At 41.3% G+C, this 72,089-nt stretch overlaps 1 protein-coding gene across 1 annotated transcript; it reads right to left on the reverse strand.

Moving 5' to 3' along the window:
* Positions 1-4,580: 4,580 nt before the first annotated feature.
* Positions 4,581-33,056, reverse strand: Nuf2 (NUF2 component of NDC80 kinetochore complex). Its single transcript, XM_051147810.1, has 14 exons — positions 32,982-33,056; positions 30,161-30,298; positions 28,842-28,916; positions 27,843-27,919; positions 27,285-27,346; positions 21,669-21,766; positions 20,066-20,139; positions 18,599-18,695; positions 17,470-17,532; positions 15,704-15,841; positions 12,877-13,017; positions 11,843-12,018; positions 10,400-10,535; positions 4,581-4,725 (listed from the first exon to the last, which is right to left on the reverse strand). Exons 2-14 carry the CDS (start codon positions 30,281-30,283, stop codon positions 4,591-4,593), a joined length of 1,395 nt encoding a protein of 464 aa, XP_051003767.1. The 5' UTR covers positions 30,284-30,298; positions 32,982-33,056; the 3' UTR covers positions 4,581-4,590.
* Between the last annotated feature and the right edge of the window lie 39,033 nt (positions 33,057-72,089).

Below are 72,089 nucleotides of genomic sequence, written 5' to 3' on the forward strand. Positions count from 1 at the left end.
AGTAATGAGGACTATTCCTTGCTACTGCAAGACCCAGCTGTCTCCTAGCAGCATCAGGAGTGTTTTAGAATTGGGGGCTCCCATGGCCAGTTTCCAGCTTCCAGGTTGGCAATGGATCGCCAGCTGACTTGGAAGAGCATCAGAGTTTTGAGGAATCCAGCCATAAATCTGTGGATAAAGCTCCACTCTAGCCAGTGTGTTTCTCTAGCATGGCGCTGCTCTAATGGGGACCCCTGAGGCAGCCACTTCACCAGGGAACAACTTGATTGAAATACAGACTCTGGAGCCCACCCAAAACGTACTGATTCCAACACTCTGGGTCCACCTTCAGGTGATTCCAATGAATCAAAGTATCACCATTTGCAGATGTTATGATAGTATACCTAAGTGATCCCCAAAACTCTACCAGAGAACTCCTATAGCTGATAAACACCTTCAGCAAAGGGGCTGGAACCAAAATTAATTTAAAAAGATCAGTAGCCTTCCTGTATACAAATGACAAATGGGCTGAGAAAAATATTAGGGAAACTTCACCCTTCACACCAGCCACAAATAATATGAAGTGTCTTGGTGTGACTCTAACTAAACAAGTCAAAGATCTGCATGACAAGAACTTCAACTCTCGACACGCATTTGCCATCACTGTCTCATTAAAAAGGAGCACGAAGACTAAGTTTATGCTCATAATCGTGTTGAAGTTTCTTCTTAGAAGCAATCCCCAAGGATAATTATTAAAGCCACTGTGGGGTTGGGAGTAATGGCTCAGTCAGTAAAGTGTCCACAGTGTGAATGAGTTTGGATCTCTAGAGCCCATAAAAAAAATAAAAATAAATAAATAAAATTAAAAAAAAGCTAGGGGCCTCTGGGGAGGCAGAGACATGGTGGTCAGCTCCTGAGGGTGACCTCTTTTGGCTTCCAAATGCACATATGTGAACACCCAGGTGGGTGCACCACATGGACATGCCCCCATATCCTCCCCCAAACTAAAAATAAAATCGCTTTGTTTTACCTATAGAATAAACATGCTTTCAAGGGGAGCTAGATCCTATAAAGCCCCGAAACCCACACTCGGGGGAGCGGTAAGTTTAACAACTGCTTTAAACATGTGTTGCACATACTCAGTTTGGGGACTATGGTGTTACCATACTCTACCGCCACCAACTGCAGCTCCTTAAATGAATGCTGTTCCTGAAATGGCTTAGCATCAGAGATTTGTGGAGACAACTATATGGACAGGACCAAGTGTTTCAGAGACATTTTTGTGTTGGCAGAAAGAATGGATTTGAAGAAGCTCTTGGTGGTAGAGGTTGATGGTATTATCAGGAAAAAAAATTAGAAAGAAACAAAACAATACAAATATCATGCTGAGCCTCGGATGCCAAGTCTATAATCAGTCTCTGCGTGACTCACTCAATGCATGGATCTCAAGTACTACTCTCAGTTGTTAAGAGTTATGTGAAATCTGAACTAGAAAATCTAAGCCACTTAAAATCATGGAGGTAACTTTAGAGATAAACATGGGGTCAGAATTAACACCTTGAGGTGAGAGTTATCCTTTCAGCAAAACCTTCAAATACGTCAGCTATTTAGGACCTATTTCAACCAGGCAGATTCTAAGTTCTCTCTGCCACTTTTAGTTTTCAAGTTGTCACTGTCACTTTAAAACTTTCGGCTTTTCCATTTCCAACCTGAAAATCCACAGCTATTTTTGCCTTGGTTATGCAAGCCGTGTTGTGCCCCCTGGTGGCAATCTCGATAGGAAGATGAGAAGCATATTTCAATCAGGGGGAAGAGTGTGCCGACTTAATTGAAAAAGGTGGCAGGCCTGAATTTGAAATGGAATTTCATATCCAACTTTTCTGTTCTTACTAAAAATAGGAAACATCCCGTTAAACTAAAACCCGATGTATTAACTTCAGCCTGCGAGGTGCATATTTCAAGTCCCCTGGCTTTGTCACAAAATGGATTAGCTTCTTGAAATATGTCAGTTCAACGTGAAATTAAATATTTGCTCTCCATCCAGCTAAGGAGCTGAGCTCACAAAGGAGGACTGCAGTCTGGCAGCACAGCCTTTCCTCTGCCATCAGGGCAGCACGTGCCACAGACACGTGATGACACCTGCTTCTTCAGGATATGAAATTCCCTGTATTACAAAATCAGCTGGGCACCAACAATGCCATTTTCAAATCTCTAAATTTTATAATTTATTCTTCAATCAGAAGAGCCAAATGGATTTGAGTAATTATGCTGAAGGCCTTTGATTAAAATTTAACTATTTGGTGGCAGAAAGGAATAATTAAAGATAGTCACCAGAAAATGTATTTGGTAGAAATGCAGAGTGCTCCGTGCTGCTTCTGTGAATCTATTTAGTCACAAAATGATGAGCAAGTACATACATACACAGGATGGCGCTGAAGGTGAAACACTAAAACAGAAGTCAGAAGCCTCCAGAACAGAGGGTAGCCATGTTGAAACTGTGTATAAGAAACTAATCAAAACAATACAAATGACAGCAGACACAGAGAGGAAAACCTGGAAGTTACAAAAACCAAAGTGTGGCAGTGAGCTGGCACAGCAGGTATAGGCACTTGCTACCAAGCCTGACAGCTTTGATTTGCTTTGTCTCACGTGGTGGGAATAAAGAATCAACTCCAGCAAGTTGTCCTCTGTCCTTCACATGTACACTGTGGCACATGCGTGACACTCCTCGCCAAGTAAATAAATGTATATAAAATTGTAGGGACTCAGGAGATGGTTCAGTTGATAAGAACGTACTGCTTCCAGAGGACCTGAGTCTAGTTCCCAGCAGCCACACTGGCAGCTCACAACCACCTCTAACCCAGCTCCAGGGGATCCAACACCTCTGACCTCTGTGGGCACCTGCACATATCCACATAATTTAAACAAATAATAAAAATACATCTAAAATATCATCTAAGTTTTTAAAAGTATTATGTTTGGGCTAAGGTAGGAAGACGGATGTTTTGCTGCAGAACAGAGTAAAGATGTGATAAACAAAGGAAAGAAGGAAGCAAGCCCGAGGAAGTGTCCTGCAGGGGTCCAGCACTCCCTGAGGACAGTTCAAATAGGAATCAGAGAGGCTTCATTTCAAATGGCCTTGAAACTCATTCAAGTTCATTTCATGCTATAAGTTAAAGTTAAAAAAAAAAAAACTTTCTTAACTGTTTGGCTTGGGACATAGCTTGATATTGAAACCACAGTAGTCACTTAACTATAACACCAACCAAGAGTCCCTTCATTTTACTTTTGAATATCAATTATTAAATATTTTGCCTACTGGATACTGTGCAACTTCTCAAAATTGCATCCGATAAAGATTTCTACCTTCGGCCTGGTGCAGTGGCATAGAGGCATACATCTGTAATCCAGCACTCAGGGAGGCAGAGGCAGAGGCAGGTGGATCTCTGTGAGTTCGAGGCCAGCCTGATCTATAAGGTAAGTCTTGGACAGCCAAGGCTACTCAGAGAGATCCTGTCTCAAGAAAAAAAAATCTACGTTCATTTTTTTGTTCTGTTGTTTTCAATACATAATTTTCAAGGCAGGATTGTGCTGCATGTCCTAGTTTGTCCCCAAACTTGTCATTCTCCTGCCTCAGCTTCCTAAGTGCTGGGATGGATGATAGGCATGTGCCACTAAGCCCCCTGTGTGGCAAGGCCCGACCACTGGAGTGGAGGTGGGGCAGCTGAGTGAAATCTGCACCACCCTGAGCTAGCAATATGCAACAGTGGGTGCCAGCTAGCAAGGGTCACCGTGTTCCTTCCCAAAGTTTACAGTATGGCTTGGTTCCTGAGAGTTCTCTATGATGTGCTCCCAGGACAGTTTGGGAAGCCACGACACACTGCATAAGCTCACAGTGTGGCTAAGCCTCCTGGTGCTACTGCAACGAAGTTCTCAGGATAATAAATTCACAAAGAAAGAAGAATTGTTTTGGTTCAGGTTAAATTTTATGTCTATACCGGTCTTATTTCTACCTTTAAAAAATGCCAGTTGTGTCAAGGAAAATGTGGTATTATTAGAGACTATTCCAATTTTGGTGCCAGTTCAAATTTTTGCTAGAGAGCTTCACAATTCTTTATCCACACAATAGCAATAAAATATCTAGCTGGATGCACGAGAATCAATTGTGCATGCAATCAAGATGTGTAGAACACACGCAGGCTCAGCGACATGGCAACGCAATGCCAGCAACGTCACAACATCCACAACAACAGTAGGAAACCCACAGACCTCAGGAACTTTCTGTTTATTCCAACCAGGACATAACAAAGAGACAGAGTAGGGACATGGAAGCTGTACAAGTTATTCTAATTGCAGCAACTCCTATAATACATGGCATGCTGGAGGCTGGGGAAGCAGCTCAGTGTAGCCTGCAAGACCCTGAGTTCTATCCCCAGCACCAAGGAAAAAACACACAAAGCACATCATCACATAAAAAGTCAGAAAGACAAATGCGGGCCAATGGGACCACATTAGTTAGCTGGTATCACTGGGATTTCTATTCGTTTCAGTATACCCACGCTGAACAGAGACAGAAAGGCAGCAGGCCGTCTGCGGGGAGCTGACTGCTGATCAGGGCGGCACTCTGAACATCCTCCTCTGCAGCTCGGCAGTCTTCTCGTCGATTCTAGTGCAGCACTCCTCCGTCGCCTTCTCAATGCCCTCATGGTACTTCTCCAGGGCGCTTTTTAAGTTTACAAAGATTTCCTAAGGACAAATGACAAAGAATCACTCCATGTGACAGCCGGGCCTAACACCGAGTTGAAACTATTCCAGTGGCCATTCGTATAGTTTTAATACAAGGTTGGGACAGCTTAGATTTCTAAGCAGGATCAAAGACTACAGCTGTGATACACTATGAACCATCAAGAAAAAAAAAGTTTCTGAAAGCTTTATTTAAATCATATAAGAAAGATCAAGTTCATTACTGACTGGCTCGTATGAATGCTGTTTTAAGCAATCAGCACATCCAATGGCTATAGATCAATTTAAGTTCCTAGTTCCACTGGGCTACGTGTTTATTCCCACAAACAAGAAAGCTGAATAGAAAAAAATAAAAAAGAAAGAAAGAAAGAAAGCTGAATAGGTTAGGTAGAAATCACTTTCGAGAAACCATCAAAACCAGGTGTAGCTAAAAAAATAAAAATAAAATAAAATAAAAAATACAGTGTGCAAATACACAGCCGAACACTTCAGTATGCCAATGCAATGCTTTTCTCCTAGGAATAAACACACTTCCAAGGAGGAACTAGTCACCTCCTCGGAGGCGCAAGAAGTACAACAGAAGTCCAAATCCAGCAGCACACTATCAGAAGCAAACTCACAGGCAATTCCCTGAGCACACTCCAGGGTGCTAAAAAGGACGGGATGTAGCTTTCTCCATGCTATGCATTTTAGAATATCCAAATGACTGTCCACACACAAGTGGAAGTTTTTACCAGTTCACGACAGCTCGCATAGAAAAAGTTACTGTAAAGCCATACACTTTTAAAGGCAAAGCAGAGTGCTGGGGATGTAAAGAAAATCCAAGTCTAGGTCAATCAGTGCTGTTCAATATAGAAGCACTGGCCATATCATACTATTTAAATGTACAAGAATTTAGATTAAATTCAAAGTTCCATTAGCTCCTCAATTGCACTAGACACACATCAAGGGCTCAGGGCCACAGTGCCTACCTACCCCTTAGCTACGGGAAGGGAAACCATAGAGCACGACCCTAGTGATGTTTTATATGAGTGTTGGTCTGATTACTTCATTGTGAAATTTGAGAAATTTAAATTTTTACAATATTCATGGACTTTTATATCCAACACTATCCACTGATCCCACATGCATTTTAATCCATGAATCAAAATATATTGTTGGAAGGAAGCCAGGCATGATGCCGCACACCTTTAACCCAGCGCTCAGGAGGCAAAGGCTGGGAGATCTCTGTGAACGCGAGGCCTACTTGTTCTGCAGTGAATTCCAGGACAGCAAGGGTTACACAGGGAAATCCTGTCTCAAAAATCTCAATACTGGTCTCTAATACTAATAGTTTATTCATCATCATCATTATTATATAGTTTTTTTTTTTCTGTGCACAGGACAATGGCAGATGAAAGCACACACTGCACCACACAGGAACACGTAGACTACTCTAAGCACTGAGCACTGGCAACGAGGCTCATGCAGGCACAGCACTCCATAGCTAAGCCACATGTAACGACCAGACATGAGCCACATGCAGCAGGAACACACCATGTGGAAGAGCAGAGCCAGGCTATCTGGAAATGATTAGAAGCCCGTAGTAAACGAGAAATGAGAATCGGACACATGGGAGAAATCAGATGAAGTTACACGGAAGATATACCTTGTTCTCTATATTTCATTCACTTACACAAATACACTTTTGTTGGCCCTGATTCTCTCCTCTCCCCATTCCCTAACCCCTAGTCCCTACTGAAACCTACCACTGTGGGTACTTCCTGCTCCACTGATATCCCTTGTGTTCTATCTACCACCCTACCCAACCCTCTCCCTCAAAGCTTCCTTGTTCCCGCTCATGCACCCTTTTCTAGATCCGAGTATTTACACACACTCACTCCACATAAATATATACATACAAAACTTAGAACACATGGGTCTTGTCTTTCTGGCATGGGTCGCTCACCTAGCATCTATATGTATACAATTTTCTTTATTTATGGACAAATAATAACTTACTGTGTGCATGGACCACATTATCAGGAACCACCATTACTTTGTAGGTCAATGTCTAGGATGAGTCGAGGCACCCCACACTGGTATCATGGTGGCTGCACCACTGTACAGTCCCATGAACACTGAATAGGGGTCCTTCAGACCAGTAAACCAGCAAAAAAGCTTAGTCGTGCAAGCCTGGCAACCTGAGTTTGATGTCCAAAACCTCATGACATGGTGAAAGAGTGAGCCAACTCCACAAAGCTGTACCCTGATCTCCAAGCATGAACTGTGATATGTGCTCATACATATAATAATTTTTCAAAAGAGCACATCAATCTTGTAACTAAATTTTATATGTTAAAATTAAAATTAAATAAAATTTAAAGGGCTTCTTCTTTTCACACTCTTGCCAGTATTTGATGCCGATTATTTTCTTACAGATAGTCATTCTGACTGGGATGAGATGGTGCCTCAGCTTTAATTTGCATTTCCCTGATGGGAAAGGATGTTGAACACTTTTAAAAACATGTATTGGTGATTCATACTTCTTTTGAGAACTCTGTTCAGTTTCTCGGCTTACATACATGTGTTTTCAGTGTTCTGAATCCCTCGCATGCTCTAGGTTTGTCCCTACTGTCAGGTACAGCTAGCAGGCCTTTCCCCTTTCTGTGGGCTGTTTCATGTGGTGGACAGTCCTGCTGTTCTGTGGAAGGCTTATGACCTCACAAGGTAGTGTCTGTGAATGTCAGTCTTATTCCTGAGCAAGCAAAATCTGAAGCAGAAAGGCCTTACCTAAGCCTATATCTTTAAGTACTCCCTAGTTTTTCCTTTACCAGTTTCAGAATTTCATGTCTTGTGTTACAGTCTAAGGAGCTTGGTTTTGGTGTGGGGTGAGAGGTAAGAGTCTAGTTTCACTCTTCTACATGTGGCTGGCTTTCCTTCACTGACTATTGTGGCTGGCTGTAGCTACATGGTCTGTGTCTAGATCTTGTACTCTGTCTACTGATCTGTGTGTCTGTGACAGCACCACGCTGGCTTTGTCCCTAACTCTGTAGTATACCATGACCTCAAGTGTAATAGCCATTGGATTTAAATGACAGAAATGACTTGCTCACGCAAAACTTCTTAGAGGCTTCTCTTCAACTCGACTCCTCAGCTAACTGGGACCATGCTATCTAGCAATGCATACACTATTGTTAAAAACCGACTAGAAACTAGGTGATCCATTCATTATGAATGTATCTATACACAACAGGAAAATAGGGAGATGCTGATTTAACAAGAAAGTACACTATTCAAAAGTTATTTTAGAAAGATAAAGTTGACTCTACTAAGTACTCAATGCAGAGATTTCAAATAGAAAAATCAGAGTCAAGGAAGAAACTGGACCTTATAAAATTATGTTATGAATGTGTGAATAAAATGGGCTGATTATCAACAGTATCAGTGAGGAAAAAAAAATCATAAAATTAACTTCGTGGGTCTGAAGGCCAGGGTTATCTCCAGTAAGTCCAAAATGTCAATTCCTTGTGATATAAAATGATGAGAAATATAAAAAATTTCATCTTAGAAATATATCAAATATTCTAAAAGTTTATAAAGACACTGGATGGAAGAAACGAGGTGAGGGGTGGAGTGAAGAGGAGGACAGATAGGGAGGATTTTGAACCTAACATTATTTTTGGTGTGACTGGTTAGAGCAGGTAACAGATCTTTAGAGCTGTCCAAATAGGTGAGGAACCTGAAGCTGGAAGCAGAAGGAACTACCTACGTGACAGGGAAAGCAGGGCAGGGGTGACTCGAGTCCAGCAGTCTGTGTGACGCTACTCTGACAATCAGTGAGGGTGGCTATAAAAAGAACTGAAGAGAACTCTTTGAGCAAACGTACTCGAGCTCTCCATGCTCTCCCAGTCATTCTCGGCTGCTGAGGAGTAAATGAATGTCAGCAGACTGGGTAAGGGGAGAACGACACAGCAAGCGGCACCACTGGCCTAGAGCTCTGCAGTAACGCTGTGCACTCTGGAGGAGTGTGACACTGCAGCCAGGACCTAGTTCCACTCAATGCTTTCTTTCATCCTGGAGAAAAAGGCATGCTGCTCAAATTTGCCACTGACACCACACAATGAGAAATAATTAGTGTGGACAAGATTTGCACTGATCTTGGCATTTTGGGAATCTAGGTTGAAAGAAATATAATTAAGCCTACAGGATATAATACTACGATCTTGAATTGACAGCAATCATTTCATCACTGTATGGTACGGTGAAAAAACAACTTGGCAGAGCTGCAAGAGAAGAAGGTGTAGTCTTTAACTGATCATAATTTGAATATGAACAGAAGGCGAGATGCTGCCGCTGACAACCCAGCCCCCAAAACAAGGCTCAGTGAACAGCTGGGGCCACAGCACTACTTGGGAAGACTGGTTAGTACTAGCTTATACAAAGAAAATCACGACAGGTAAGAAACAGTAACTATGAACAAGCTAACAATGAATCTGAATATTAAGCATACATAGACCGGCTGGAGAGCTGCTAAGCCGAAATGACAGACTAAAGGACACAGAACCATTATCTTATGGGCTATTGAAAAGAATACATTATTCCAGAGGGAAGATCTCAGTGCACCAGAGTATAGACACTGAATATTTTAAATTCCGAATGAGAAATAACATTTTAACAACTACAGCTGTAGTAGAACAGCTTGTGTGGTTATGAGCTCTATCTACAGAAAACAATTACAATTACACAGAGCCCATCAGTGGCTCTCAAATGCCATCCTATTCTAGAGATAAATAGACAACTCAATTAAGGGGTAGGGCCTATTGTTGAGATTCTAATTCAATGTATTTGGGAGGGGCTTCTTCATTTCAAATGTCCTCACTGAATTCTAACACACAGCTAGTTTTAAGACAAGTGTTTGATGCTCTTTCAACTTTATAAACATTTATGGGAAGCCAACTATACCCCAGGCCATTCTAGGAATGGTTTCATATTCCGTGCTGAGTTTTAAAGCATGAATGGTATTGGCAGGCAAGGTCTGGTATTACTGGTGAGACACATGGGCACAGAGCTAACAGGAAAACAAGGTAGCTTGGCATCTTTTGTGATTAACAGCTCAAATTTGAGCTAGTTGCTAGTTTTAATCTGCTAATAACCAGTTCCGTGACTACACTTACAGCATGCAATACCAGCTGATTGTTTAAGGAAGGAGAACGAAGTAGCTCATCCTCACAGACTGTGTGGACAGTAAGAAACTGTGGTCACGAGAGCACAACTATCACAAACCAGGCTGCTTCAGAAACAGGAAGATGGAGATGAGTGAAAAAAGAGGCCTGAGGATTCTGAATAAAGAGCTGTGGCTATTTTTAGTCAAATACTTTTAGAGATGTTACTAAAAGCTATGAGTGGAGTCCATCTACCTAGGGACTTCAGAACCTTCATTAAGCAACTTCTCTTACCCCAAAGAACGCGATTCTGTGATGTGCTAAAAGGCAAGTAAGGAAAAAAGGCATGGAGGACGTGCGCGTGCAAAAGTGCCCATGTCTGGGTATCGACAAAGGGTACCCAGAGTGGTGCTACCCATGGAGATAAAAGCGAAGGGCCCGTGGGATCAAGTTCTAACCCAGGGAACTCAAAACCCTGTCCTGGGTGACATCATTTATGGTTTAAACTCATGGACTCTCTTAGGAGCACGCACCTGAGACTTCAGCTTCTCCCTTTTCGCAGCATCTTTTAGTTGCTGAATCCCAGATTTAATCTTCTGGATCTCTTGATTAGTGGTGGTTACTTGCTCATAGACAGCACCTCTCTTTTCTTGAACTTTATTGCAATCTCTAAAGGGAGAAGAGACACCTGACATAATTCTCTTAAGCATTAAAAAAACTCAACCAAAGACCCTACTAGTGGATTCAGAGCCATCATGTGTCAGCACTTGCTCCACAAGCCCAGAACCTTGCTAGACATAAAAACAATCAGACAATACCACAAAGGCCCACACAGTGCGATGCACTGTGGCTAAGCACGGCTCATGGTGAGTGCACTGCTTCCCTCGATGCTGTTCTTTTTGTTTGCTTTATTTTGCAGAGCTGAAGATCAAGGCTATAGCCTGGCACATAGTAGACAAGTGTTCCCCCACTGATCTACACTCCAGCCCTCAAAGCCTCATCTTTCAAATGGAGGCTCAGCTACAGTGCCCCAGTGTGCACTGTTAGTGGAATGTGGACTAGTACAACTTTTTGTATATTTGGCAACAAATTCACAGACCTGAGGTTCTGTCTTTCCTTTCATCTGCATGAAAATACTCAGTCCCAATGCCATGCTTAAGGATGTGAGGAATGACATCCTAGACATATCTGAGGCACATATTCTAAAGGCACATCCTTAGGATTGACAAGGAGACTCTACCAGTGAAAGAAATACCTCAACATACTGCAAAAGAATTTAGCAAAGTGTCCATTTTTACCAAATAATACTAATTTTTTTCCTAATGCATTTTCCCCTAGGTTTCCATGTCTCAAATATACTGAAGTAAACACTAGAATCCCAAACCCTTTCAAGATTAACACAAAGGAATTGGAACTATGTGTCTCAAAAGACAACAAACAAGCTGAGAAACACCAAATAAACAACCTTCATCCTCTTTCAACATATAGACTGAATTATAGGTATCACTAGAGGCAGAATTCTTTTTTTAAGACAGCAGCTCTGAGCGCCTGTGAGCTGTCCCTGACCGTGTCCTAACCACTGTCCTGAGCTGTCCCTGACCGTGTCCTAACCACTGTCCTGAGCTGTCCGTGACCGTGTCCTAACCACTGTCCTGAGCTGTCCCTGACCGTGTCCTAACCACTGTCCTGAGCTGTCCCTGACCGTGTCCTAACCACTGTCCTGAGCTGTCCCTGACCGTGTCCTAACCACTGTCCTGAGCTGTCCCTGACCGTGTCCTAACCACTGTCCTGAGCTGTCCCTGACCGTGTCCTAACCACTGTCCTGAGCTGTCCCTGACCGTGTCCTAACCACTGTCCTGAGCTGTCCCTGACCGTGTCCTAACCACTGTCCTGAGCTGTCCCTGACCGTGTCCTAACCACTGTCCTGAGCTGTCCCTGACCGTGTCCTAACCACTGTCCTGCAGTCACGCTCGTACTCGATCACTGTTCGCTTGTACTGCTTCACATCCTCCTGCTTCTTGTTTATCTTGAGCTGAGTAGTGGCAAGCTTCTCCTTCTTGACAGTCATCAGTCTCTTGAGTGAATTTTCTTCAGTCTTCAGTTTCTTTAGTTCCGATGAATCACTTTCCATTTCGTCCTCCAAGTTCAGGCTCTGTGTTTTATGAAGAATATTTAAAGTCAACACAACCAACCAGGGTTTAGAAACAAATTCAAAAGGTTTTCTACGGTGAGCTAGAATAAGACAGTTTTGAAATGGGGTAAGTCTTCGGGCTCAGAAAGCTCAGTAAGGAAACACAGCCGTACAAGAGGAAGGTGCCCAGGCAGCAGGGAGGCTGGTCCACCAGAGGAACTGAGGAGGGACACGTACCTAGCAGCAAGGCCCGAAGCTGAGTGCTGGTGTGGGGCTAAGGTGCTAGAAGAGAGAAGGGCAGACCTTAAAACCAGAAGCAGATCTGCCCTGTGACCCCAGATGGTGGATAAGATGACGTGGTAGGAAAAGAAAACCTCCTAGCCCTGCACTCCTTTCTCTCTCTCAAAAACAACAAACGGTACTGTAATGTTAGTGATACTGTGAGTGGCTGGGATTAAGATGTGAAAATGATTTCAAGCATCTGAGAAACCCAAATGGCAATGCTACCACTCATCATTCGGGGGAGACTGCGTAAGCTTGACATCTCTATTAAGCCTAGGTGCAGTGCTGGGCAGTAAGTTGGGGATTGATGACACTGAAGGTAAGTGATCATATCTGTTAGGACAAGCTAAAATACGCATTACTATATGCCAAAACATGTACCACCAGGTGCCATGCTGATGCATAGCCATTTCACCTGTAGGTTACACTATGTCGTGACACCCTGATGGCTAGGGGCAGGCACCTTGTTCCTCAGCACGCACTACTAGAGAACAACCCAGTTTTCTTTGGGAAGACAATAAGAAACGGTGAAAGCAAATCCAAAGCCCTGAAACAGCCCATCACAAACTCACGACAGAAACACTGCACCATACAAACCTCTTTTAAGATACTGCTTAGTTTCTCCCTGTTATCTGCAATGTCCTGGATTTTCTTTTGGTACAGCTGCACCTCCAGCTGACAGGAAGGCAGGCAATCCACAGAATCTCTGTACACCTCATACTTCTCCATCACTTCTTGCTTTAGGAGGGAGGAAAAAAGACCAGGTTGATGTTCTCTTTTATGAAACCGCAAGGTCAATTTGTTTGCTTTTCTATAATTTCTGCATTTGCTACGAAAGCTCAAGAATGTACAACAGTTAAGTTTCTTGGTCAGTAGCAAGGCACTATTACTGCTACGCATCAAGCACATAATGACGCCTCTTTTAAAATTATACCTATTTACTGCTTTTATGTGTATGTCTGCTTTGCCTGCATGTATGCCTTGTGCACCATATGCAAGCCTAGTGCCCAGGAGACCAGAAAAGGGCACTGGATCCTCCAGAACCAGAGTTACAGGCAAGTGTTAGGCACTGAACCCATCTCCTCTGGAAGAGCAGCCAGTGCTCTTAACTGCTAATCCAGGCCCCTAATTATGCTTTTTAACTCCAAATATTCTTAACATAGAAAACAACCACTACTTTGCTACCTGGCAATTCACTGCTAATTTGGAAAAGGTTCTTCATGTGTGGGGAAAGAGCTCACTCTGGCGGGGTAGAGCTTAGCTTGCAGATGGTTGTCTAGTGCCTACAAAGCCCTATGGTTCTGTTCTCAGCACCACCAAAGCAATCCAAAGGCTGCTCTGCTAATTCTCAAACTACTTCCGAATACAACAGGGAAGCCATATTATCTATTAATAATCTTTCTGTTTGTTTAAATAACTATTATTAACATCTGATTCTTTAAAAAGATAAACTACTCTTTTAAAATTATAAAAGATAATATTTACTACATCACATACCAATGTAGACATCTTTCCTTTGCCACTAGGTTACTCCCTGCCTTACCTTACATTTCTTCTCATCAAAGACCTAATCTTATTGCTCATTTTCCATTTTCCCTCTCCCACCTCACCCTCTCTCTCTTTCTCCCCCTTTCCCTCTCTCACGAATTTGTAAGCACTCTGTATATACTAGATCAAATCCTTTTGCCTTAAAGTTTTAGTTTGCTTCCTGCTGCTGTGATAAAGCAATCTGGGTTGTCTGGAGAGATGATTTAGTGGTTAAGTGCACTGGCTCTTCCAGGGCCTGGGGTTCAATTCCCAGCATCCACCTGGTGACTCACAACTGTCGATAACTTCAACCCAGGGGATCTGATGCCCTCTTTTGGCTTCTAAAGGCACCAGCCCCACATGATACACAGACATATATGCAGGCAAAACATACACACACATACATACATACATACATACATACATACATACATACATACATACATACATAAAATTAAAAGAAACAGGGAGGAAAGGGTTTCTTTCAGCTTACATCTTACAATCCGTCAAAAGGGATATCAAGGCAGGAACTGAAGCAGAGCCATGGAACACTGCTTACTGGCTTGTTCAGCCTGCTTTTCTAAAATATAAGATGCAGGACTTACCTGCCCATGGGTAACACAGCACTCAGTGAGTTGGGCTCTCTCACATCCATCATTAATCCAGAAATTGCCCATAGACTTGCCTCCTGGCCAGTGTGATGGAGGCAAGTCCTCAGCTCAGAGTATCTCTTCCCAGATATGTCTAGATTTGTGTCAAGTTGACAAAAACCAACCAGACCATGACATAGGCACAGAAAATGTGTTTTAGTGGATCCTTTCCCTCCAGGCTTTTGGTTTTCAAGTTAATTTAAAGACATTTAGCCTATACTCTAAGTCCTCAGGAGGCTAAGACAGGAGAATCAGGAGTTCCAGGTTAGTCTGGGCTATATAGTCAGAATGTGGGGGTGGAGTGCATGTGTTCTGTTTGGTAAAAGATTATATAAATGTTCTAAATCTGTTAAGATTTTATATTTCTAATTCTTATAAGGGTTTATTTTCACAAATAGCCCATCTGTTTTCTCCTGGAGGCCAGACCCAGGCCTCCCCATGCAGAGCAAGCACCCTACCTAACACTTAGCTATACCCCCAGATCCATCAGAACTGTTTTTAAATAAGCCAGCCATACCCCCTAAGTCCCTAAATCTATTTCTAGGCTCCCATTTCTGTTCTGATGATTTTTTCTCTATTATTAGTAACTATTTTTATTATCAAGAATTACTTGGATAATAAGGATAGAATTTCTTTTTACCTGCTTCAAGAAAGAAACTATCTGCCCACCTCTAATTTTGTCCTGCCCCACCCTAGTCCACCTCTCAAAGTAGCGCCTGGCCTTGAACACATTTCTTCTGCCTTGAATGATTAGATGCTAAGACAAAGTTGCACTCCCTTCTCCTACGGGATTGCCCCAATATAAACCGAGTTCTCTCATTGAGTTCTTTCAAAGCATCCTCTATATTTTTTAATGCTGATGTTAAAACTTTTTATCTTTTTACTGAAGTTTTATATTTGAAGCAAAATGATGAGGAGAAACAAAGATTTGCCATATATCCCCCATGCTCACCAACACACGCACTTTATAAACGCATAGTCCACATGGTTATTTTTATTAATCATTTGTAAACTTGTTTAATACCTTTCTCATCTGAAATTAAGTGATTGATTCCCACAAGAACACAGCATTTCCACTAGACCACCAGAACAAAGCTTTAGAGCCATAGTGTGATTCAACAGCTGTCTCGTAGTCACATTTCTTCCCCTCCACCCCACACAAGTCAGAAACAAGTAAATACAGTCAAGAAAAAGATCTGTATAGATACTAGATAATTCAGACAGTAAGAGCCGACAAAGGGACCTACCCTAGAATTCCGGAGCTTCTGGACCGTGTCTTTCATCTTCTCTTTATAGTTTTTCACCTTCTCTGGAGAGTCCACAATTTTGCTTTTCAAGCTGTCTTGAACTTCTTTCAAAGAAACCACTGACAACTTTAGTTCATTCTGTTGAGAAATGTTTTTACCATTCAGGTAGGACAGTAAACTGGTTACTAACCATTAATGACAGAACAACTTAGGCTCAGTCTGTTGTCACGGGGTAAGCTGACTCCTGCCCACCCTGGCCTGCTTCCAGGCTCTAGCTACAGATCAAGCTCCTCAGTGTGACAATGGCCTTGGTGGTGTTTCTGAGATCAAAATGGACGCCCTAAGGTGCCGTAGCATCCTATTCCAAGAACATCCGTGGACCCTTGAAAACTCCTATTTCCTCTACATCCCTTCTGTGAGCAACACAAGGACATGCAACACTAAATTGTGTATTTGATGTGTTTTTATATTAACTGTGTGACCTGGCTAGAGTTCCCCTGGTACCCAAAGTAGTGGCACCTAAGGTATGTGTGCAACACAAAAACATGAAGAAGGAGAGGTGGTCAGGCAAGGTGGGCTGAGAAAAGGAAGCCTTTCTCTACATTTGAAATCTCTTGTATGTGTTCTTTAGTATTCTACGAAAAAAAAATTATTGTATGTAAGGCTTGCATAATTTTTCTAAAATTTTTAACTTAAAAAATGTTCCTGGGCTGGTAAAATAGCTCAATAGGCGAGGGTGCTGGCTGCCAAGTCTGGCAACTTACCTACATGGTGAGGGAGAGGGTTAGCTCCAGGAAGTTTGCTCTCCCCACACCATGTCTTTCCTGCCTCCCGAATAAACAACATACCCAAGAGAGCAGTGACATTAAAACTGTGACTAAACAATTTAAAAACAAATGCACATATAAATACAGTGAGCCTCCTATACAAACAGCCTACTTTACAGAAGAACTGTGAAGATGGCCAAAAATCACTAGAATAAAAGAAGCCAAACTAAAATGAGATTTTCCCATGAGAGTGAAAAAAATTTCTAAAAATGTAAAAACTGAAAACATTCATTTTCAGCAAGAGTATAGGGAAATAGATACACCTCTATTTTGTTGCTAAAAATGGAAACCATAATCTTTCTAAATGTGAGTTTGGCACCATGAGCCAATTTTTAAATGTGTATTTCCTTAAATCCCCATATTAGTACTTTAGGAGAGACTGATGAACAAATGTACATATTTACAGCATACATATAGCTATATAAAATTAACAAAAAATTAAAAGCAATATGGAAGTCTATCAAGAGAGTGAAAAATATATAATATATATAATAGAATGCATATACATCAAACATATTATGCAGCCACTGATATGAGAAGCAGCTATTCTGAAGCTCCTGACAACTATCTACACTGTACTATTCAGGGTGTGTGTGAAGCTGAGACTGGTTGAGGATAGCACCATCTGTGGAAAAGTACACAGACCTATGTATATTACAAAATTAGTCTTTATATGCTGTAGATATGATATATATAAATATATAGCTTTATATAGATGTGTGTATATACATGAAACTTTAGGTGCTTTTTGCTTTCTTCATACATTTACATATGTCAATGTTTTTTTCTTTTATAATGGTTTCCGTATTTAAACTGAAGAAAGTTAAAATGGGTTTGATTTTGAGAGGAAACGATGATGGAGGAGAACTACTAACTATCTCGCAGGTAAAACACTGCAGTATACTCACACTATAAATGCAGGTAACAGAAGATGCTTACCAAACGCTTCGTTTTCTCTGAAATATCTGATTTCTTTTGGGCGTTTCCCTCCTGCAGCAGTGTCTAAGAGAAAAAAACAGCTGTGTTACAATGATTCAAAACATTAAAGTTGCACCACTTTATTACGTTGCTCACATAATAAAGATAAAAGAAGAGGAAGTGGTAAGAGCAGATGGTCTCCAACTTTCTTTTTGCAGTACAGGAGGCTGAGAGCCCCTTTCCTAGACCTGGTGGAGTCTCACAAGTGTAAGTGGATTAGGAAACACCTTGGATTGGTGAAGGCACCACCCAGTGTGCCTGTGAGGGGCATTCTGGAGACAACTAGGCCGCGAGGACTCTGACCTAACAGACAGTGCAACCCACTGATGGATCAAATCTGAACAGGGTCTCAGGAGGCAACAGACTTTCTGGCCTGAGAACACAGGGCCTTGGGAGGGTGTGCACTGCCGTGGCACTTTTGGAGCGCTCCTTTCGGCTTCCTGTCCCCACTATATAAGCTCCTCTACCAGGCTTCCTGTCCATGATGACTGAACCCTCTGACTGTGAGCCAAAATCAGCCTTCCCCTTTTTTATGTTAATACTTTAGCAGGGATAATGAAAAAGCAAAGCATAATACAAAAAATAAGTAGCTGCCCAATCCATCCTAACACCACTGTAGCATTTCAAAAATTAATATGCAAATTGAAAGAAACTCATTAGCTACTGAGCAGCACAAAAATTCAAACAACTTAGAGACCCAAAACTTAACATTTTCTCTTACTGATGTGCATTTTTTTTTTTTTTTAAATCATGGCAAATCCCCAAACCCCAACTTCACAGACACATAGTGAAGTACCACAAGCTACCACTGAAACAGGAGCAAAGTGTCTTGAAAGAGTGCAGGCTAATGCTGAACACACTGTATTTTCCATAAACATGTAATAAACGGACCCAATACCCCTGAGGGTTTACTGTAGTGTCCAGGGTACCACAGCCTCATAACAGAACCAAACTCAAGAATTCTATACATCCAGAATGCATACAGCATGGGCAACACAAACAGGCATAGCAACATTCTCTTTAGGAGCAGATAGCCACGAGCCCCAGCGGCTCACACCCACACAGCGCATGTTGCAGGCCCCACAGGTACCGTTTTCTGGCGGAACTCCTGGTTCAGCAAGTGCTGCAGCTCCTGAATGTCATCCATAACCTGCTTGAACTCTTCTTGCTCTTCAACTGGAACTGAACTAAATAAACAAGACAAAACAAAGGAGTTTGTGGGGGCCAGAGAGACGGTTCGGCAGTTGGGAGCACTTGCTGCTTTTGCAGAGGACCTGGGCTCGATTCTCAGCACCCACATGGTGGCCCACAGTCATCCATAATCCCAGCTCTAGAGTCTACAGGCATGCACACGGAGTTCACACATGCATGCCAGAAAACCAGTTATACACAGAATAAAAATAGTTTGTGAATTCCTAATGTAGAAGGGTACACATGAAACCCAGGCTTTGAAACTACATAAAGGGTCTGAGTCCTTGTTTCTGAATTACATACTTTCAAAATAACCATTTAATAGATGGCTTTTATCTTCTACTGATAGAAAAATAATCGGATGGAAGCCTTCAGTTTTCTACCATCTCATCAGCACCACCGGCCCACGCCCCACCCACTGCCGCTCCTGTTAGAAGGACCATGGCAAGTCTCCCTTGTCCAGCGCTAGCTTCCCTAACTTGGTGCTTCCCCCAGCACCACACACTTCCCAGTCGGGGACCAGCTGCTCCTCTGCTCCCATCCTTCCCATCAGAACCTACACATCCAAGTCTCGTCCACACAAAGGTTGAAGCTTTAATCTTAAAATATCTAAGGTAGTATCAGCTTTGATTCCGCCTTGGTCTGTGTTCCTATAAAGGTCACTCTGCTCCTCTCAGTCTGTAAGAATTCCTCATGTACCAGGATCACAACATGACTTCTATCAGCAGCCTACCAATGCGTCATTCACGGCAGACATTCACTCCTAGCTGTCATTTCCTTGTGATTTAGTTTGTGATTATTTTTTATCATGCTGAGTTATAGTATGTGCCTCTCACGCTCAGTCTCTTAGCTTACTGTTGCCTACAAAGCCAATTTTACCAGAGACCTTAAACAGACAACCTCAAAGACACCAAGAGACCAGAAATGAAACGTGACTGCTCAACATCAGTGCAGAGTCCTCCATCTATGAATGCTCCGCAGAGCACCTTAATTACAACAGCACAAAACAGCACACACAGTAGAAACTGTTCTTCAAATTTTGATCTTTTAAAAAGCGAGTGATGTGGGTGACTCTGGGACCTAGGCTGTAGCTCCTGGTGGGAGAGCGAACAACCCCTCCCCACAGGACGAAGCTTTGCTGTGCTATCATATTCAGTGGGGCAGGTGCACAACACACTAACAAGAAAGAACCAAAAAGAACATAATTCAGGGCTAGGATGAGAAAACCTAGTTTTGTTTTTAGAAACAGGGACTGAAATACCCTGCCACTTATCCAGGAAGACAGCGAGACCTCGTGGGGCCAGCAGCACTGAATGGGTTTACCCCTGGCACCTGTACCCAGCTTACCTACACAGTTCCTACTTACTCGAGTCTCTCCAGTTTCATCAGTGCTTCCTGGTGTGCACTGTTTAACTGCTGCATTTTGTCCATAGAGGATTTCTACAGATACAATGTAATCTCATATTAGCATGATTTAACAGACAAGAATATATTAAAAAATACAAACGCAGACTACAAAATATTGATTCACTGTCAAAAAATATTAAGTTTAGGACCAGGCCTCTAAGAACATTTGGTCTGCAACCACGAGAGCTTGAGTTTGAATTATCAGTACCACATAAAAAGCTGGGCGTGCTGCACATGCCTGTCACCCTGACACTGGTGGGCATACACAGGTGAATCCTGAAAGCCCTTTGGCCAACCAGACTAGCCAAAAGAGCGAGCTTCTGGCCCAAGGAGAGACCTTGAGTCAAGGCACTGAGGTGGAGAGGATAACAGTAAGGTTGAGAAAGTACCTGCTGTCTGCTCTGGCCTGCACCCACATGGGCATGCACATACACACTCAAGTAGGTCCAAGTTCCACACACATACACCCTATACCCAACCATCACAAAATAATAACATTGAGTTTAAGTGGTTGGCAGTTATGACAAGTGAGTTGAGAACAGCTGTCTCCTTTCTGAAGTGCTGGGAGTAAACTCTGGGTCTTGTCACACTAGGTACCACCTGAGAGTACTGCTGCCAGGAATTTCTTTACCTGACACAATGCTGAGTCTTCCTACGGCCAGACACTGTGTCAGATGCTGACAAGTCTCAATAAGTCTTTTTGGTCCTGGACCTAGTTCTATCTCTTTGAGCCATCAGTCATGAAGAAAAAGCTATGAAACCACTAACTAAAGCACTGTATACAATGGGAGCAGAGACCACAACACCCATCCCAACAGTGGCAGGAAGGAAAGTCACTCAGGGTTCTAAGAAATGCAATGTCTGTGTGTGTCTTTAAAAAACAAAGAGAGTAAATAGCCAAACAAAGGCATGTGAGTATGTGTGTATCTGACTGTATGTGAGCTATGGAGAGTGTGTCAGGATCAGGAGTGTAAGCTTAGCCTGATTTGTACTGAGAAGTCTTTATCCAGTCTGTGTAGCTGACTCTCCAGCTGTCTGGCACACCCTGGTATGTTCTAAGAGTGCAGCACTTGCACATCCAGAGCAACGAGGACGAGGCCCTGATCATCACAGGGTCTGTAAGCTGTACATTGAGAACAGCCCGTGTTAGCGTGATGGTGCTGACCTGCATCTTCTGCTGTAAAGCTAGGCAGGAAGAGTGACACAGATAGCCCAACCTGGCCTTGTTTAAAAGGTAAACAAACTGCAAATATCTCAGTTATTTCACACACACTATGTATCTTTGCAGCCTTCTGGAAAAAACAAACAAACAGAAACTATTTGCTAAAGCAGGGAGTAATGTATCAACTAACACTAAAACACAATTCTATATCTGTGTTGGCCAGAGCATATCATTTCTAACTATTATCCCCCAACTAAAGTTTTTCTTGTATAAATATAAAACCAAATTCAATTCTAACAATTATCTAACAATTGGATCTGTGACAAAATTTCAAAGCACATTAATTCATATAAGAGATTTATGATATGATATATATCTAACAAATATACTTAAATCTTACATTTTGCAAAAGGAATTCTGCATAAGTCTCCCGGCATGCTTCTCTGAAGTGAATAAAGTTGATAATGCCACTTAAAAACCGACTTGTCCGTTTTGCTTCTAAAATAGAAAATAACTAAACCGTTAAAACAACAGAATATACAAACGTATTATTTATTCCCGTATCGCTTGGCTCAGAGCATGTAAAATTGTATGCTTTACTTGAAAAACCATAACAACAAAACAAAAAATAAAATAAAATTATATGCTTTCACAAGGTGCAGAGCATCTCTTTTAACTTAGACTGGAATTACCCTTATGTTTAGAAAGGAAGGGACAGAAGAAGGGAGGGAGGGAGGAAGGGAGGGAGAGAAGAAGGGAGGGAGGGAAGGACGCAAACAGACTAGTATGGGTTACACAGGAGAGCAGAAACCATGACTGCTAGTTTTAAAACAGAAAAACAATAAAAAAATAAAGCAAAAACTTCAGACATGTAATGTGGACAGAGACCACCATCAAAGAGGAAGCTCTGTGACTGTGCCTGCCCTCAACAGAGAACATCAATAGAATTCAGTCTTACGGAGTCAGGTAAGTAAGGTTTGGAGTTGGAGAGGCCAGAGCAGCTAGACCTGGCAAGACTGAGAACTGTGAGGAAGAAGCTGTGGAAAGTTAAAGAGTTCTGCAAGTCTCAAAGAAGCTGGTTCTAGTCAGCACATAGACACGAAGAAACTACTTAGGCTAAAAGAAAAACCAGAAACACCGAAAATGACAAACAAAAGCATCCAGCATTAAATAGCATAAAATTTGCAATCTAAGAAAAATAAAAAGCAAAACCACAACAATGTGATCTATAAAAAGGCAAAAAGTCAAAAACCCCTTGAAATAGCACCAATGACAAATATAGTAAATTGGGTCATGAAAATGCCCCATCTGCTCAAAAACTTCGAGTCGTATGAGATAAGAGAGTTCAAAAATCACCCAAATCCAACTCTACGAGCTGAGACAGAAGCTGCCTGAAGCACCAGGTGTGCCGGCGAGGCTGACGGCAGCTCAGGAGAGGCGGAACTGAAAGAGTTAGTGAAGCAGAAGGGATGGCGTCCACCAGGAAGGCCAGCAAGAGAGCCGCTGCCACCGCCACCTCTGAGCAGACACTGTGACAGAATCCCACAAAAAGGAGGAACAAAAACTGATTAGTGAATAAATCTAAGCTGGAAAATAAAACAACAACAAAAACAGAGGTTTCCCAGAACCCTACAATGCATTCAAGTAGCTAAGAAGTAGTAATAAATTTTAAAGGCAAAGACTAGAAAATCAAATAGACACATTAAATGGAATAAAGGTTAAAATAAGAATAAGAGTGTGTTTCTGTCAGAAACAAAAGAGCCAGAATAGAATATTGCAATAAATATTTTCTTTTCCGTATCAAAGGTTTTTATTATTGCTCTTCCTTAAGATACTGTTCTCAACAAAGTTAGCAGCCTTTCAAGCTCAGGGAAAGCTGTCAACTTAGAATTTCGTAATTAAGAAAATTGGCTTTTAGCATTGAAGGTGAAGCATGCACGTCAGGACACAGCAGGAACTGAGCACTCAAGGTACTGAGGCCAGAGGATTTCAATCGCTAGGCCAGCCTGGACTACACAGTAAGGCCACATCTACGAAGACAACCAACGAGGAGCCGGAGAGATGGCTCAGAGTAAAGAGGCCGCTGCTCCTGCAGATGACCTGAACCCAGGCTGTCCTCACAAGCACATGGAACGTAAGCTCCAGGGAGCCAGCAACTTCTTCTGGCCTATATAGACACTAGGCATGTTTGTGGTACGTATCATACACAAAGTGTGCATGTTTGTGGTACGTATCATACACAAAATGTGCATGTTTGTGGTACGTATCATACACAAAGTGTGCATGTTTGTGGTACGTATCATACACAAAGTGTGCATGTTTGTGGTACGTATCATACACAAAGTGTGCATGTTTGTGGTACGTATCATACACAAAGTGTGTCATACACTCATATGATGATTCACACAAAAATAAATAAACCCTTTTTAAAGCTATTTTTTAAAAATCCGTAACAAAAGAAAGCAAGAAATGAAGAAAGTGGAAATAGATAACTACTATAAGAAACAAAAAGATTAAAGGTAAATTTAAGCCTGATCATATCAATAACATTTAACACAAGTGAGCTAAACACTCCAATTAAAAGACAGTGAGGGTGAGAAGAATAAATTCAGAAAATATTTTAATATCTCTATACAGCAACTAAGAGAAAATCTGAAGGAACACTACTAAGCAACTGGTCCAAATGCAGGGAGGGCCCTACTCAGTGACAAAATCCCAATGCACGCTGCACAACAGGACCACGGGGATAACATTCAGGCCCTAATACTTGGAACCGTGTGTGCTATCATAGTAATAGATTTCACTGTGGAGCGGCAGCTTGTGACCCTGTGTCCCCTGCAGTATGACGCGCTGCCGTGAACAGAAGAGTGAATACAACAAAGAACAGCGCCATTCCACAGAGATGAGCATCAGAAACCAGTAAGTGACAGGAGGGCGCCTCAACACACAGGTGAACAGCACGGGCCTCCAGCTGCCCAGCTCACACAGCTCCTCCAGAGCCAGCCTAGCTGCACAGCAGCAGATGAGCGCTGAGGAAAACGTGATGCATGAACTCGCGCTGTTTGCCTGATCTCCTGTCTCATCATACAGCAGTCTGCTTGGTGTGAAGACAGACATCTAGATAAGGGGTGCATGGACACTGGACAGACAGGCAGAATTAAGCCAGGGTCCAGCAAGTAGCAAGCCCAGATATGTGGCCAATTCATGTCTTATATACCTCTTTATTTCTCAGAAGTTTTCCATTCATAGCAAAACCTGAGTCAGGATTAGGTAGCTCTCAATATCCCACCTATAAGCCCCTCTCTCTTAACATCTGCATGAGTGTCACTGCCATTAGGAAGGAGGCATCTGCACCGACACACCATTGTCTCTGCGTAGATGTGCTGCTGCTGCTGCTCGTCACCTGGGGACTGTAACAGCTGCAGAATGGCACGCACATGCTGCTACTGTAGCAACACCAAGCGCTCTACAGCCCCCAAACACATTTGTGTTCTAGTGAACTGTTCCTCCTCCTCCTCCTCCTCCTCCTCTTCCTCCTCCTCCTCCTCCTCCTCCTCCACTAAGCCTCACAATTTCATTTTTTCTCTCTGGTGCAGTCTTCTACATATATATATGTAGCCTTTTACCTTATACTCTGCACTTGTGATTTGTCCATATTTTCTCTCACATAGATTGATAGCTCATTTCTCTTCAGCACTAAACACCATCACACTGCCTAGATGTAGCCTATTTATTGACCCATTGACAACCATGATGGTGTCCGAGATTTAGGAACTGTGAACAAAGCTGCTACAAGCACCTGTGTGTGTGGCTTTTTGTGAACACAGTTTGAATCCCTTTGGGTGGATACCAAGGAGCCCCCCTCCTGGATCATGCAGATAGAACAAGTTTCACTTTGTTTGAAACTGCCAAAGTGACCACAGCCCTACGCACTGCTACAAGCGAACAACTCAGATGCCTGCTGGCCCAAGTCCTTCCCCACACTTCAGACTACCATGTTTGGGAGTTTGTTGTAGGTATGAATAGGTATGCAGTATTATGTCAACTCATTTTTTAAATAAAATGTACCAAAGTAATTTAATGGTGAAAGGGTAATGTTTCAACAAAGAATGCCAGATTAACAACACTCACATGCAAAGGGGAAAATATGAACAATGACTCACTATATACAATAACCAAAACATTAAATAATCAAAGCAACACAATAGCTCCAAGAACATGGAAGTAAAGCTCAGCAGCTTACATCAAGCTGAGGTTTCTTAGTAAGATATAATTTTTTTAAAAAATCAATTAAAATATTCAAAACTAAAATTTATTTTGCTCATAAAACATGCTATAAAATTGAAAAGGAAAATAACAGAGTAGAAAAATATGTGCATAATCAGTTGATAATCTATTTGAAAAATATCTGAAGTGACAATAAGATAAATAAACAAGATGCTGGAGAGGTGGCTCAGTGGTTAAGAGCACTGCTCTTCCAGAGGACTCATGTTTTGACTCCCAGCCCCCACATGGCAGCTCACAACTACCTGTAACTCCAGTTCCCAGGGATCTGATGCCCTCTTCTGAACTCTGTGGGCAATGCATACACATAGTACGCAGATATACATTAGGCAAAACACCAACACATAAATGGTTTTAAATTTTAACATATTAAAAAAAGACAAACGATCTGAAAAGAACTCTACCAAAGAAGATATATCATAGTAAATAAGCATATGAACATATGCTCAGTTTTATTAGTCATTAGTCATACCAAAATGGAATGTAGAATGGCAAAAATTAAAAATATAATACTCAAGCCAAGGTGGACCAGGCACCATGGAAACTATTACATACTGCTGATGTGGACATAGCCACTTTGGAAAAGAGTTTAGTAACTTTTTGAAAATCTAGGCATGCACTTATCACACAAATCAGAATCTCTGCTCCTTAGTATTTATACAGAGAATGAAATCATATCATATCCAGAATAGCTGCTTTGCCAATAATGGCTAAACAGTAGAAATAGCTCAAATGCCTATGATGAATAAATTGTGCCATACACTAACATAAGAATACTGCAAAAGAAAAAGAAGCAAAGGACCAATAATCTCAGTTAGATGAATAAATTTCAAAAGCACTGTTTAAAGAACTCAAGCAAAAAAGACTGCTACTATATGACTCCATCATATGAAATATGATGAGAAGCCAAAGTGATAACAGACACATCAGTGCTGTAGAGAGTGGTGGCCACAGGGGACTGACTACAAAGGAACACAAGAAACTTGTGTGGGTCATGGAAACGTGGTGCGCAATTACAGTGTGTCATACAGCAATGAAGTATCCGTGGTTCAGAATAAGGCTGACATGGTAAAGAGCAATTACTAACTTAATAACTTTGGCCAGATAACTCACTATTCAACAGCATACCCTCATATCATTTTCACTGGAGTCCCAATTTTTAAATGTAATCTTGTGATTGAGTTGCTAAATAACAAAACAGGTTCAGAACTGGACGGCCTTGCCCTTTTTTCTTACCTCCACTCACATCTTTCAATAGGCGATATTCCCTTCGACCTGCAGCTGGGCTCGGCACACTCAAGCCCCACCTCAACTGTCTTCATAATTTTAGCCTTCTGTGGAAACAGGCATAGTCTGCCCATCACAAGCACGGTTTCTCATCAGAACCCCAAGTTCCAGGGAGACAGAAAACCTCTTCCCCCCTTGTACTGTGCTGCTTAGTGGGGTTGGTGCTTGTCACCTTTCTTAGAGAAAGGCCAGGGAGTTTTCGGAGCATCCGTCATGTTTGGTAGGGCAATATCAACACAAAAAGAAAGCTATCTTCCACAATTATAGAAAGATTTTAAAAACATAAAGTATTAAGAAAAATCAACTAAAACCCAGCTTTTTATAGATCATAAAGTACAAAAAGTTAACTTTCTGAAAGATTTTAATTATATAATTTTCTTTTATGTTTACTGGCAGTAAAAAAAAAAAAAAAAGATGAAAATTAAATGATGAGAAATGTACTTACTTGGATAAAGAATATCAGCAACCTCAAAGTCATTCACCCGGCAAACGGGCATAAATGATTCCCTTGAAGATGAGAACAGTGAAGAACAGGGACATTAGGTACTGAAGCCCACAACAGCAAACATCTTATTTTCAAATATGTTTCTGACCACCCTTCTCAGTGTTCAAGGCAGTCAGGGCAGAAGCCGACTGCAGTGCAGTCCTGCAGCACTGCCATCTACTTCTGTAATGCATTAGTATTCACGCAATTCCTAGTTCTTCCTGCATGTTGCACCAATACTCACACAGTACCATGGTAGTAATAAACTTAATAAACAGCATATATTCTTGGTGATGCTAAGACTCTTCAGGAGCACAAAGATAAAAGACAGTACTAGACTTAGAGCATTTTACAATGTCAGGTGACAGCATCCTGACAAGTGTTAGAGGGGAAGTCAGAATACACGTGGGAATTCTGAGCATATCTGAGATAAAGTGGAAGAAGCTGTTCTTTCAGAAGAATCATACCATTATAAGAGTTTAATATAAAGTAGACAAAAAGAAAACACCCTTTACTCACAGATGAAAGTATAAATTGCTGAATGGTAAAAAGCCCTCCATTATATGTGGATACATGACCTCGATGTTCACTGGCATCTGAATGAAATAAATCATGAAATCTAAATCACAAATTAGCTAGACGACATGAGAAGCATCGCTTTGATTATAGGACATGATCAAATGATATTAATTCATTACCACTAAATCCAAGAAGAAACAATGCATAGTACACAGTTAGAGCTGAGAGTAATACATGATGTTCAGTTCTCAGTGGGCACTTAGTGAAGATTTTTAAATTAATGGAAATAACATCAAGCCTTATACTGTAATTCTCTTAACGTTTACAAGCCTGTTTCAGAGGGGCGCCTCATTTTGTAAAAACAAAACAAAGCAAAACCTAAACCTTTGCAAAGTTCCACAGTAAACAAGGAGCTAAGAGTTTTGGTAAGTGTCTATAATGCAAGCACACCGGAAAACCATGAGCTCAAGAACAGCCTGGGCTATCAAAACGGCTAAAACAAAAACCCTGATGACATGCACAAATATTTTCATCGATCCTCACATGAGAATTTCAGCACAAATATAATCAAGAAAAGCGGTATTTCTTACTAGAACTATTTGGTTTGCCTCATTTCAATTGCTTCAACCTTACTGCCTATCTTCTATTTTAATCTTGGAGTCCTTCCTAAAATAAAAAAATAAAATTTCCTGAAGACCTGGAAGTTGTTTTTAAAGTCCCTGAAGCCAGACCTACATATCTGAGAATAACTGTATAGAATTAGTAATTCTCAAGTGTCATTTGGTCTTTCATTATAGTTTTGCTCTGACTAAAGGTTCTCGTGTAAGCTAATAATATGCTTACAAGGCCTTTGTAAGTGAGATCAATTTTATATAAGTCTTTAGATTTGTTGGAAATAAAGTCAAGCGATCGTCATCCTTCTGGGCAGCATGCATTGTGATCAGAACTGCTGTAAAAACAAAAGCCAAGCAAGAGGTACTTTCCCTCTTCTTAACTCACCATGTAGAAGTGCTCCAGCCGGATCCCATACACTATTTGTAAGGCTCTCATGTAGATCATGTACAAAACCTCAGGCTACAGCAGAGAAACAACAGTCAATGTCTGTGTTATTACCCTCATCACCAGCCAATGCTGCAGCCAATGGAGTCAAACAAGAAAACATGAGAATATTGTCTATTTTCCCTCAAAATACATAATTTCTCCAAATTTTAAGCTGCCTTATGGTACATACCAATTTGTTCTTATGTGGTGAATAAGTAAGGCAACCGGTTGCCTCTGAATGAGAGTTGGCCTATCCAGACCCACCCCAATCCAACTACCACCCCAGGCACGGAGACGGGGGAGTCTTCTAGAACTCTGTCAGGAATATGGAAACGCCGGAACACCCAGGATTTTATTTTTTATTTTTTACAGATAGATCACAGGGACTAGCCTGCTGCTATAGATAGAGGGTCACCTCAGATTGTGGTTCAGTTTAACTGCAACACTTGGAATCGTGGCTATAAAATTAATGGAGAAATAACAGGATTGAAAAACCTTGTCTTCTAAGTCAGTAGTGGCCTGAGAACTTCTCTACCGTACTCAACTTTACTGGGTGAAGAGAAAGGCCTGAAACACAGGGAAAATGTGCTAATATTTTCCTAAAGCTGTATGATTCACCTTAAAGGCCCATCATTGGCCTGAGGCCATTCTTTCCAGCCTAAAGACCTAAAGTGCTCTGAGATAAACGTGCTTACACTCTGTGTTAGGAAAGAGTCTTCCTATGCTATAACTTCAAGGCCAACGTAGAAAAGTGGAGAGAGACTTTGAGATTTTGCTGTGACACATAAATAGCTCATTTTTGCATTTAATAACCAAACATATAAAGAATAACACCTGTCAAAATAAGTCAATTCCCGCCTGGGGCATAATGTAAGAAAATTAATCTGCACGCTTCCAAAGAAGACTGTTTGTAAGCATGCATGTGTAGGAAACCGCTTGGAATAAATCTGTCAATATCCCCAGTAAATGACACCTTCGTACCACCACTCCAGTAATAATAAAAAATTTAATATACTATAATATGTCTATGGTTTAAAGCCTTTTTTTTTTCTTTAAGAAAAACAACCATATTAAAGACTGAGCTCCCAACGGGAATGTAGAGGTTGCCACACATATAAACTTAATGTTATTTTAAAATTACACCAGGTAAGAGATCTTTCTCTAGATTAAAAATGACTGGCCTACAACAAATATGCTGCAACTCCCACACTACAAACCTGGCAGCTTACTTTACTCTTCAATATCAGTAACTACACGCAAAGACAGGCACACTTCACCTTTGGGTTTGGGTGCAGATCGTTCTTAGAGAGGTTTTTGCCATCTGCTCCTGTTAATAATTTATTTCGAATATGAACCACAATCTCAGCTACATTGTATCTGGGGAACGACAGAGTCTCCATTATGGGAGTCTCCTCCTAGTGTGAAAGAAGAAAAAACAAAGATCAGAAACAATCACAATGAATAATTCTCATTATCTGGAAACTGCTAGTTAGTGGAAAAAAGGAACAAGCTGTGGTTGAGCCATTCATAGTGCAGTGTTATCAGCAAATATCTGAGGATGGTAGAGAATTTTAAGTCAGGCAAGCAAATGCGCACCCGTGATCTGACACTTAGGGGGGGGGGGGTAGGAGGGTCAGAGACTCAGGTAATAGAATAGCTATATATATAAAGTCCAGGGCCAGCCTGGGCTGCATCAGACTCTGTCCTCTGTCTCAAAACAAAACATGAATTTTAATATACATGTACAAACATAAAATGAAAGGAACTCTGTCTCAAAACAAAACAAAAGATAAATTTTAATATACATGTACAAACACACAATGAAAGGAAGGTGTTTTATCCTAAAGTAACTTTCATCACAAAGTAACAGCCATTTTCTGTTAGCTTCCCTGATGTTCTCTTCCACAAGGGATGCACGATTCGAGTTGACATGCAGCAGGAAAAGTATGTTGTCCTCTGTTCCCACAAGGGCTGGGGCATCTCACAAGATGCTGAGAACTATTTCTCAGAGCTCAAGACTTGCAGCAGCAGTAGCAGAAGCTACATACAACCAACACTGTACAAGGCAGAAAATTAATTGGATTTTATTTTATTGTATTGATATTCTACTCCATACACACACCATAAGATGACTAATATGACTTAAGGTGCAAGCAGGAGAGAGCTGAATCAGGAAGGGAAGAGGTAGGGAGAGAGGGGGAGAGAGAGACCAGCTTTAATTTAAGGCAGAAATAAATCCCTTTCAGCAAAGCAAAAACATAAAACAGCAAACCTCTTTTGGTTATCTGTGTGTACAGATAATAGATAATTCCTACTGGTATCTTCTTAAACTAAGACTTGTCATAATTCTGTCTCCCTTATACATCCCCAAAGCAGCTCTGCTAACTTGCCTTTCCTTCCAGTAAATGGAGATCGCCACCTTAAAACATGCTTGCTAAGTAACGTCGTGATTCTGCTTGAACCCTTCAAAACACTACCGATCCCATTTTTAGTCACTGCATAGAATGCATCAAATCCCTATTCACAGGACATTAAAAAACCATGAAGGAAGCTGTGATGTCCTTTCTAAGCCTTCTCTGCTACTTTCTTACATGTGACCATCCCTTTATGACACTATTTTTGGAAACTTTACCATTTGTGAGAGAGACGAATACACTTTTTCCTACTCACGCAACAAAAATCAGTACAGATTTGTACCTCAAATGGGAGTGGCTTCTGGCAAGTACCAAGCAGACAGTAATTATGTAGTGGACACACTAGGTGTCCTACCCTTAAGTTCTGACGCTCCCTCCAGGTCAGTAACGTCAGGACCCACAGGTTGAGGGTGTAATCTTCACCCTGGTTCCCACTGACACAACAGTCACAAGCCCAGGTGGTTTCACTTATGCCTCTGGCAGCCTGCTACACATGAGCATTCCCACCATGCCCTCCGCTGAGTCATCTGCTAGAGCAGCTCGGGCATAAAGAAATACCTACTGGCTTAGAACGGAAGATGAGATGAGGGTTAATACCACAGGAAGAGACAACCCGGCCAAGTACTGCAAACTCTAGGAGCCACAAGGTGTCTGGCTACTGCAGGCAGACTTCCTCAAAATCAGCCCTTTAGGGTTTTTTACCAAAGCTTTATTGTGTAGGTATGGTTGATTTTAATCAATGCCAACAGCTTCCAGGCTCTCGCTTCCCCAGCATCAGGAGACAGGACTGCCTTAGTCTTCTGCTAGCCAGTCCTCTCCCTAAAGCAACTGGAGGCTTCCAGGCAACAGCTAACCATTAACATACAGAAGGTCACTTATCACTGTGAGGGTTCCAAGGTTCTGGATCTGTACACACAGAACTGGGCACTGACAAAATGTGTATTTCATAACATCAGACTGTCCTATTTACTACCCTTTGTTAATATCTTCCTTCATGTTAGTCCACGTTTGTGTGTGTGCAGGTACACATGGAGACCAGAGGCAGTCTCCAGTTCTGTTCCTCAGGTGCCATCCACCTTTATTTACTTACTTACTTATTTATTTATTTAGATATGGCATTCATTTAATTATTTATTCAAGTATTCATTTGTTTATTTAAAGATACAGTCTCAAGTATGCTAGGCTGACTGACCACCAGGGCTCCACAATGCTGAGATTATAAGTAAACTTCACCATGCCTAGAACTTAAAAAAAAAAAAAGTGGGCCCCAGGGGTTGACTCAGGTCCTGCCTTTCCAAACTGAGCTTTTTGCCCCGCCAGTCAGTATCTTCTTAAAGCATAATACCAAATGAATTCAACACTCCAGACGCTGTCAGTCTCAAACAAGAGTGTTAGAGGAAGGAGCCGCTTCTATTGATTGTGGGTAACTGTAGCACTCATACAGAAATACATTTACTATCCAGTGAGAGGAACATGGCCTCCCTACAAGAACCTGGGTTTTTGCCCACATTCTTCTCCCATAACTATTTGAGCTTTAAGCTATGATCTTTATCTTCTACTACTGAGATTTCATAACGGCCAACTTCTACTTCAGAGCTAGGGGCAGCTCAAATCTAGATCTGGACCCTTCACACAGTAGCCATCTATTTCAATACACGTGGTATGGGAAAGTAAAATATCCTACCCTGGGTAGTTGTTCGGTGTGTTTCAAGAAAGTACAGCCCTCTGCAGACACAGGAAAGGTTTGGCGAGGCCCTCCTATAGAAAGAAATGCACAGACACTTACATTAGGGAATAAGAGTATAAGCTGGCAGAGGCCTCTCTACAGGATAGTTTCCTCTCTGCCTAAGACTGTATTTCTGATCCCTGCCCAGGTCCAAGCCACTGTAGGTGGCAATGAATGGCACAAGAGACCTCATCAGTACATCAAGAGAGCCTTCATTTGCTGTTTACCTCCTCCAGCCACAACTCCAAACCCCCAGCCCCTTCCGTTCCCTGCAGAAGACCCCGATCCTGTGCCCTAACTGAGCCCTTTATAAGCTCTGGCCTGTCTAGTCCTCCTTTGTGTTTGGGCGCATATTAGATTCTGGACTTTTTCTTTCAATAGTCTGAGGTCAGTTTATTTCTTAGATTAAAATGATCAAGCTTTCAGAGGGTAAAAAGTAAATAAGTATTCAATATTTTTCATCTATGTCTCGGTTATTGAAACAGTTGATGAGAGCATTAGAAAGAGGTTACTTGCAAGCTACACCTAGATTAGAGGTTTTAACACTAAAAGAGTGAGTATAAACTTATAACCACACAGCCCTCTCCACTGATGTTTAATACACTGCTGACTGGCTAATCCTTATAAAACATCAAACCCTTACACACAGTTTACCTACCACACAAACTCCACCTTTTTCCACTTAAGTTTCTAAAACCTTTAACAATCTAATGCTCTTTCCGATCCAAGTTAATCCCTTCCAAGCCTTCTCCTAAACTTCCAATGTTTCATTACACCTGCCTGGGAATTTCTGAGGACCAGTTTCCCAACCTAAAGCTACCAGAGGCTTACATCTGTCCCCAGTAGGAAAAAAAAAATGACCTCTTCTCATATGCAAATTATGTCTTTTTTTAAAATAGTGCGATTTCAGTTCCAACTCGTGTGTGTGTGTGTGTGTGTGTGTGTGTGTGTGTGTGTTGTGTAAAGAGGAAAGGCCTTTTAACTACAGTTTGAGCTCAGACTAAAAGTTCTTTAAATACTGTAAAATCACTCTCTGACAGTATTAGCTTAAACAGGACAGATTAGTTCTAGCAGCTTCTGTTTCTCCTTTATTTGTAACACTACAATCCTAAGCAAAGCATGTCTAAGTAACTGGAATAACTTAAATTTTTATACGTCTGGTTTTTCAATGTAAATTTAAACAAGCAACTCCCAATTTCAATGAAATAATTAAAAAGTTCCTTGAAATAATGGGGCGGGGGCGGGGGTGGGGCGCCTGTCTTACACGGGTGTAGAGCCATATACAGTCAGCTCTCTGACTTTTGGATTAAGTATGACATTTTCGCCTTTTGATTTACGGCTTCTGGTGTAAGCAAGAGATGGTGGAGCAACGGAGATACACAGAAAACTGACAAGCATTCACAACCAAACAAGTCCCAGAGATACCACTCTTGTGGCTCACGCCTGTCACTTCGTCCCTTGGGGATGGAAGACTAGCCTCGGGGATATGTAGGTTTCGAGGCCAACCTGGGATACATGAGACCCTGTCCCCAATCAACACACACGCTTAAGTTAACGAAACCCAGGTTCCCCGCAGCTTGGCCTCCTCCTGGTCTTCCCGCGCCCGCTCGCACTCACCTGTGGTCCCAGTAGCTCTAGGAAATGAAGTTACAAAGCGCGGCCAAACAAAACCGGCCGACCGTTGTCACTTTTCAAACCAGCCGCCTTCTCGTGCGAGGTCCGCCCCTTTCGACCGAGCGTGCTTCCTTCGCGACGGGTGCCGGAAGGGCTCAGAAAACACAGAGTGGGTGGAGCTTGACGTGTGGCGCAGCAAACCAGGCTCCAGGGTAGAGGAACCATTATTCAGGGAGTTGGCTTCTAGTCGGAACTGCGACTTAGCGGGACAGGAAAGCAACGCTTGTAGGGGGCGGAGTTCCGGGAGGTGTTTACCCAGCTGTCAGAGACTTTCTCTGGAATTTGCCGGTTAGCGAGCAGTTTCTGGCCCCTTTCATTAGGCTCAGAGAATGACGTTGGGTAAAAGATGTGTTCTTCTCAAGTGAATCAAAGGCGTTATAGAGAATCATGGAGTAACAATAACAATGTCACTGTTTGATAAACATTGATGGGGTCGGGTTCTGCAGCTTGGGGCCAGGAACGCGAATGGATAGATAGACACTCTTATTTTGCCTTAAAAGAACGTTCTACATTAAAGAGACTGAGTAAGTGACCCAAACCGCCCACAGTAGCTCAAGAATAGTTTGGCTGGAATTTGAGCACAGATGACCAGAGTCCAATAGTGTGTGTGTGTGTGTGTGTGTGACTGTGTGTGCATGTGCTAACGACTGTGTAGGCACATGTGTATATGTGCATATGGAAGGCAGAAGACAGCCTCTGGTGTCAACTTTCAGTCCTGAGAATCCTCCACTATTCTCAAAGACAGAGCCCATCAGACTGAACTGCTTCTCTTTGTTGTAAAATTTTGCTTTTCTCTTTTCCCCTATGAGAATGTAATTTCTACCAGAGAGGTTATTGACCATTACCACATTTGTTTGTTTATTAATACACTTCAGAATTTAGTTCGCTCTCCAGCACAAAGTGGAGCTCAATGCATATTTTTAAATAACAAAAGTCATGAAAACAAGGGGAGAAGTCAACTAATTCCGAATAAAAGCTAAGGGGTGGGGGGAGCTCCTTGAAGATCTCTGAAAAAATAGCTAAGGATGAAAGGGAGTTTGGCAGTCAACAAACATGAGGAAATGTCTCAGAATATACTAAAAACAGGGTCCTGAATGGATGAGTAGAATGGGAGACAAGAGTGAACAGGTAAATAGTGCCGAGATCCTGGAGACAGGGTATGTGTACAGGCATAGCAGAAGAGAAAATAACAGTCAGAAATCATACAGCTGTCCTCAGTCATGAAGCGTCCACCTATGACTTCTCAACTGTATGATAATACCACAAATATATTTTTGATGAAAATGACTTCAAATTTCAAAGGGCACCATTAAAAGTGGCAGCATTTCTTTAAAAGCTGGGATGTAGCAATAGCCACTGCTCCTGGTCAGCCTTATGATCAAGGGTACAACTGATACCGTATGGATAGTGTGTTCCTAGATTGTGCTCCTTGGTCTGTTAAGAGTAGCAAACACATTTACCCACAATACTTTGGATTTGTAAGGTGTTTCTTGAGATGTAATCCCATCACTTTCTGAGTGTCATCACTGTGCTGGAATTTAACTTCCCACTATACTTAGTGTCTTTATGGTGACAAACAAACCCTAGAAAGTTTATTACAAGAAGCCCGCTGTTCTGTCTTTCACCTCAAAAAGACAGGCACTGATCTGCAGAGGTAGCTCCATCAGGAAGGTGAAATGGATTGCTTCACAAACACCAGGCCTGCATTAGTCCCCCAGAGCACAGTCATGGTGGTGTGCACCTGTAATCCCAGCACTGGGGAGGAGAAGACAGGTATCCTTAGAGCTCACTGGTGGTTCAGTCTAGCCTGAATGGTGGACTAGGTCAGTGAGAGACATATCACAAAAAGGAGCAGAGGAGTGGCAAGAACAAGAGGAAATCCAGTAAGGGGGTCACCATAGTGATCCAGGTAAATGAAGGTAGCGGCCTACACAGCAAGGCACTACATAGACTGAAGCAGATCCAGAAAAATTTAGGCATTGGACAAGGATGAATTTGATGATTAAATTGTGAATGCGTGAAGTGGGAGAGAAATCAAGGATGGAGCAGATTGCCCAGGTTACTCTCAGGTGTCCACAGCTTGGAACAAGACCCTGTATATTACAGATAGTTAATAAACAACCAATAAGTGAGTGAGTTTTCTTGCTCAAGCACCTTGTCAACTGAGGTGCCATTTTCTGATTTGGATAACACAGATTCACTTGGGAGGTGACTGGGCGTTTCATTTTTTAAAATATATCTACCTCTGGATGCCTATGGAACTCAGGGGACGTCAGAGGTGGGATGTTTCTATTGAAAAAAGAAAGAAAAGAAAAAGAAAATGAAAACCACTTCATATCGTCATGGCCCATTTTGTGCCTGTCTCCACACCTCCACCAGGCTTGTTGTTAGTACTCTAGGCTCCTCAGCACCTAACACTGTATCTTCTACACACTGTTACCCAGTGTTTGTGATAGAACTCAAATTCTCTTAAAACAACAAACCTTATTTTTTTCATTTTTTTATTTTGTGTGCTCAGGGAGCCTTGTGGGCAAATCCGGGGAAGGACAGAAGGACAAGTGGGGTGGGGATGGGAAGACAAGAACTCCACAAGAAGAACCAACAGAGCCAACCCACCTGGGCCCAGTGGGTATTATAGAGACTGAAGCACCAACTAACAATCATGTCTGGACTGGACCTAGACCACCAACATATATGTAGTCTAGGGGCTGCTTAGCGTTCACGTGAGTCTCCTAGTAAGTGGAGCAGAGGTTATCCCTGACATGCAATTTGTTGTCTTACTTTCTGTTACTTCCCCCTGGCGAGGTTGACTTGCTGGACCTCAGTGGAAGAAAATGCCCTCTGTCCAGATGGGACTTGATGTGCTAGGGTGGGTTGGTTGGAGTGTGGGAGCTCCCCTTTTCTGAGGAGAAGGGGAGAGGGGATAGGGGAGGAGGGAGGGATAGTGGGGCAGAGAGGAGAGGAAGGAGGGACCTATGATTGGGATGTAATAGTAAACAAACAAACAAACAAGCTTGAAGAAAACAAAAGAGTTGTTTCTCTTTCCACTGTGTGGGTTCCAGGGATGATAATGAAGTCACCAAGCTTAATGTTAAGTGCCTTTACTCATTAAGCCCCTTTTCCAGCCCAAGTGCCACTTTTAAAAACATGGTGCTTCTGACCAGGGAAAGAAATAGTAAATAAGCCTCAAGAACTGATTTCAAAACTACATATGTACCTTGATTCTCTTTGGCCTCACCATGTGTTCATGTTTTCAATGAGAGATGAAAGATGACAAAAATCCAATTCAGATGTTTACAATTTGCAAACAGTATTCCAGTATTTGATAAGCAGTAGGCTATTCCACCGCTGGCTGATCAAATAGCATTTTGACCATGTCACGTTATGGCTGATTTATTCATGCTGAGGTGGTATCATCGATAATATCATTCAGTCCACTCATGAATCATGAATAATATTTACCGATGTCTCAAAAATGATGACCAGCCATGAATAGCAGTCTGAAGTGAGGTTATAAAAACCCATTTTATATTAAGGGCATCCAATTTAATTCTTTGAATTACCAGTTTTGAGAAACCAATGAATATAGAAATATATGCAAAAGTATAAACGTATAGGAATATGATTCTACCCTTGTCAAACGTCTCATATAAGAGGAATCCCCAGTTCATCCCACGGGTGAGCTTGTTGCCGTTACGGGTAGCACAGACTATGCAGATCTCTCTATAATACCCTTTGAATATCTTTACCCATTGATTTTGAATAAATAGGTAAGCTGTGTAATTGTTTGTTATATTCTTGAGCTAGTATTATAGAGCATAATTTCGTATAAATACCTGAAACATAGCTACACACTGAAAATACAGTACAATTTAACATGGAAAGGTCTAGTTAACATAGTTGCATGTCCAGTAGATTCACTGGGTGGCGCTGCTGTATTGATTTTAGCCTTACTGAGACTTTCCTCCCAGTTCATTTTATGTAAGCAATCAGAATACAGTGATAAACATTGGACAAAATGTTCTGAATTAAAAAAAAAAAAAAGATTCTAAATTTATGGGTTTTAAAGAACATGTTTAGAGTCCCAGCTCAAGAAGAAAAGTAGCACTGAATTCGGAGTAGTTGTGTGTGTTATTTCTCCTTAATCATTCCAGGCTCATTAATCCACTTGCCTCCTCAGCCGTGTTCATATTTATGAGAGGTTTTGGAAATTGAGCTGCATGTCTGAAATACTTTAGGCAGTATTTGTTTTAAGGACTACATAGTCTGAGGCTATAAAATACTTGACCTTTGCTGTTCATGATGAACTCTAAATAAATGCAAAGAAGAACAGACCTGGCATGGTGCTGGAACGCCTCAGAACGTTTTCCTCAACTTTCACATGAAGTAATATTATTTCAGTGTAGTTAAAACAAAGATCCTTCTGAATCATAGTCAGACAGTTTACGTAGTGAAAATATTTGCTCAGTGTGATTATTAATTCAAATTTTTATAGTCTGGTAAATTTCCAATATTGATTTTATGATAGCCTGTGATTTTTACAGTATTTCAAGGGAGCTGACAAGGATTTCTGAGAACAAAGTTAAAATTAATGTATTCTGCCAGCTGTGGTGATTCTTGCCTTTAATTTCAATTCTCCACAGGAAGAGGCAGACAGATTTCTGTGACTTTAAGGCCAGCCTGGTCTACACAGTGAGTGAGTTCCAAACCAGCCAGAGCTATACAGTGAGACTCTCTCAAGACAAAAAGAATAAAAATTAATATGTTCCAATTTTAAAGCTATTTATGTCAGAGGTAGTTGTACAAGCCCATAATCCTAGCAGCCAGAAGGTGGAAGCAGGGGGATCATAACAAGTTTTGAGGGCAGCCTGCTAAGCAGCAAGTTCTGGGAGATCCTCTCTCAAAGGAATCAATTATAGCATAAACTTTAGAAATGCGGCTTCTCTGGGCTCTTACAGAAGGGATATGTGTGTACTTATAAAGAACAGTGACTTATTTCTTTACGACTGACCTAGTCTCTTAGTGCTGGATGCTACACAGTCTAAGGCCAAAATGCCAGGAGAGCCAGTGTCTGGCTGCTCCCTGGTTCATGGTTGGCCTTCAGTAGCCAAATAATAGCATCCCTTCATGACCTCTGCATCAGCTCCACCTCACATGATGCTTACCTGATGGAAGGGTGAATTACGTACCCAGTCATCTCAATAATGAAGCTTTACTCTCAAGAGGTGATATTTTTCAAAGGACCCACCTCCTCATATGATCACCTTGGGAATTAGGATTCAAGCATGAATTTAGGGGAGACATATCCTAGGAAAAGTTATGAAATGAAATTAGTAATAGTAGCAGAAATCAAGAGATGGCTCAAGAGACAGTGAGATTGTCACCCTGCTGTCACCATTCACATGGATTATTTCATGATAAGGACTACTCTTATCTAGACTGAATCTTATAATATAAATTCTACTTAATATTTTCTTAGAAGAAAATAACTTCTAAATTCTCAACATCATTTTATAGCTCAAAAACAAGACCAAATGAATACACGACTATCTATGTACTAAGCAGAATGTGATTTCACTGTCTTTTTAAATCACAGGTTTTGCTGCAGTACCATAGGAATGGTATTTATATTAACGTATGTAAATTTAAAATGTATAGTCTATATAAACCCAGGTAAAATCTATATACATTCAAAATTAATATATGAATATTTTTCCATTACAACATTTTCATTTATGGGTTTTAGAGGGGTGGCTCAGTGGCTAAGAACACTTGCTGATGCTCCTTCTTCTAGAGGACCTCAGTTTGGGTCCCACTTTCACTTTAGGTAGCTCACAACACCTGTAAATCCAGCTCCCGAGAATTTGAGGCCCCTGGTCTTGTAAGCACCTGCTATCACATGCACATACCCACACACAGGCATACACACCTACCTATAATTAAAACTAAATCTTTTAAAAATTATATACCTTTTACACATGAAACTTAAAAAGTAGTAATTCTATATCACATTTATTGATGATGTACTGTATACCAGGTCCTCTGCATATATGACTTCATTTAATTTTCACAATTGTGTGAAGTTATTTCTATTTCCATTACACAGTAGAGAAGCCAATAATCCGAGATGAAAGGGCATAAGCCCAGGTAACTAACCTTAGAAGAAATCTCTGTCTCTGGCCCCTCTTTTGTGTGGCCTTCCCTTGACCCATATAGCATCCTGAGAAGATCAATGTTCTTTGCTATATCCTGTGTAATAGAACATTTTGGTTACAAGAGACCAGGGAATGTTTCCAAAGCACGCAGGCGTTTATTTGAAGATGGCAGCATAGGTTTAGGGTGGGACCACATATCCACAGCAAACCACGGATAGCTTCAAAGAGGCCAAGATGTGAAGACATTCTTAAAGACAAAATGGAAACGATCCCATTAGATATTTTTTTAAAAAATAAACTTTTGCCAGAATAATTAATTGGAATGGCATCATTCCAGGGTTGAACAGACAGTAACTGTGCAAATGTTCTTTTGGAAGTATTTGGGGTTTTTTTTTTTATAAGGCTTTATTGGCCTCTGGGAAAGTTGTGCTTCTAGAATTGTGTGATGTAGTAATGTATACAAAGCCTGCCCAGCACCCTGGCTTTATTTTGTTAGAGTCTGTCTGAGCAACTACATTTTTATTTTGACAACTTTAGAATTTGTAATGGTTAGATTGTTTGTCAACTTGAGAGGTACTAAAGTCATCTGAGAAGAGGGAACTCAATTGAGAAAACTCCCTGTCAGCTTGGCCTGTAGGCAAGCCTGTAAGGTGTTTTCTTGATTAATGATGGATGTGGGAGCATTTAGTGCATTGTGGGTGTCGCCCCACAGGTGATGCTGAGTTGTGTAAGAAAGCAGGCTGAGGCTGAAATGACCACATTTTGCCCACTGGCTTATTTGCCACATTTCAAGCCATCTCCATAAGGAAGTTCTTAGGTGCCTTTGAGGTAGTCTGGGTGTTGCCAGGAGTTAACCTGTCTTGTCAAAGAATCTTTAAAATAATAAAAACATCTTTAAATGCCATATTCTGTAGGTCTCTGATGTCTTTGAAGACCTCATCTATTTTACCTTATCTATCTATAGAATCACATCTATGTGTTAAGCCCAGGATGTATATTCTTGTGATAAAAATAGACTAGTAATTGACATGACCATGATTTGACCAACTAACAATTAGCTTGTATTATTTAATTATCCTAAACAGCCTGCAATAACACTTTCAAAGTATTGGAAGTAAACCTTGTAATATAATTGAGTTTTATGGGCACAATACCTCATAATTAGAGTGGAAATATAATGTGTATGAAGAATAATCTTACATTTGAATTCTATACCAATGTATCAAAATTGTGCCTAAAAATGTGTAAGCTTGCATGCATGTATAGTTGATGGCCAAATTCTACCAAGACATGGCAAGCAAGTGCTTAATAGTTCCTGCCTCACAAATATGCCTGTCACATATACTGAGCCAGAAGGCTGAAGATGATGCTCCAGTGTTATAGAGAGTTTTGGGTGACTGCTCAGTCATTTGTTGATAGTATTTTCTTCTGGCTCTATTCATTGATGAGAGTCCCTCCCAAGATTTTTCTCTGGAATTATGTGAAACAAAGACATACAATACATTTACTCCACCCTGAGGGTTGATTTCCTTATGAAGAACATTTTTCTTTGGCTGAGGGATTCTTGATTTTTAATATTTTTTAGCTTTAGAAAATCGTCTTTATTTTTGTTTGCTTCATGTCATCTTTATTTATGTGTCTGTCTCTCCCTGTGTATAGGAGTGTCCACAGAAAGCAGAAGAGTATGCCAGCTCCCCTGAGGATGTAACTAAAGGCAGTTATGAGCTACCTGACTGATGGATGCTGAGCCTTGATCACCTTCAAGAGAAGTACATGCCCTTAACGGCCAAGTGTTCCTCCAATATCTTCCTGAGGGATCTTAGTGATGGTAACTTTAATCCAGCTACACAGGATTAAGCCTACAATGCCACAAATGTTCCTACCCAGACAATGAGTTACTTATTGTAAATCATCTTTCTAGCCTAGTCACGGCAGGAGGATGCACAGCCATGTGAGACAAGAATATATTTCACTCCTCTCCTGCTACCATTCTGGGCTTGTCAGAGGTTGTAGTAACAAAGCACACAGATGGAAGGCTAAGGTAAGATCTTCAAACTAACACTGACCAGTCAGAAATAGCCAATATCACAAAGAGTTTTTAAGGTAAATATAGAGGTTGGCTACACTAGTCTGGCCAGCCAGCAAGCCTCAAGGGTCTGTGTGTCTTCACCTCTGCAGCACTGGAATTACAAGCATGTGCCGCCATACCAGGCTCCTTATGTGGAAGCAGGGGGAGGAACACACACCTTAAGCTTTCGTGATGAGAGTTTTACCAATGGAACTGTCTCCAAAGCCCCATATAAGGAACTTGGGAACCTGTGCTAAGCACAGCTCTTGGCTAGGTCTCAAGCTGAAGCCTGTGATTCTATCCCCACTTACCATTAAATTCTAGCAATTTCTTTCTATCTATCTATTTTCTTTCTTTCTTTCTTATTTCTTTTGTTCTTTCTTTTAACATTCAAAGCTGTTTGGGTGAATTTGTGACATGTTGTAATATAGAGTTAAATATCGGATGTATTCTCAATTTTGAAGAACACAGTACAAAACAAGTTGAAAGAAACAATAACAACTAAAATATTTGTAACAAAACAAAAATCAACACTCTTTGGATCTTAACATGTTCTAGTACCTACACCAACTGTTCCTGATAAACTAACCCTGTCATTCTTCACAAGAAACCTACTCGTAGTTACTCGATTGAATGCCTTTCTAAGCTAGCGGATGTGAGACATGATTGAAATATTGAAGTAGCATGTGATCACACAGCTACTAAGTGTTAGAGATGAAAGGAAATCTGGTCTTTGTTTCTCTCATTCTCTCCCTGCAAGGGGCCGAATGGAAAAAAAAAGTCATTGAACCCAACCAAGCAGCACCAAGCAAGGCATTGCTTTCCTGAAATCCCAACACTTGAGAAATGGGGGGAGGAATGTGCAAAGTTTGAGGCTGGGCATGGTGCCTCAGTTTTCTAGGTTGCCATAACAGCTACTGCAGTCTAAGTGGTTTAAATAAATTTAAGTTAAGGCTGAACAGCTAGAAGTCTCCACCCACAGTATCAGCAGATCTGAGACTGACTTCTGAGAGCTATAGGCATGAATCTATCCTGTTTGTTGGTTGGTTTGTTGTGTGTTTGGTTGGTTGGTTGGTTGGTTGCGTTTTATCTTATGGGGGTCTCTGGCAATCTTTGCCACCCCTTTGTTGATAGATCTCCTCAATTTCTGCCCTCATCTTCTACAGTAATCTCTCATTGTGTGTGTCTATGTCTAAATCTCTCCTATTATAAAAACATCAATCTTGGTAGATATGGACCATCCTAATGACCTCATTTCACTTTGCGTAGAAAGACTCTAATCTGAATATGACCACACGTTGATGTTTAAAGGTTAGGACTCCGACATGTCCCTTGGAGGAGGACACAGTTCAACCCGTAACCACGGTTCACAGCACCAGAAGCCAAAAGTCTTCTTGGGATGAATGTCTAAATGGCCTGGTGGTTCAAGCCAGGACAAATATACCAGCCTCCCTCAGAGCAGAGTCACAAGACTTAGCTCTCCCTCTTTAACTGAGCACTAATTACTTATTGACATTCTGTGCACATGTAATTCATTTTAGGTTTCTTAGAAATAGCTCCTTATAAACATTGTCTGGATGTGTTCAAAGAGAACAAAGAGAAATTAATGGAATTAGTGGCACTTCTGCCTTCGCACAACAGAAACGGAGGCTCCTGCTAACTTACTTAACCAGCAGTGCCTGTGAGTTCTAAAGCTGTAAGCTGTACAGGGAACGTGCAAGTATAAGTTGGAACAAGAATAACAGTTGAGAAACAATTTAAAAACTATGTGTCCAAGTCTCAAAATGCTGATAGCATAAGAGTTCTGTTTACGCATAGTTAAGATGGATAGGCTGTTCTTAAACACTTTGGTTACAGAGTTACTTGCATGCCGGCATTAGGGGGATCCCCATATGCTTCAGTTTTGGAGCACCATGAATTCACTGATGGAGGACCAGTATCTACAGTTATGAACAAATGGTTGAAAGTAAGGTCAAGGAGTGTACTCAAGAGAATCTTAATAGGAGAGGTACCAACAAAATATATCCGTCATCTTACTCCTTGCTCGTCTCTCAGATCTCCACACTTGTCACAGAGCTCCTGCTGGAGTGCAGTGAGGTTCTGAGGAAGGCTTCCCATAGAGTCGGGGAGACGAGCAAGTTTGTAAGCATGGGGGAGTGACTCACTCTGGTTTAGATGTTCTGAAGGCAGGGACTGACCAGTTTGACTTACCCTTATGGCCTCAAATGATCAAAATAAGAATAGTTAGACATTGTGTTGTCTACCATTAAAATATGCAATGAAGTTTATTAGAAAAACGAGAATAGTTCAAAGAGAACTGATCATTCCTAAGGCTTCCTGTGAACACATGCAGTGTTTAGGGTAGGATGCAAGGACCAAGAGGAGACATCACCACCCCCCGACACACACACACATACAAAGCTGCAACAAGACTCTTGGGAAGGCAGGGCTGGAGTGAGACTACCTTAAAAAGTAAACATCTCTCCAAGAAACCTAGCACTCTGGTCTTACAGAGACGAATGTCAAAAGAACCATCAGAACTGAATGGAACCACCGGAAGTTGAGATGTTATAAATATCATAATGCTGTTAACACCCGAACCAGTGTGTGCATGTTTTCATGTGATGGGCTCTGACTTGAATGCCTCTCCTCACTGCCCCAAACTTTACAGAAATAAGAAAAGACTGAAAAAGAGCAACGGGTGCTATGCTGTCCATGGCCACCATCTCTTTCAAAATAGGCATGCCCGTGTTTCACAATTAAAAGCAACCAGGCTGTCACGGTAACCAAGACATTTATGATAGAAATGAGAGTTAGAGGTCTGAGGTGCTGCAGTTGGGGCCTGTAATTAGAAGAAACAACAGCTTAAGTTTGGTAACCTTTTGCGTTGTTGTCAACATTCTCAAAACTGATCGTTGCCTTCTCAGAAGAGATAGCAGAGTTAAATGTCATAAGTGGTGTTTTTAGAAACAGAGCCAGCATCTGCCTCTGTATCTCAGGAAGGCCTGGAACTCACTCTGTGGCCCACGCTGACCTCCACTCATAGCACGCTGCCCCCCCCCAAAGCTTTAGCATCCCAATGCTGGCATGAATGGCTCTAGGTCATCACACCTAGTGTGATCAGAGGTGAAAACTACTTTATCCAAAATATTCTTATTGACTATTCCCAGTGTTTGACTCTCTAATCCTTAAACAATCGCTGCACTAGTTTTTAAATATCCAAGAATCCTCCTATTTCAATAAAACTAACAGATACATGTATTTAACAAATTTATACTTATTGCCTCTTAGGCACACATTACAATGGTATTAGCAGTATACATATAAAAAGGTGTTTTGTGTATTGTGCAGTTTTAAACAGCCGGACCTTTGTACTATTATAGTAAGGGGTCTATGCAGTGTGTTGGCCAGGAGGAAGTGACTGGCCTCAAGAAGTCAGTAGAATCTTTACTGAAAATCTGAATGACATTTAAGCTAGTCCTTAGAGGAGGAGGACTATTGAATTCATGTTAGCCTTTAGTACCTTTGTTCAGACTAGTTTATGTGGCTGCTTATCCACACAGTGAGGGGATAACAAAAAGAAGAGATTGGAGAAGAGAGCCTTGCTGAGCATCCTGGGAAAGTAGCAGGGATCCTGGGAGAAAAGCACTGCTGGAAGTGGAGAATTTAGATAGTGATCAAGGTCCCTTTGCCAAGTCTGCCTTCCCTGCCCACCAGCATATTCCAGGCCCTTTTAATATTCATGTCGCACTTAGCAGGCAAAGTTGAGCAGTGACTGAACAGGTCAGCCACTGACTCTTAGGATTTTACAACTAGAAACAATACATACAAGGAGAGAGAGAGAGAGAGAGAGAGAGAGAGAGAGAGAGAGAGAGAGAGAGAGAATCAGTAGGCTAAGGTTTGAGAGAGCTGGCGATGCTGCCGTCAAGGTGAGCACATGAGCACACAGAGGTAGAATGTGTACACACTGTCTCCGTGCAGCTTCCGGAGCTCTCCTGACAAGCTCCTGTTTCTCAGCAGTTCTAGTGGTGATGAGGTGTGTAACTAAACAGCAGCTTGTTGTGAGGTTTGGGAAAAAGTCTTTGGAAATCTTAAAAAGAAAAAAGTTAATCATACAACTAAACGTGGGAATAAATTACTGCTCTCATCATCCCATTTATAATTAGCAATGATCTCTGATCACTTCAGTCAATGGTGAGGATACCACCACCCCAGATTGGAAGCATACATTTGGAAGGCATTCTTCAAAATATTATAGGGGTGCTGCCAGATAAAATACAGGGATGGTGAAATTTCAATTGCAGATAAAGAATGAAGTTTTCAATTCAAGTATGTTCCATGTGGTATTTGAATTGTAAAATATCCAAAAGTACACTTCAGTGTTCCGTATGTGAAATTAATTGACTGTGTATACCTAAAATTTTGTACTCTGATGTCCTCACTTCCATGTCATCTTCCATTTGGAGATGGGTGCCAGAAAAATGAAACAGTGAGTCACCCATAGGTCTCCAGAGCCAAGTGAACCTCACACACAAAGAAGGACATAACAGGGTGAAAGTGATTCCTTTGTAATACATATACTGAGAGACTGCTGTGTAACTACAGGACTCCATTAGCAGCTACAAAAGCAAGAGGAGCCTCAACACTGGGCTAAGAAAGATGGTGAGCTTAAAACATACTGTGGAGGGGGAGCAGGAAGGTTACTCCGGAGAGTGCATGGCTTGAGTAAGAGTGGAGGTGGGTAGGGCAAAGACAGAGGACAGATGCTATTCAGTTTGATAATGACCTGTGTGGGTGAGGAAAAGAAACAGCAGCAAAGATTGGAAAGCTAAGGCAAGCACTAACCAAGGGAGCCTGGCCAGAGTTACAAGGGTTGGGTGGGGGATGGAAGTCTTGATGGGCTGAGGAGTTTGACTTGTTTTTTAGTCCATGATGTAACTATCCACCACTATAACAAGAGAAAGCATCAAGATCATCCCTGACTACCCACCTCTAGAGAAACCTTGGGCCATTAGTGTTGTCTTTAACATATATCTCAAGAAATGTATTCAGTAGAAAGGAAATATAATGGAGAAAATCACAAACTTAGATGAAAAAAAATAAAAGATCCTGAGTTCAAATCACATACCACCTCCTCCCGTGATGTCATTTCCTGTCTCTGAAATACAATTAAGCATGGATGTAAAAGAGACTAACAATGCTCTTTTTATGCCTGGAAATTATGAATAACTGTTGGCACACAGTGGAGGCTTACTACATTACAGGAGAGTTATCATTTTACTTATTAGTCAGTCGCTTTTAGCCACTTGAGAATCTTACTTTACGTAACAAATGTACTTTTAATAGGTAGAAAACTTTGTTTCAAAATGGTCACATTCCTCTTTATAAAGAATGGTTTAGGAGGCGGACAAAGCCCAGTAGTGGCAGTGTGCTTAGCGTGCCTCAGGCCTGGATTAAATCATAGCACCATAATGACAAAAACAGACGGAACAAAGGGGGAGGAGAGGAGGAGAGAGGAGCTTTTGAATGAAGAATAGCATACCCATTTGGACTAAATCCAAAACCAAACCAGAAGTGAATATTTGGAATATTTGGTCTAAATAATTTTCTTAAATTCATTTGCTCAACACCAAAGACCTGTAGATTTCCTTCCTAACTGGAAACCGTCACGGTCAGGCTAGAGGTTCCAAGAGGAAGCTGTGCCATTACATCATGCTGAAGGGAAACTCGGAATTGCAACCTGATTATCTGTGGTCTGACTAAACCATTGGAAAGCTGTTGCCAGTGGGCAAGTCAGGGTCTCACACCTGCTGAGCGTTTGGTGAACTTATCAGATCACTTGGACTCTGGACCTGAGAAAGCCAGAGTGATGATAGGCGCAGAGTCACAGGATAGATTGATTATTCTTTGTAAAGGCTCATTCTGGGGTCTGGAGGCCTGGCTTGATGGTTAAGAGCACTTGTTGCTTTTCCAAAGTAGCCAGGTTTGGTTTTCAAAGTCTGTATAATGATTCAGTCATCTATAAGTCCACTCACAGGGCAATCTGATGCCCTCTTCTGGCCTCTGCAGGCACCAGGCACACATGCCACACATAGCATACATGCAGACAAAACACTACTACTACTGTAAGATGTCTATGTGTATATATATATTCATATATATGCATATATGTGAATATATGTACATTATATATACAAATATATGCATATATGTGAATATATATACATCATATATATACATATATGTGATATATATATACATATACAGTATATAGATACACACACACACACTCCAGTCACCTCTCTTTATACAAAATAGGCTACAACAACTAAAAATGTTGTCCAGTTATCCAGAATGTTCTGTGCCCAGTCAAAGTCTGAAATCACCATGGCTTAAATTGTGTGTTTGTAGACAGCATCTCCCTACTTTGGCATTCTTTCATTCAAAAATAAATAGTCAGAACCTGCCTGTATTTATCATTTCTCTTCGGCATGTCTTGCTGAATATATAGAACTGGTTGGTAGCTGAGGAGGAAGCACCCTTTGCCTCGCCTTTCCCACCAGGCTTGCAGTTTGCTTATTACAATGCAGAGCAACTTGAGCTGTGCCCTTGTTTTACCCTCACATGGTGGGCTCAGGGTCAGTAGATGTCTTTGGAGCACATCTGTGGCCCAGTAGAGTTCTCACTTCTAGGAAGCAAATGTGTGGTTCTATCCGTCCCAGGAGATCCTCAGCCATTTATTTGAGCACCACTTTTACACTGCTTCTTTCTGTTTTCTTAATTCTGGATTTGTGTCTGTACGGCTCCTACATTGATTACCAGTTAGATAAAGATGACCTTCTCCTCTATCGCTATGCATCTCCTTGAGACTCAGGAATCCTGTGGAGGCCTATCACAGCTGTCACTTGGCAATAGGTAGAGCATCTTCAGCCTTAAAATAGCTGCTGAAGAGTAAGACTGTAACTCGGAGGAGAAATGGACTGTGCAAGCACACACTCACCATTTTTTTTTTTAGATTCGTTTATTATTATGTATACAGTGCTTTGCCTGCATATACACCTGCAGGCAAGAAGAGGGCATGAGATCACATTATATATGGTTGTGAGGCACCATGTGGTTCCTGGGAATTGAACTCAGGACCTCTAGAAGATCATTCAGTGCTCTTAACCTCTGAGCCATCTCTCCAGCCCAACTCACCATTTTGATGCAGTGATTTGCTTTAAGGATTGCACTCTAAGACCAGTCTGGGGCTTGCACACTGAGAGACATTTTGAATGGAAGTACAATGAAACAGCTGAAAGGCTGCAAACTCACAGAGCCTGGAGCTCTGATCAATTAGGTATATTTGAGACAGAAACATCTCAGGCTCCATCTGATGGATGCATCAGAACTTGGGCCTAATTGGTGGGTGGCCTCTACTGCAAATGGACTTTGTCTTATCCAGATGAGAATGACAAGGGCATGCCCTCCAATGTGCCTTCAAGCTTTAGACCACCATGGGACAGAAAACCTGAGTCACACTGTGGGAGGCAGTGGCCAGTCAATGACCCTCTCCCTTCTGTGTACCTTTCTGCCCTTGTAGAAAAAGAATTTCAGTAGTTTCCTTATGAAACAAGATAATGGAAGATGAAGCCAGCACTGAAAGCTACAAAGTTGGAAGGAGAACCTAATAATCTAAAGTAATATGTGGTTTAAAAAAATGAGTCATTTTTATAAAGGTCAATTTCTACCATTTCTGAAAATAGTAATAGTAATTGTTTGCTTAAAACACTGAATATAACACCAATGGGAAGGAACTGTATTTTCCTATCTTCCCTGTAAGAAAGAGTTACTTCTGCTTAATCAAAATGCAATTTTTATTCAGGATCCATAGTACTCACCACTAGAGAGCAAAGAACAAGAATTTTTATTTCTTAGAACATTTCATTCCTTTAATAGCTTTCCTCTGTGAGAACTGCCTAGTGTTTGTTTTCAGGTCCCTGCCAACACAGGGGAAGCCTCACATGCAGTGATGTGCTTCCAGCTTCACAGCACACTGTCACATATGCCCTTCTGTTCTTCATGGCGGTAATAGGTAACAGTCCCCTTCAGATGTTGTCTTTATTTTACTGATGAGGCAACTGGGATATGCAGAAGCTAAAGAAGCCCGACGATAGCACGCTTAACCTGAAAGTGCAGAAGTGAGGTGTCGCCAGTAAGTCCCACTAGAGATCTCATCCACTCACTGTCTAAGACCTTTCTGAGATCACCAGCACCTCCTCTGAGGTATTGCAGAACCCCTCTAAGTTTACAAAACATGTTCCAAGATGTGGAACAGGTAGGATGGCTGTTTCTCATCTGGCTTCTCCATAGTCTTGCTATTAAGGAAAGAAGGCTGACATTTTAGATACCAGGTTGGTGCTCAATAGGAGTTCACCCTTCCCTTGTAGTGGTCTAACTGATGGCTCTGAGGTTGTACAACTGAACTTTCTACTGAGATGGTTGCTTCAAAAGTCCATACCATATAGTTTGGTTTTGCACCTTATTGGTACTTAGCACAAGAAGCAAAAGAGAAAACACTACTTATTGGCTTAGTAATTCTTGAATTTCAGGGAAAATGTCTTCTCAACTGTGTGTCTCTATGATGGATTTTTTTTTTTCACATAAGCAGCCAGGCAAGTAATTACCAACCTAAGCAGGCATAGTAGTAATTTGGAATTTAATCATATTGTATGATTAGGTATCTTTGTAGCTATGTTCAAATATGTCCTATCACTCTCCCACTCCAGAGAAAGTGGTAGACACTAGAACCTTCGGGCAAAAGCAATCCCAATAGGCAAGGCTTGGCCATAGCACGAAGTTCATCAAGTAATGGTGAAAAGCAGATAAAGGGGACTCTTAAGATGGTCATATTGGGAAGAATGCATATTGGGGCTTTAAGCAGAGGAAGACGTGGGGCAGAGGTCAATACATTTGCATAACTGAGCAGTACTGGTCAAGGTTTGGTTGGCTTGATCACTGTCCAATGCTGTTTCTGGGAGGTGGTCTGTCTGAAGAAGTCTTTCTGTAATGGAGATGCCAATCTGACTCCCACAAGATCAGTTCTGCTCCAGCATGTACACTTGCCTTCAAGATAATGACCCCTGTTTGTTTGTTTTTTTTCCTGGAGATTCAAGATGACTCAAGAGGAAAGATGAAGGGCAATGACTTAGTCTCTGTACCTTCAGGGTAAATAAAGCAGAGACACCATCTTAAGGCAGAGAGGACGTCAAGCTCTTACGCTGATTTCAGTTACCTCGTGGGCGGGTCCAGGTGAGGAGTCAGTACCCCCTTTCTTAAAATTAGTTCTTTGTACAATGTATGTTGGCCATATTTGCTCCCCTCCTTGAACTCCCTCCATATCCAACCTTGCTTCTATAACCCACCCAATTTTGTGTCTTCCATCAAGGACAATCTGTGCTGTCCATATTCTTTTGGGTGTGTGAACTTCTAATGGAGTGACACTGAGTTACCAGGGACCACATTCTTAAAGAAAACTGATTCTCTTGAGTGGGCTTGTTCTCTTGAGTGACTTTGTTCCCTGATGTGTCTGGAGAACACTGTTATATTGTAGTCATCTACCACCTTTGGCTCTTAATAACATTTCCACCCCCTCATCAGTGCTTTCAAAACTTGTTTTCAATCGAAATAGCTTCTAGGTGTCTGTAAAAATTTTTTCAACCAGAATAGCTTAAGCAATATGTTTTATACTCAGTCCTATTTCCTCTCCAGTCCTTGTCCTCTGCCCAGAATAATAATGCTCATGAAAAAATTGTCAAAACAATTACAAAAGAAATTAAAACTAGAAACCTGTCATGGTTAATAGTAGTGGAAACATGGAAACATGGATGTATTTCTTTTCAAGATAAACAGATCAAATCTCCAAGCAAAGCCGGAATTGGTAATGCTGTTGGAAAAGATTCATCCCAGTGTCCACAGAGTGTCTCAGGAACAGAGCTAAAGTAACTGAGCCACCTAATTTCTTTTTGTACAAAAGGATATGACAAAGCCCAAACTAGGCTAGTGAACACACATTTCTCTTACAAAGGGGCTACTTTTCAGAGATACACCTCTATGTCTGAAATTTTTCAAAATAACTCACTCTTCATTAGGGTTTATGAACCATGCAAAACAATAAGAAGTTTGTTAATTTTGGCTTTTTTATGTTGAGACATCTGTTTACCTTTGTAGTAGGCTATGGCATCACTTAGCTATTTTACCTGAACATTTTTATCTTTCTTTAAAACAAAAAACATAGCTATGAATAACTGTCCCCTAAAAGGGCCAGCAAGATGGCTTATCAGAAATGCATGCTGTTCAATCCTGGCAGTTGACCCTTTTGAGAGGACAATTATTCATCTTCGCAAAGTTTTGTTTTGTTTTGTTTTGTTTTGTTTTAGAGAAATATAGAAAAGTAGGTAAAAATACTTCAGTGACCAACATGCTCAGCTCCAAGGTAAGCAGGCAGTTCAAAAGAAAAAAAGGAACCAGGGTGGAACACTCCCAAATGTTGTCCTCTGACCTCCAAAAAAGCACACTCACGCATGCACACACACTCACATACACACTCACACACACTTACATATATACATTCATACATACCTCACACACATACACACATGCATGCACAGATACACACACACACTCAGACATACACACACTCACACACACATGCACTCACACAGACACACACACACGGGGGGGGGGGAGGGGGAGAGAAATATAATGAGGCACTCAGTGCCAGCCAAGGATTCTTGTCTCTGGATATAGAGTCAGAGTAAATCACTGTATAACGAAATTCTTAAAAATAACGAGGCAGTGTGAGGACTAATGTTATGCTTTGAGTTTTAAATTACTGGGCTTATGAGATCTGTAAAACAAAAACGCCTTTAACCTGAAAGCTCCACTTGCCCAAGGATAGATAACTTCCTGGAATGCTTGGGGCTGTTCAGGTAAGATAACTAACCACGTGTTTCCACTTCTATAAACAAGATTGGTTGCCCCAAGTGCACAGGATGTGCTTGATCACACGTAAGGAGGTATATAGGCAGGAAGTACTGCAGGATATATGGTTGCACCTAATTAGACAAAAGGAGGAAATACATAAGATTGTGGATTTGCTTTTGTATGCATGCGACTAATGTAATTTACAGTCATTCTCTGGGAATCCTGGGCATGGACCTGTGCATTGTCCTGGCCAGTATTTAATAGGGCTTGCTTCATGTTTGGTTCAAGTTATGGGCTGGTCTTATTATGGTCCTGGTCTTATTCTCACCTGGTGGGACTAATAGCAGTTAATATCAGCAAAGGATTTTTTTTGTCACTAGATGTAGAGACAGAGTAGAGCACTGTATAATCTCCATCAAAAGAGACAAGGAGAGACAACTTGCACCTAGCCACTTGGAGAGCTCATGTAATGGTCAGCATTAGACCCTCTAGAGACAGGTGGCCTAGTGAACATCTGCCACGCAATAAAACGAGGAAGTTCTGACTTGTAAGAATATTTTAAGAGTTAAACAAATAGGACCGGGTAATTTTTCTTAAAGCAAGGGCTCACAGGCAGCAATCATTCTTACAAATCACAGCTGTTACTTTGTGAGTCAGTCTGTTAAACTGGGGCGTTGATGAGACAGTGTATGCACACATTATATCTGCCACTCCTTATGGACACATATGTAAATGGATCAGTCAGCAAAAGCTTCAGATAGTAGGGTCCCTAGATAAAGTGGAAGTCCATTTCTCCACCTTCCAAACCTGTGTGTAGCCCAGGAATGCATCGGCTTTCACTCTGTTGGAGACCACTGCTTTCTCTACCATTCCTGTGGCTATTTAAAAGCTCCCCTTTCCACCTTTCCCTGAAAATTATTTTATTTATTTTTTTCCATGTTCACTAATAGAATCATCTATTTTCTGTTTTCATTTGTAAACATGAGCTTTGTTTTCTGAGTTAGCTACTAAAGCAAGTGTTCACAAAACAGTTTCTTCTACCAACACCTCAGAGACAGGCTGTGCAGGACAGCGCATGCGCAGGACAGCTCCAACTGGTAACTGCGGTTACCTCCAGCAATGAGCTTGTAGGCAACTTTTGGGGTCCACTTTTCTTTTTTCTTTTTCTTTTCTTTTTTTATTCTCTCCATTACTTTACTTGCTTATGTTACTTTAATAATCAAAACATCATAGAAAATTCTCATGTCTTTCCTAAAGTGTTATTTGAAAAGCAAATTATCTGAGTTAATCTTAAATGGAAAAAGTAAATTAAAGGGGAGTGTATGCTTTCCTTTGGCCACACTTCCCTGGTTACAAATGCCAATTTTACTGCCAAAGTAAAACTAAGTGGTAGAAGTAAATGGTGACAATATGTATCTCCAAAGAACCCAGCTAACGAAACTCGAAGATAGGCCTCCTCCCGGTCCTTAGCACAGTTTCATCTGGCCCTTTAAGAATCTGTGTGTCAGATGTAACAAGAATAAATTAAAAAAAAAAAAAAAAAAGAATCTGTGTGTCAGCCTTACCAGTAAGATGATTATTCTGTATTGGACTAAATGACAATTCACATTTATTTAGAATATTTAGGATGTGTTCTGAGGTGAGTCCAACCCTCAATATTTCAAAGTCTCAAACTCCTTGCTGTTTGGGTGTGAGGAATATGTAAAGTATCTACCTTAGCACATATCTGTCTTTGACTTTGGACTTCACACAAATTACAGAAAAAAATACGTTGGTGTACAATTTTATGATCCTACCCTCTCGTTCATAAAGGGTTGGTTTCCCTTCCTCAGAGGAACACCCAAGATCTCGTGCAGCACCACAGAGCTCAACGGCATAGACCCTGATGGCTAAATAAGAAAGTCCACTACGTGCAAGCACAGCAAATGACTCCGCTCTCTTCTGTTACTTCATCAAGCTCCTGTGAATACTGTCTTCTCCCTAGCCCTACATTCAAATAATTTCACTTAAGCTACATTTCTTAGTATTATAGCCATTTTTAGGACCATCCGTGGTTATAAGTAAGTGTCTTAGAGTGGCTGGTGGCTCGGAGAATCAGAACTAACCTCTGCTCTCTGAACATATGAGAGGGAAATCAGGTAAAACAGCTTTTGCGGCACTTGAAATTCTATCTTGGTCTCTCTAATTATGGAGCCCTAAAGCATGACATTGAGGAAAAGTTCCTTTGTGTGCACATGAACAACAGGTTTCTCAGAGTGATTGTCACATGAAAGAATATAATAGTAATATAAGATGTGTTGGAGGAGAATAAGTAAACTTCTGATGGCAACAAAGAAAGGCATAATTCAATCATTCTAAAGAAACGTCTCCATAAATGCATTGGGATGCCTGGCTTCATAAACAATACATTTTATGCAGCTCCTGGCAAGCAATATACAATGTTTCTGTTAGACACCTTAGAGTTGTACACTAAGCCAGAAGATAATGGAATTACATGATCAGAATTTTATGTCAGGAAGAAGCCTAAGAGATCAACTAGCCCAACCTTGGGACCTTACACTTTGAAAAATCATTTTCAGAAAGATTAGCCTCTTAAAGGTCTTATTACTTGGAGTCACAGTTGTTAAAAGAAAAAGAAAGCTATGATGTTTGTTAAAGGGAGATGTTACCTAAGGCCGTGATGAGAGATATAGGGACTAGTGCAGTCAGTGGGTCCTTGTAGTTGAGGAGAGTGGGCCTAAGCCTGAGTATGGAGGAGGTCTATAGGGATCTATAGTAAGGTGTAGCGTAGGAGAGGGGATGCAAATTCAAGGGGTATGAGAGATGCTGAGTAGACCAAACTAAATGGAATCTCATCAAACAGTCCAGGGTAATCAGATGGTACTCTGGGGATGGTGAAAGATGGAAATCTTGTCAGATTTCCAAGATGGGATTTCTGGATAAAATGACTTAGCAGTGTTCCTCGGACTGACTGAAGCTTGGCTCTGCACAGACTTCTTGACACTGTCAAGATTGCAACTGACCTCACAGCCACACAGACGTTATACTAAGCAGGAGCTGTTTAAGGGACATAGAAGCTTAGGAGCAAAGGTAGCATGAGGCAAATCCTACTTTTTATTTTACCACCTAATTGCTTCTCGGCCTTTTGGCTAAGATCAAGTATAGTATTTTACCACCTAGTTAGAGTCTTATATTCCATGTGTTCCATAAACTTGTAGTCACAAAAAGACAATGTAAAAAAAAAAAATAAGTAAAATAAAATTGGAGTACATTATTCTAAGTACTGAGAACTATAAACTCTCTTATTTAGAGACTCTAAAGAGCTTTCTAGATAGGGCTCTTTATAGGGGAAGATGCTATAAGAATTGGCCACACTAAGAAATGTATGAAGAACATTCCAAAAAAGATAACTGATGGGACAAAGGTGCGGGGTACTTTGTGTATGGGAACAAACAACAAGAGTGTATAGAGGCAAGAAGTGGCAAGGATTGTGCTACATAGGGGCAAGACCCTGTAGGCATGTTAGCAGGCACTTGCACTTTAGCCTATAGTAACAGTGACATGGGACACTCAAAAGATTGATTGTTTGAATCTGAAAATATTGTGTGAATTTACTTGATATTCTGGTTCCAATGTGCAAGAAAAGTGAGCAAACCAGTCCAGGTAAGTTACACTTCAGTGTCTTGAGCAGAAGTCACCCTGGAAGATATTGGTATCTGAGTGCCAGTCCAGAGCAGATTTAAGAGTACATAGACTTATCAGGGATGGGGGGAAGTATGACTCGCTTTTCTCCTTCTGATAACCAACTACCTGGCAAGAAACAACTTTAGTAGACAGAGTAAATTTTTTTGGGGGGAGAGAGGCTTATAGTCTGAGGTTATACAGCTTAATTTTGAAAAGGAAGACATGGTGACACGCAGCTCCATAGTGGCAGGACTTGGGGAGCTGAGGAAGACGTGGTGACAGGTGGCCTCATAGTAGCAGGAATGTACAGCAAGGTCTACCTGCCTTCTCTCATCTTGGAGAAACAGGCAACAGAGACCAGCAAGCAAGTGGAAGCAGGCAATGAAACCTATACACACACCTCCGATGACCCACTTCCTCCAGCATGGCTCCACTATTTTTCTCTTCAGTTTTTTAAAAATTTAATTTACTTTTAAATTCACTTTACACCCTAGTCATAGCTCCACCCCTCCTCTCCTCCCTGTCCCACTCTTCTGTTATAACCTGCTTAACCCACTTAAACTCTATAGCCCCTCCATTGGGACCTATTTTAGTTCCTAGCATAACTGTGGCTTCTCTGTTAATACCCACTGTGTCCTTTCAAAAGCCATTTGGCCTCCAAGCCTCCATTTTGATTATAAGGTGAAATTAACTTCAAGTTCTCAGGCTCCATGTTCCTGAAACCAGGAAGGTTCAATGCTTGCTGCTTAGAATAAAGCAATAGATGATAAATGCATATTTTTCTTGGGTTAAGGATAAATGTATGTTCTATTGGAGTTAATACTGCAACATCCTGCTTTGTTCCTTACTCCCAGAGAGCTGGAAAGCCCCCAAGAGCTCTCCTAACATAAATCCCAGCCACTCAGCTTAAAATGTTTTATCTCGCCACCTGAACGCTGTGCTCAGGAGAAAATTGATTCTTCTTGTGTTTAACTAATGATGTAGTGCTGCCCTCCCCCTTGCTTCCCACCTGGTTACCTTGTTATTACCTAGTTATGGTTTTTCTTTTCTTTTCTTTTCTTTTTTTACCGCAGCCTGCCTTAGAAGCAGACCAACATCACAGTTAGGCTCCCGAGTCCACTGTGTCCCTGGCCATGACCCGTCTTAGGTGTGGCAATCTAATAAACCATCAATATGGCACTGAGATTGGTGCTTGAGTGATTTGTGTGGCAAATCTTGTGTTATAACACCTTCCTCCATCTTCCCCCTCTCCCCTCTCCTAGTCCTTAGATAAGGGGAGCCCCGCTTCCCATCCACCCCAACTCATCAAGTCACATCAGGACTGAGCATGTCCTCTTCCACGGTGGCCTGGCGAGGCAGTCCTGCCAGGGGGAAGTGATCAAAAAGGTGGCATCAGAGTCCATATTAGAGACGGCTCCTGTTCCCCTTTGTAGAGGACCCACATGAAGCCTGAGCTGCTCATTGGCTACATCTTTGTAGGGGGCCTAGGTCTAGTCCATGAATGGTCCTTGGTTGGGCCCTGGCTAGTTGGCTCTGCTGGTCTTCTTATGGAGCTCCTGGCACCTCTAGGTCCTTTCCTCCTTCCCCCCACTTTCTACAAGACACAGCCTACTGTTTGGCTGTGAGTCTCGGCATCTGTTTAAAAGCGCTGCTGGGAGTTGCCAATAGAGTAATGTTGTCTTCTTTCCCAGAACCAGAACCTTGGTGTTGCATGTAGCATGGACAAGGGAAGGACAAATAAGTTACACCAGAGTTCTTTCTACCCTATTGAAAAAAGATGAGCTAACCTGAGCGTCTCTTCTCTCTCCATAGTACTAAAAATACCAGTTTGTTTAAAAACACAGAAGTCAGGCTTGGTGGTGCACACCTTTAATCCAAGCACTCAGGAGGAAGCAAAAGCAGGTGGGTCTCTGTGAGTTCAAGGCCAATCTGGTCTACAAAAAGAGTCCAGGACAGCCAGGGCTACACAGAGAAACCTTGTCTTGAAAAACCAAAACATACATACATACATACATACATACATACATACATACATACATTAACAGGAGAACTCTTGACAATAACCTCTGAGCCCAGGGCCAGTCCTGTCTTAGATCTAAATTTGTGGGTTCTGTGTAGTATCTGTTACTAGGGAAGAAAATGAGCTACAGGAAGGCCTTAGAGACACTGTTTGCCTTCAAACTGATCTGATTTCTACAGAAAACCTTAATATGTTTTCTAGATTTATACTAAATAAATAATATTCACTTATGAGAGTGATCAGAAAACATGGAAGGTCAATTTGAGGAATTCAAGTTACAGTGACACACTAAAGTATTCCCCTCAGGAAACACACTGATAGCAACAATCAGAAAATCAGAAGAAAAATCCTACTTTTAGTCAACTGAATTACAAGGAAGCCACACAAAAATAATCCACTCAATTCTGTAACGTTTGGAGAAGTTAAGTGAAAGCACAAACAGTATGCACAGAATGGCCGTCCACAGACACCACCAGGACAGTTACCCAGAGATGCAAATAGAGAGAAGGAAGGTTCAGCTAATTAGAAAGCTATGAGAGGAGTCATGCGGAATGGAACACACAATGTCTCTCTCACCCAAAAGGCATGAGGAAGGAAGACGTGTGGGGATCTTTGCTCCAAGGGACTTAGAGGAGTTTCTCAGAGGCCTCATGATTGTAGCCCTGGGCTGTAACATGTAATCCAGGGACCTGGAACAAACAAGTCCATTCCTAAGACCAGATGTATAATAACCATTTTGTTTGACACTTCCCAGTGTATAAATTTATTTACAAAGTACAAAGCATGGTCCTGGACCATGCTGGGATTCCTTAACTCCATGACCCAAGAAGGCTGACAAGGGGCCAGGAAGTGTAAGGTAGATGGAAGAGGAACAGGGCAGGGCTGGGGAGTGTTTCTACCAGGACCAAGTCCCAAATAAGGCATAGGTTGAAAACAGGCATGAAAGCAGAGACTGATTGCACATTTTCTTTTGGTCCAGCCTTCTACATGAAGGAACTGCCTGAAGGCAAGGCAGTGGGGAGCCTGTGACAGTCACTGTTTCAGTATGAATCATATTAAATTTCCTCTTATCCTAGAGAAAAGAAACAAAAATGATATAAGAACAGAGAAACTACAGATTTTGTGAAAAAGAACTCTGAGACCATAGCTCCATTTACCTGAGATAATGCCTCCATTTGTTCCTTCTTCTTCCTCATGTGGGTCACATTCCTCACACCTGGCTTCCACAAGTAATTTATTTCCTCCTCAAAAAGTTATAAATAGTACAGAGAATGTGTGTAATTACTATAGAAATAAAAATAAGAGGAATAATGGGTACTCTGTCCTCAAGGAAGCAGAATCACTTTGAATGTGGTGCTGCAGACGTGAGCTAAAAATAAACAGAAACTGAAGACAACAAAACTGGGCTTGCAGAGATCCAGGGAAAGAAAAAAAAAATGGTGAAAAATAAGACCTTATTCTTCAAAAAGTTAAAAATAAATCCCTGCAATGTATCTGAGTCACTAAAATATATGATTATTGGTATGAAAAGTATGCTTGGTATGATATTATCTAGCAAAATAAGAAGAATAAAAGGAAAGGTAATTGGTGGGAATATTTTGAAGATTACATTAATGACAATCAATATGAGCAATGACTAAGGAGAAAGGAGGAAAATAAAATAGAGTAGGTGAATTAGTCTCCATAAATAATGAATATGAATATATACATATATGTATTTGTGTGTATAGAAATGTGAATATATGTGTAAATACCTCAATAATAACTTCATAATAAATACAAAATAACAATGGGGAAGTGACTAAGCTTGAAGAAAAAAAGTAAAGACAAAGTGGAGGACAGTCAGACTTAATGGTGAAATCCGGAGCATGAGCCATTGATAAAATTGCCCATATCCTGGACTGATTGGAGAGCCCATGAGTAGCAAAGAATGAGATAGGCCCAAGCCAATAACACATCGTCAGCAGACAGGCCTAGTGCCGACACACAGAAGAATGTGGCTTGCCAGGCAGTCAAAGTGAGGCAAGACCTGCAAACACCTCGTATGTAGAGTGCATTTCCCAGCTCTGAGGTGTGATTTCGGACAGGAACCAGCTCTCTGAAAAACTAGATGTACAACAACTCAGCTCAATTCTGCCAATATCTAGAAAACCTGAGCATTAATCCTTCCAAGTTAAAGGGCCCAGACACGCAGACTATCCCTACATTCCAGGCCACCAGTGCTTCTGAACAACCAGCTGTAAACTAAGAGTTCCCAAGACTCTGTCTGCAGTACTAGGATGGCCTACAGAACTAGATTTACCTTACCAGTTTGTTATAAAGGAATCTGAACACAAAAGCTTCTGTTTCCAGGAAGTTGGGGTGTGCCCCCTCCTAATATGTGAGTGCATTCACCAAGCCAGATCTCTGAATTGCATTATTCAACAAGTTTTATAAACCTAAGCTCAGGTCTTCTGCCCCCCACTTCATTTCTCAGGAATGGATAAATGAGGCTGAGAGTTCCAGTCTTCAAAGTACTTGTCGCTTTGGGTAACCACCCTTGCCTTAAGGTTTTCTAGGAGCTACCTATCACCTCATTGGTGGAAGCTCAGCTGTGATGCCAAAGATGGGTTCTTTATGGATGGCAAAGGCATATTCTATACTGAAGGCAATCGAAGGGTGTGGGGACACTGTGCTAAGAGTTATGGAAAAAACTAAATATTTATTATCATCTTCATCAACCAATACATTAGCCCATTACAATAAAAATTTGGGAAATTTGATTGGCTTTAGGCATCTGAGTTCATCTTTGGCTTAACGCTAAGCTGTATAGCAATGACCAAAAAGCACTAAGAAGACAGGCTTGAATATTCTATGGAGCAACTGACTGCTTTCTGATTATATTTGAGATTTTCTCCATGGGGGGAGGCTTTCATGCCTGGTACTGTTCAATCCTAATCAAAACACTATGGTTGGGGTGGGGGGTAGGTTCCAGGGTACTATAGGCTATTGCTATTATGCTCAATGGTCATTTATGCTTATACCCATAGACCTGGGATGCTCTTGACACATTGATTGGAGATGCTTCTTTCTGCAGTGGGCAGCAGTTAGTACAGACACACAATTGGTTAAAATGTTGAGAGTAAAAGACTGAGTGCTCAGCCCTAATTGGCATATGTTCATTAACCTATACCACTTACCCAACCAATGATCAGAGACTATCACAGAAGAGGAGGGAGAGATAATATAAGAGCCAGCAGACATGGAGGGGAGCTGTGAAACGCATCCTCTGGACATGACATGACACTGCACTCATGAATGCACAGCAGCTCTGGCTACTTGCACTAGGGTAGTCCAGCCCCAATACTTGCATAGATTGGGGTAGGTGATCTCCAACCACTACCTCATTCTGGGGAGCTATTGGCAGTGTGAGGATAGTTGTGAGGATGGGGCCACTGGTAGAATCCACACGCTCCATGGATGTCCCCACATCTATGCACAAAAGAGGAAGACATGAAGTTGGGAGAGGAAAGTGTGGAGGATTATGAAGACTGTTGAAGGACAGAAGTTGGGGGAAGATAAGATCACATTGCATTGTACACATGTGTGAAATTCTCCAGAATATTGAACATTTGTAATAAATAAGAAGTGTGCTCCAAATGGCACTATGAATCTCAACATGCAACAACAACAAAAATACTGAAGAAAACTAAAAATGAAAATCTCCAGGTTAGAAACACTTTCCAGTTATGTTTTTTTAAAGTGACTCCTATTCAGCACATGTAGTCTTATAGCTCGACCCCAAGAAGGTAAGCTGTTAAAGTTTCAGATGTACAAGACACCAGGAACACATCTCCCTGAAGATGACATTAGATGATGTCTTCATGTTATTAGTCACTGGGGAAATATAATAGGATGTGGCTACACAGATGGCTGTAATCAAAAAGGCAAGAATGAAGGTGAGAAATTGGCACACAGGGAACCCAGATGTACAGCTGGGAGAAATGTAAAGTGCTGGGACCACTTTGGAAAACAGGAAGCTTCCTAAAATAATTTAATTCCACCATCTGACCTAGCAGCAACAGCCTTAGAAAGCTAAATAAGACAGATGAAAGAATAGGCAAGCACAGAATTGTATAGCATCACAGTTCCTAACGGGCTCAAAGTAGACACAGTCTAACTGTGCATCAGCTGGTTTAGAGATCAGCAGCTACACACAAAGAATAGCACTCAGTAGGAGAAAGGAAAGATGCTGTAGCTGCCACAACATGGGTATCTGTCAACTCAAGCTTATAACACGATGTCAGACTGGGTGGTTCAAATGATTGACATTTCTTTCCCATAGTCCAAGAAGACAGCATAGTAGATTCCATGTCTAATGAAGACTTTTCGCTTGGTTTGTAGAGAAACCATTTTCTCAAATCCTAGCATAGCATGAAGGATACATTTTTATCTCTTTCTCTTATAAAAAATAATAATCCTACCATGGAGACTCTGCCCGCAAGTATTACTCAAAGGTAATTGCTTCTCTGAAGGTCTGTCTCCCAAAATCATTGCGCTGGGGTTTGGGATGTCAGCACATGAGTTTAGGAGAGAGACTATGCGGCCCACAACAATGGTTTAGGTTTAGAACAGCTGGAATATGCCGGATGCAAAAGGCTTCGCATTCCATGGTTCCACTTTCTTAAACTGACTAGAGAAGCAACCTCATGGAAGCCCAAAGCAGCAGTTAGCTGCATGGAGCCTGTGGGAACGGCCCTGCTCGTAGCTGAGTGTGTGGGTTACAGATGGGACAGAGAAAAATTTGAGCAGTTCTGAAATCGCTGATAATCACAAAACTATAACTCACTCACATACATTTGCAATGGATAAAGCATATATACTATTAAGATGAAATCTTAAACTATGTATTTTTTTAAAAAGTGTTAGCAATTCCCAAGGCCTGGGAGAGACCAAACTCTCCAGGGAAGGCTGGCTTTGTATATTTGGATAAAGGCAGTTCTTTTCCTTTCTCATCATCTGACTTGATTAACTCTGCTTGCAGAGAAACAAGTTGATGGGAAATCTAAATGCTTCATTCCCTAGAGGCCTTTAGAATTTTCTGCCGTCCCTGGAGGAGAGATCTAAATAGCATGTGTGAATTTCATTAACAAATGAAACTGAAGATTTAAAACCATTTTTCCAGGATAGCTCACCCACCAGCGGTTCTGTTCATTTTCCCCAATAGCCTCTTCCGTAACAGGTATATGCTTTCTGAAACGTGCACAGAGTGACTGTGGGGTCACACAATCCTTGTAGATCAGGCTGGTCTTGTACTCATCAGGGATCTGCCTGTCTCTGTCTCCTGAGTGCTGAGACTTAAGGTGTATAAAATCATGTCCAGACAATATGAGATATTTCATGTACTATCAATATATAAATTTGTATTAATTCCATTCATTAAGGGACCAAAACAATTCCAGGAAAGGAGAGAGACAAATCAGCTTCATACACATGTAGAAAAATGATTAAATTACTTTAAAATTATTCTTAAAACAAAAATAAACAGAGATTAGGGTATATTAGAAAACTATCAGGCTATTTTCTGTTTTATTTGTAATGATTGGGATTGTGGGCCTTTGAAATCTTTAGTTTTCTCTTCTCCAGATATTGAATGGATTTAGTAATAACGTAGTAGTTAGATGGTACTGCTGTGACCAAAAAAAGAAAAAGAAAAGAAAATTAACATGTAGCAGATTTTAACATCTCAGGTCCTCTGGCAAATGACATGATCTTAACACAAATGATCTACATTTCCCTGTCCTAACGTCCCAAACTGACTAAGGAGAGCTCAGGCACGACTCCCTGCCTCCTTCTTTCATCTCACTCCAGTCAGGGAACTCCTCTTCACTGTCTTAACTGGACTTCTGTAGGATCAGTGCCGTGGACCTTTTGTGAGCTTGCTCTAACTTCTTTAGACCGACGAGAGAGTTGGGCGTTCTTGCCATCACTGAACCACGTTGCCAGCTGCTCCCAATCACACTAAATTCATGCCATGAACTCAGCGTTCTCGCAAACACAGCTGTTTAGAGCCCAATGTCTAATTGATGACAGGTCATTTAGAACAGCTTAGTAGTTCCTTGGGTCTGCGTAGCAACTAGATAGCCATGTCTTAACTTCCTTAGAGATAGGAGTATAAACGCTTTCTTTAAGGTTGCCTTCACCACAGGCATACACACACGTAGGTGGCTATTTGTCTCTTCCTGTTCCTATGCACACATAGGCAAGCAGAGTGCCTTCTCAGGTCCACGCAGCCCTGACCCTGCCAAATGTTGATCATTATATCTGTTTACAATATGTGACTGCATCATTTGGATGCCAATCCTCAGATTATCCCAGGAAGAGGCCTTTTTTCTGCCCCATGCTTCTCTTTGTTGCAAAGGTACTTATGCATCACCAAGACTGAAAATATCTGGAGACCAAGATTAGATCCTCTGATTTTCTTTTTCTTTTTACCAAGTCTTACTATCCTAGCCAAGGATGGCTTCTCACTCAAGATCTCCCTGCCTCAACATCCCTAGTTCTGAGGTCATCACACACCAGTGTGAAGAGAGTATAATCCTGCCTTAGTCTGGGCCAAGGTGAAAGCAGTCTTGGGATGCTGGACCTCACTGAGACTTTGTCTCTACAAACTGATAAGCATCTAAGGATAGACTGAGAGGAGGAAGTATCAGCCCAAGACAAAAGAATGGGGCCAGAGACAGGCTGGGGTTTTGTATTGCAAAAAAAAAAAAACATCGATGGGAGGAGGGAATCAGAGAGAGAGAGAGAGAGAGAGAGAGAGAGAGAGAGAGAGAGAGTCAAAACTGGCAGCAGTGATCTCAGTGGAGATATCCAGGCTCAGTCCAGGGACGGTGTGGCTTCTTCTGTTGGACAGAAGATCTGCTAGACTCCTGAGAAATTACACCAGGGGAATTGCCCTGCGGAACTGATACCCAGAAGGTTTCATTCTTGTTCCCCTTAATCTCCTTTCCCTCCTATTTAGGGTAGTCCGGTTGTAAGGGAGGTACATGCCTTTAGTAAATTCCTAACAAAGTAGAATTGTTAAGGAATCGGAGCCAACACACCAGGCTCAGCCATTCCACTGACTTTCTATTATGTTACCCTGCTTAGGCCATGCTTCCACAGATGTCCATTAGGCAAGCGCAAAATCCAGATGAGCAGACCCACGTTCCCTTCTCGGGCTCCAGCTCAATTCCATGTTAACCTCATCCCACATGTAGCCATAAGCACAGCACCCACAAATACTATGCATATTCCTTTAGATACTTTCAGGAATAGTAACAAAATCACATATCACTATACATTTATACGCTTGTGTTGTATCTATATTTTTCCCCCAGCAGCAGTTTGTCTTTATAATCCCACTTGGTCCTCTTCAGAGACACATCCTTGGACTTCAGCTCTTAGGACTAAAGGTCGGTGCTGTGTGAGCATGGTAAAAGGAGAAAGGGTTTCCTGTCTGAAAGTCAGGTACCAGTCATGTATCTTTTACTACTGTCTGTGGCCAAGCATGGTCAGAGCAGACATGGAAGTGCTTGTCGTGATGAAACTTTATCTTCCCAGTTTGCTAGAAATGCAAGGCACAGCCTTGTAGGGACCATGTAGGGGACAACCTAAGGGATCAGAAAGCAGGAGGGAGAAAGGGGAACACAGCCCAGAGTCTAAGTTGTGGTTCTTTCAGGAAGAAATGGACAGATAGTGTAAGTGTACTGAAAGACTTAGATTGTATCCTTTGAATACATTTTAAAGGCTGTGGGCTGGAACAGTGGTTTGTAGAGGCTACAATCTGGCCCTGGGGTGCCTTACTGGAGTATTGGCATGGTTTGTGACTGTCTGATAAAACATCTAGTTGAACACAGATGTGCTGTCATATACTTGTAATCCTAATGCTTGGTCACAAAACAAGCCTAATCTGTGCTCATACAAACAAATAGGGATTTGAGCTTCATATACCAAAGTCTGCATGTTGGTAGTTTGCTTTCTCTGGGACTTAACTAGTACTTTCTCTGGGACGTAGCTAGTACTGCATGTGTCAGTCTTTCTACTCTCAAAGCCTCAAATACCAGAGCATCTGGTAATCAATACTGGCCTTAATCAAGTCACTTTAACTCTTGGCCCACACAATGAAGGGATTGTATGAAGTAAACTCTAATGCCTCTCAACACACTCTGGTTCTAAAGAAAAAAAACTTCTTGGCTCCAATGCTACATACTTCAAGATTTTTTTTTATGATGATGAATAATAGCCATAGTTAAACCAAGACTCCCAATTTGGTGGGTTTTGTTTATGTCTGGGGTAACCACTGTTTTCTTAAAAAGAGATAAGTCGGACAGCTTTACAACCAAAGCACTTAGTGCCATTTACACATTTTTTCCCTTAATGTGATTTTAACAGATAAGAAAAGTGAGTTGTCTAGAAAACCCTGGGAAGTTTAGGAGATGAGGAAAATGTCTGACAAATGTCACTCATAATAATGAACATGAGAACCAGCTTGAGCTGAGGTCCAGCCAATCCCAGGCTCCGTGAGACCCTGCCTCCAAAAAAAGAAAGAGAGAAAGAAGAAAGAGAAAAAAAAGAAAGTGCAAGAAAAGAAAGCTTAGAGCTTATAAGCTTAGAAGATGACAGGGAAGGTATAAATTGCTTTACAGAAATAAACTATCAGATGTAGAAGAGACAAAGAAGTTAACACCAATCTGGAGAAGAAAAAAATCTTCCCTCTCCCTCTCTGTGCCCACCCCACCTGTGTAAATAAAAACAGTCAGCTGCACCTGGGAATGTGTGCATGTAAGTCCAGCTCTCAGGAGGGTGTAACAGGCATAGCCTGAGTTGGAGGCCAGCATGGTTAATAGTGAAGCCCTGCCTCAAAAACACAAGCAAAACAGAACAAAATGCTAACAAAAGCATCATGAAAGGGGATGTGGAAACAGTAGAGACAAATGTGCATTTGAATACATTGTCAGTTTGTGGTAAGTCAGAGGTGGATGGTAAGTTATCCCATAAACCTAAGGTGTGTATGGTCATTAGTTACTTTTAGGCATAAGGAAATCCAAGATGGCTCCGTTTTGGCTAGGAGAGAAGCATGAGCAGGGATAAAGGCTTGTCAGAACACAAGGCCACATCACTGGCTTGGGGCCAGATATCTCACACCAATCCAGCAGTGCACACCAATCCAAACGCATGGGTGAGAAGGCAGATGCACATGAAGCTGTTGGTGGCCGTGAAGAGACAGGGTGAATCATAGAGGGGTGAATTCTAGTCTTCCAAGTGCTGGTGAGAGGTTCACTATGGATCCCTGATGAACAGAAAAGCAGAGAAACGAAAATTTTCAGATGCACGATGGACTGAAAGGAAAAGGAAAAACTGAAGAACTAAGTCTCTCTCTCTCTTTTTTTTTTTTTGAACATTCAGTGTTTTATTTTTTAAAATTTGCTTAGCTGTTAATTGACTCTGTTGTTCTTATTTGTCATTATCTTAATTTTGTCGTTTAGGTTATTATTTGTTATTATTTTTGATCTTTCCCTACTGTTGAGGGTTTCATGTGTACAATGAAATACGACCCTATCTTCCCTATCCCTACTCGTTCCTCTCCCGTCTCATTCATATCTACAGGGGTGAGGGGCCAGCCACCCACCAGGACATGCGAATCCTACCAGTGGCCACAGCATATTGTAGCCCAGGATGGCTTGCAGTTGGCTATCTGACCAGGCTGGCCTTAAACGTTCATCAGTCTTTCTGCCTCAGCTTCCTGATCATTGGGATCATAGGCATGAGCTGCGATGCCTGGCTTAAGACCGAAGCTACAATAAAGTTAAGGATCCTACCTGCATTGGAAGAATATAACCATTTTAAGGGGAGTGGGGAGGAGACAATGGTGATCAGATCTTAGACTATTGGTACTTAGTATCACAGAGGCCAGACTATTTCAAGGCCCAGATTCAGCTATATGTTTGGATTGCTGATGAGGAAGGATTTGGGGCAAAGAGATGAAGATTGTATTGTTAAGATAGGTATTTCCACTAAGCAACCATCTGTGATATCAGTAAGATCTGGGGAGAACCGAAGATGGTGAGTCACACAGAGAGTTTAGGAATGACAGATGAATAGTGTAAACAATGAACACATGAGCTTTTGTTCAATTCAGAGATCACAAACTGTTATTCACAGATGAGATTTCACTTAATCTTTATAGGCGATGAGGTAAACATGACTATTCATGTAATTTTATACCCAAAGAAAGTGAGATTTAAATCAGTATGTGTCACACCAAATAACTTGGCCTATGAGTGATGGAGTTGGAACTCTGGCCCTCATTTTCTGGCTATTGATCTCAAGTTCTTTCCAGGATAACACTCTGTCATTACTGAGATAAAATTTTACCCCTTGGAAACACACATGCATTTGACTTCAAGTCTATGATGCTTAACAAAAAATATTATAATGCAAAGTGTGAGATTAGATAAATGGCTCTTTCCCTGGAGCCACTGGTTGAAAGGAACCACCTATTCCTCTTAGCTTGTGCTAAAGACAACAAAAGCCTGTGCATATACACCAGGCAACACTCCTCAGATGCACAATGGTAAATGTAGGAGCTTCTTCACATGCTGTCCCTCTGTTTACTATTATTATTTCTGTCTTGTTTTTTTAAGTAGGGCCTTCTGTAGCCCACGCTGGCTTCAGACTCACTATGTAGCAGAGACTTGCCTTGAACTCCTGATTCTCATGCTCTCCTTGTAGGCGTTACTTTTTATTTGGGCTTCCATAATGCCCCTACCTCCTTCCAACCCACTGAGCCTAGGTAGAGAGAAAGAAGCTTAGTAGGGACAGAGGATATAGACCTTTTTAGACCCAGCAAAGCAACAGCAAACACAGCAGCAAAAACAAACAGCACCAGGGACCATCAGCAGCCTCTTTGATGTTCTCCAGAGCATTTCCCTCTAGGAACATCTTGAAGGGAAGTGAAGCAAAGCAATGTGAATCTAAGTGAAGCAAAATGATCTCTCAATCTCTGGTCTCTTATTTATACCCTCTCAGAGTCTGAGACAGTATGTTTTTCATCTGGCAATATCCATGCCTCCCCATAATGAAGCAGTCCCTGAGCCCTCTCAAAAGGCTGTTTATCAATTGTGGATAGTTTCACCTCCCACACTTGGGATCAAAACAAAACCACACCCACACAACATAACTAAAACTTCCACTACATGTCCCCTTTCTGTTTGGAAAAAAAGTCCTTTTCACTAACATTAATACACTATATACAATAAAAATAATTATGAGTTTACATCATAGTTTTAAATGAACTACTTATATACAATATGTGAAGCAATAGCTAAACAAAATAATCTTAAATTTGTATCAATATGCAATAAATGAATTGCACGTGTACAATATACTAAAGCAAGAGTTGAATAAATAACCTTAAATTTCTATTGATATATACAATAAACCATACCAATGTAAAATATTTAAGACTAGTAGATTCTACCTTTCATCCTATACCACCCCCTTTTAAATCAGTACTTCATGAGTGCTGGGATTACAGGTGTGCATTGTCACTTGTCTCTTGACGTGTGTGATTCAACTCAGTTACACCTGGACAAGAATACTAGGTGAAAGGAGTCAGGAAGTCAGGTAGAGAGCATAAATCAAATCATGGTATTTAAAATTACTAGAAAGAAGTGTAAACTCCAGGATTTATTGTTTATATCCATCCCATGATTGTCACATCTTCTCAGTCATAAAGCTGTGAATAATTATTCAAAGAAAATATTTTAAAGTACTAATCTTTGTGGAAGCCAGAGTTAGAATGCCTGTTGTCAGGCAACATGAAGAACATTCATTTTTTTCTGTTTTACTCAACAAAGCTATTGAAAAACAAACAACAACAGTGACAACAAATAGAAAGTAGAATTAAATTTTCTATCTCTGTTTCCTATGATGCTTTTCATCTAGATCTTTCCTGAAAGTAATGGTGAAGGAAAAAGACTCAACAAGATTCTTCTTTGGGTTGGGAGTAATTAGGGCTTTTCCTCTAGTCATACAGCCTAGACAATGACAGTTGCACAGCAATTGTAAATAAGTTATACTTAGCTTACTCAATTTTTGAAGAAACACAAAGCAGAAAAAATATGTGACAATCATAGCTACAAATACTCAAAACTATTGCCTGGGAGATTGAAAATGGAAATGAAACAAGTTCAAGAATACAAAGGGACAACACCTTTAATGTGTACAGGAGCAAACACTGAAGGGCTCAGATCAGCCAAGGGTTTTTCTTGTAGGGAGATGCCCAAAAGAAAGATTGCCTTGCACTTGGGTAAGGTGGGATCACAGGAAGGAAGCTATGAGAAATTTAGAGAATAGCAGCTAGAAGATGAAAAATAAAATGCTGAGGATAGCACTTTCATTTCAGACATCATGATAAGGACTTGAACTGTTTAGTGCAGGCAATGACTGACATCTTCTGAGATTACTTGTCTTAG

Source organism: Acomys russatus, chromosome 6 (assembly GCF_903995435.1).
Source record: "Acomys russatus chromosome 6, mAcoRus1.1, whole genome shotgun sequence".
Classification (NCBI taxonomy): domain Eukaryota; kingdom Metazoa; phylum Chordata; class Mammalia; order Rodentia; family Muridae; genus Acomys; species Acomys russatus.

Coding starts and splice junctions, on each gene's coding strand:
- Nuf2 (XM_051147810.1), bottom strand. CDS start 30,283: ATGGAGACTCTGTCGTTCCCCAGATACAATGTAGCTGAGATTGTGGTT. Junction 27,347..27,842: donor AGCAATTTATACTTTCATCT/GTGAGTAAAGGG, acceptor CTCATCTTCAAG/GGAATCATTTATGCCCGTTT. Junction 12,019..12,876: donor TAAGCAGTATCTTAAAAGAG/GTTTGTATGGTG, acceptor CATAAAACACAG/AGCCTGAACTTGGAGGACGA.